Raw genomic sequence first — 57894 nt, forward strand, 5'->3', positions numbered from 1 at the left:
GCTTCTGCTTCTGTCTTCTTCTTCTTTCCTTCCTTTTTTTCTGTCCCACCACCACTTTTTCTTTTTTTTCTTTTTAATCTTTTGTTCTACCTTCGTCGGCCTCGAACAGATGGGTCCCCTTGATACGCTCTAGGTTCTTCCTGTTAAAAGTCTGTTTTTCCTTGACACTGACACCTTAGTGCTTGCTCTGGGTGTTTCAGACTCTGGGTCCTGTTGAGTGGCCTGAGTGACTAGAGACTATTGTAATTATATATGTGTGTGTGTGTGTGTGTGTGTGTGTGTGTGTGTATATGTGTATATATATATGTGTATGTGTGTATATATATATATATATATATCTATACACACAATCCTCATATATATATATATATATATATATATATATATATGAGGATTGTGTATATATATATATATATATATAATTAAATAAAAGGGGTTTTACTAAACTGTTAATTTGTTCATATAATTGTGATTTTATTTAGTCAGATTTTCAGCCAAATCCATTAATATTGCTCATTAATTCATTGCACTTTTTTCTTTTTTTTTTTAAAAAAAAAAAAGATTAGATTAGATTCAACTTTATTGTCAATACACATGTTCAAGCACAAGTCAACGAAATGCAGTCAGCACCAAACCAGAAGTGCAGAAGCAGCAAGTGCAGAGTATATGTACAGATACACATTCGGAAAATTAAAATTAAAACAGGATATGTACATATATTGCAGCAGGATATTTTCGCAGTATAGAGCTTTGGTAAATAGAAACTGTATGGATATGTACAAACTATGGTCAATATAAACTATATTACAGCAGGATACAAACAAACTATGGTTATAAGGACTATATTGGTGGCAGTAAAGTGTCAATAGTGCAAAGGTAGTAGGAGGATTGAAGTTCTGCAGGGGTTCTGTAGCGCAGTGGGAGTTTTGCAGGGTCGCTGGAGATGAGAAACTACCAGTGTCGAAACTATCAGCTGTGGTGATCGAAACATAAACTGTACTTTATCGCTTCATAAGATTGAAAGCCTGTGTGTCGCTCTGCTGACCTCTAGCGGATGCAAGATGTACTATTTTACTATTCAACTGCTTTAAAACTATTTGGGCCCACGAAGGGTCACAGTGAGAGATGTTTTGTTTTTTGGTAGTGACCAATAAATGCATCATGCAAAGTGTCTCATCATCTCATCTTTCTCTGGTATCAGCCCTGACCGTAAAACAAACGCCCACACAGGAGTGGACATCCGTGTGGCATTCACATGCTCATCATAAACTCGTAACGTCCTAGTCTACGGCGTATATAATCCGTGTAGCATATAAATACTGTAAAAGCAAATTAACTCACAAAAGGAATACTTTAAATTGTGGCTGTTGTTTTTATTTTGGCAATCAAGTGAGATATTGGGAAAAAATCTTAGCAGATTGTGAAAACGTCGCACGATATGAGCCTGAAATAATATCGTACTGACTGTGAGTGGATGTTTTGTACACATAAACCGCTTTAAACATTATTTTCTATTCTACTTTGATGACTTCGCGTGATATTCGTGCCGTTTCACGCGTGGGGAAGTGCGGTTACCATGGTAAATACTTGTTGTTTGCTTTTGTTTCCGACTGCACCTGAAGGCGGCACGGCGTTGCTTTACTTCTGACTTAAAAACTCTCGGAGCAGCTTCGTCAGAGATCATTTTTTCTTTAAAGAAAGGTGGCGTTTGAGGGGTTTGAACTTTTTTTTTTTCACTTGTTCAGAGCGCACTGACGCAACGTGAGGACTTTTAAAAAAGTTTGTCTTTCCGCTTTTGCTTCGTGGCTAGAAAGAAACTTCCAGCTCAAAATCTGGGAGGCTGCGAGCCGATGGAGCGGAGGTTGTATGGATGTAGCTGAGGCACGATGCTAGCAGGCTAACTAGCTGCTAAGGTAAGAGCCAAGAAAAAGACACACACTTTGACGTTATAAAATAGCTTAACAAGCTTTGTTTAGTCAGTGTTAGTGAACTTATTTTGATAAATTAAAGGGCTGTAGTTTTGGGGGGTGTAATTAAACTTTGTGAAAGTTTTTATATCAGAGGCCCAGCAGCTGACTGGGCGGTTGGAAGGTTTTCCTCCATTGAAACATATAAAAAATAAGAAATAAACTGCTTTAAAGTTGTTTTAAACATATGTGACCCCCTGACACTGCTGCTATTTTTCCCAGTTTAACATTATATGTGTTTATTTAGCTGGCAGGTAACTCATCTAACATCTCCATGGATGAAAACCCACTGAAACAACAACATTAATTAATTAAACAGTTAACATCCTCACTGCATGGTTACGCCATGAGCTTCATGGGAATTTTCTTCTTCTCCTCCTCCTCCTCATGTGATTGTTTGCAAATGAGAAGTGCATCATAAACTGTAAAGATATCAGACTGTATAGAGAAGTTATTAGCTTGCAACATCCTCTTTGCACAGAAAAAGCACATGAACACATGTCTGAGGAGAAGCACACCGAACCTTTTATAAAACATTTCATAAAATGATTGATTGGAGACACACTGGAAACTTTTATCCCTGTAAAGTTTTTATTTTTTTTCCCCCCCCACTGCAGCCGTAGTTTGTCATTCATTCCTGTGAATTGAAATATTTCCACGGTCTATACATTCCTGAGCGCTGACCTGAGGGCAATAGGACAGAAGTGGCTTAACCCCTGCAGCTTCACTGACCTCCCGGCGGGACGGGGCGGTCACTTCAGACTCAAGCTGTGCCGCCCGGGCCCTCTGCAAACCCACGTTACTTGTGCTTCATCCTGTAGTTGGAGATCTCGCAGCTTACAGTCAATAGCGCCGCGCTAAAGTTTGGAGGGTGAGCCGCAGGAAGCACGAAACTTGATATAAATGGATTTATGTGGAGTTAATTGCCATGTGAGGAAAATTAGATGTTGCCGGATTTAAGGCCACGTAAGAGGAGCTTTTACTGTAGGTATAAATGTCTGTGAACTAGCATGTGGTCGACTCTCAGTCATGGTCTAATTTAGTCTTGCTTGGTCACAGTTTTGCATGGTGCTGCTGCAGAAACGTCTAATTAAGTTATCCACATCAGAAACACTACTTCTGCACACCTGGGGATGGAGTATAGATGGATGGAGAGTTTATTTTTGATTTTTTTTTTTTATAGCATCACAGCAGCAAAATCCTTCTGCGCCCAGGCGGAAGAAGGGAGTTGTAAAATATTAAGGGGAAATGTGTGATCCCCTGGCAGTCGAGGACTCCACACCGGCAGCAGCGGTCTAGCCGTGCACTTAATAAAGGTCTCAAGAATATTTAAAGAATTTGTTTTGCCAGCTGCTGTGCTGCCTACACAAAGCCTGCTCTCTGTCTCTTGGGGGACTTCTGGTTTATATAAACCACCAACTGGCTACTGGACGGATGGGAAATTGTTTAAATAGTCTTCACATAAAGCTTCGTGGAATTAACCACGCTGCTGTTGTGCCTGAGTTTTTGATAGAGGAGAACCGTGATCTGATTAATGCCTCATCAGACGTGAAGTCACAAACTATAATTCTGTCTCTAACTGGATTTTAAAATGTGTTTGAGCTGTTCTCTCTCTCTTGGTGTTGCTGTAGTGTTGGTTAAACCTCTTTGCTGCACTTTCCCATGGGTAGATAAGGTAATTATTTATTAGTAAGACTGCTAATCTGATTTTAGATTCACAAACTGCTCGGCCTTGATATGCATCCTGTTTGCCCCTGCTGATATGCTTTTATCGCAGTAACCCTAACACCGCTGGAAGGTTTTGCTGCTGCTCCCTTACTGGTGACACCAACAACTGTGTTTTAACACTACAATTGGTATTACATAACACCTCGCCCAATCTCTCTTACAGGACCGTTCTATTACATAGAACGTTTGTGTCTTTGTTGGTGTATGTGATATCGTCAGACTAGAAGGAATTTGCCCACATGCTTTGTTATCTGTGCGATGTGTCCAGTCACACCGTGAAAGTCTAAATGTTGTAGCTGCTGAACCAAAACGTTGCAGCTTTTCTGTCTCCGCGGCTGCTGCCTTCTCGGTGCCGTGTCACTTGAGATCCGATGCCCGAGCGTCTGGGGGTTTGCTGGGCCGTTTTTTTTTTTTTTTCTGAGCGTTCTTGAGCACCAACATTCCTGGAAAGCCAAAATGAATATTGAGATTCGCAATGAATGTGAGCCATGCCGTGTCAGAGCAGGTGCTGCCTGTCTCTGTAAATCATGCGGACTATCCCACAGGCACATGTTTCCCTCTTTTTTTTTTTAGTGGAGGCAGGGGGTGAAACGGCCTTTAGTTTGGAAGTAGATGGAGTTTCAGGGGATACTTAAAAAATCCAATCTAGTTAAAAGCTAAAAAAAAAAACAATTCTACTTTTTAAACAACCAGGAGATGGCAGTAAACATGCACTGAACCAGATATGTACCGGCAGAGCTGAACTCTCACAGTAGTTAGCAATGCTTTATAGTGGTCGTTGTGATAAAAACGGTAGTCCAAAACTTGAGGAGAGTCATTAAGACACTTATTGAGTCATAGAGTCATTTAAAACCAGTAATAAAAGCAAGATATTTGTCTCAAATCGCCGTCCCTAAAACCTACTGAGTCCATAAAGAAATTACAAAGCCCTTTGAAGCTGTTTGATAAATTTATACTTTTCATATAGGATGGAGAGAAGCAAGACCTTTGCACGTTTGTTTTTGGTGACGTAGTTAATCAATGCCAACTATTTTGCCTTTTTGATTCATTGATTGATAAATAAAAAATAATGTTGTCACTCCTGGGGCTTCAAGTCTTTGGCATAACGTGTGTTTTCATTCGTGCTTTTGTTCTGGGGCACACGTCCCGATCACGTCTCCTCCACCCACTCGTTATTAGACTCATAAGACTGTAAAGCGACGCCGAGCTTCTCGCCGCGTTGGTCATTGTTGTTGACACAGTTTCAGATCGCAGACAGGAGAGCTGAGTTACTCGATACCGTCTCCAGTGTTCAGCCCTCCCCGTACGTGGCCACTCCTCTCTTGGTGGGCGAGTCTCTCATTCCTGTGCAGACTCCACTCAGCTCAGCTTCTTTTTTTTTTCCTGTGTTTCCACTCAAGCTGGTTGATTCTGAGGAAAAGCCTTCACTCTTGGGATTGTGACAGTTTCTCTCACAAGTTTTTCATAAAGTAAGTGAGATTCTTTTAGATATTGTCCGACTTGCTGTGTTTCGTGTAACTTGTACGTGCTTTTAAATTAATCTGTGCCCCCTAGGTATATTAATTTATCATAGTATTGTATTGTGTAGTAGTCTTAATGTTTTTTTTTTGTCAAACCTTGTCAGTTTTCATGTGAATGTTTTGCCCGTTAGCCGCTTGCTTATCATCTGAACACGTTCAAAAAATGTGAATTTGATGGAAAATACAACGCACACCAGCAAAAATGTTTCATCCGGTTAAATTACGACCAAGAAAACATCTGACTTCTCTCTTATTTGTAGTGTTTTGTTTTGACGCCAAGATTCAGTGCATCACTCATTAAGAGTTTCAGTTTAGCTCACTTAAAAACGCAACTTCATCCTTGAGCGTTGGAGGGGAAGGGCGCAGGGTTTCTTTTTGGTATTTTTTTGGTATTTTTTTTTTTGTCGTGGGAATTATAAACTGAAAATGCATTGAAATCCCCCAAACGAACGTCTCGGTGTATTATGGTAAACACAAATAAGCGAGTTTATCGACGCTGCAAAAATGAAACTGACATTATAGTCTGCTGCTGTTTTGATGTTTTAATAATTGCTTGTCAGCCTAAAAATCTGAAATATAAGCTTTTTAAAAATAAAGGCTTCATCGTGTGTTAAGTATATGCACGTTTTAGACTGTCGGTGGTCACACAAGATGCACCGACATTTCTTTCAGTTGTGCATCAACTGCTGCAGGAGGCTCGGTTTGAGGTAACCCACTGATCACTTTGTGTCTGCCAAATTTACCGTGGTGATGTAAGTTTTTGTTGCAGTGGATGTCAGTAATTGTATAACATTTCTCACACACACACACCTTGTGGGTTTTTTTTTTTTTTTTTTTTTTTTTTTTTAAACTTAGTCTGAGATTTCAGAGCTACCTTATGTTGTATTTTTAGTTTGCTGTTCGTGAGCTGCTTCGCCTTAATTGTGCAAACACAGCAGCTGGCTGTCTGTAATGTGGAGGTGTGAAGCGTCCAGTCACAGTCATGAGTTTCACTGTGTGTGTGTCATGCTCGGGACATATTTTATAGATCCCTTGCTCAATCCTTAATGTCGCCGTACGCTGGAGCAACATTAAAGTAGCTCATGCCTTTAACCTCATGTAGTTGTTGCTCAGTGATGAATACCTGCTGGGAAGCTTTAGAGCATTAATGAATGTGAACCTCCAACTGTGTGCTAGAAGGCGCAGCATTCCTCCGTGCACCTTGTTAATAATCAAGCCGACAAGCCTCGCCGCATTCGCGCGACACCAGCTGGATGCACAATATAACTCACGCATCGAGAGGCAGTGTTCACGAGGGATGAGATAATGGCGGTCGTGACGTCAGAGATTAACAAACAGGCAGTCACAGGAAACACCCTAGACTTGGCAGCATGTATGTGTACTCCTGCCCCGTGAGACAATTATGACTACACCTGACAGTGAGGTCAATTAGGTATGTCACACCTGAATCACTGAGGCAGCAGGTCGCAAGGTTTAGTTAAGAACACTGTTTGGGAAACGTGTGATAATGTCTGATGTCTTGTTTTTATGGCCGGTTATTTATCGCTACTGTTTTCACAAATGAATTGTTCACAAAACTAATGTTGTTGTTGGTGTTTTCTCTAGTTTTATCTCTGGTTTTATCTCTATCTTTTATATGGCTTCGCTTTTGTCCAGCTCTCTTCTGTTGTCGTACTTCAGACTTGTAGTTTTTGGATCTTCCTCACATATGGACTTGTCTCGTTGCGCAATCTCACAAGACCAGTCATGCGAAGCCAGTCTCGGAAAATCACCGCAGCGGGATTTTTTCTAACGGAAGGATGTAGGAAGTGGTGTATATTTAAAGACAAAAATAAAAAATGGATCCGCAACAGGATTCAGCATCGGCTCTTTCAAACTAAGATCAGTCTAAAATTTCTTTTAAATTTCTAAAAGTTCTTCTACTTTTGTGCAATAACGAATAAGATGTTTCTCTTTTTCATGACCTAACTGACCTTTAACACCGTGTCATCCAATTCTAACATAATTCCTTACGATTTAAGGAGTTTCATTTCATTTCATTTCATTTTGGATGTTTCATAATCCCAAAGGATTTTTTTTATTCTTATTCTGATTTGTCTTAACATTCAATAAATTGGCAACCGAAATAAAAGCAATATTCTCAAATCAGGCTGACGTGAACTTGTAAAAGTTTTAACAATAAATGTTTCTTAAAATCGTTCTTCGCAGGACATGCTGTGACTCTTCCGTCGTCCTTTTCGCTTTCTCTGAAGAACAGCATCAGGAAGTCGATCCACTGACATGGAGGGGAATGGAGAGATCAGTGACACTGACAGCGGGATCATCCTTCATTCAGGTAAAAACACATTTCTGTGTCTTGACACCTTGTTTTGAAATAGGCAGCGGTCCACATTCATGCCATACTTGTCTGGCACTAAATACACTAAATGTCACTGGCACAACAATAATAATAATAATGATAATGATTACAACTAATAGTTACGGCAACATGTCACCACCTTCCTCCATTTAGTTTGTGTCATTGCAGTGGGAATACACTGAATCCATGTAGGACACATTTATTTAGATCTCATTTAGCGGGGAAAACCTTCCTGGAGGCTCAAACTATCATTGATTTAAAGTCCGGGCACACACATTAGCCCAGCCCGGTTAATCTCATCACAGCACCTCCTTTCTAATGACCACAAAAACAGTTTTGCCATTCGTGTTTATGACGTGGGAAAATAATTGACTACTTGCTCTTGTGCAAACAAAACGTCAGATGGTCAGCACCGTACATTTAACACTCACAGCAACACGTGAACATCTCTGTCCATGGCGTTGTGACTTATTGACTACTTATCTGTCAGGTCACAGAACTGATACCCTCTCAGGTGTAAATGCTGATGTGAGGACGAGGCGTGTCGCCGTCATGAAAGCGCAGATATTTACAGTTAGCCATATACCGTCGCTGCATTAGATGTTGAGAGCTTGGTGTTTTGATGAGTTGGTGATACTGTTTCTTGTCAAAGCTGACATTAAACCACCAGCAGAACAAGGGGACGCAACAAGAACGCAGACAGTGTTGGGAAAAAAAACGTTTTATATACATGTGAATTATAATTTTGAAAGACCTAGTCAAGACCGCTTGGGAGCTAGTTAGGTTTGTGCTCCACCTGATGTTTTTCTCTTTTAGGGAACAACGAAATAACATTTACATCTAAAATTGTCCTGACACCTCAGTCATGCTGTCAATAAAATAATCTACATTCTTTAGTCAACTCCGCACCAGAGTACAAAGCACATTCAAATAGTCTTAAGTAGTAACTCCTTCCGGTTAAAAGCCAAGTGCGAAGTGTCTACTTTGTTAAATAGCACAAGTTTTAAAGTTACACTAAAATTCATGGGTCTGTTGTGACCTGTAAAAATATAAAAGCAGTTTAATTTTAATCACACACATTCACTCACTTCTTGAGTCGGAGATTTGTGTGCATTATGCTCCTAGCAGCTAATACTAAGCACGGGATGCAGACCTTCACGACGTCACACGCCTTGATTGTTTTCTATTCCAACTTGCTTCAGATTTATCACAGCTTAATCTACGAGACGTACTTTATTTGCATTTTCTGACAGAGTTAGATGCATAAAGTTGGTGGAATTCCCCTTTAATTTTATGGCGTCTTATTCAAGGCAGCCTTCTAGCCGTTTAAACACACGTTGATTGGCCACAGCGTTGAAACTACTGACAGGAGAAGTAAATAGCACTGACCATGTTGTGGCAGTTCAGTGTTCTGCTGGGAAACGTTTGGACCTGGCATTCATTGGTGTGGTCCCCCACCCCATAGCAATGACACCGATGACACTCCTTGCTGCCATCAAGGAGTGCCATAGCAGTGACACTCCTTGGTGGCAGCATCCATCCCCAGCAGGATGCAGCCTGACACAGACACACACACACAAAAACACTTTAGGAACAACTAAAAAAATAAAACATGAAGAACAGCACAAGGTGTTGACCTGGCCTCCAAATTCACTAGATCCCAAACTGATCAAGTATCTGTGGGATGATCCACAGAGGCCCCTCCCCTCCTCAAAGGCCCCCACTAACGACATTCTGTTGCCAGACACAACAGGACACCCTCAGAAGGCCCATGTTCATTCACTGATGAGTCACAACTGTTTGGAGGCACAAAGGAGACCTGCACAATATTAGGAAGGTGGTCATAATGTTATGCCTGATCAGTGTAGTTCCTTTAATTAATGGCTCTGGCATTCCTGACATTCCTTACGTCTTATTTAAGTCACGTAAAGTCGGCTCTATACAATGAAAAAGTGTCGCTCAGCAAAGAAAGGGGGGATTGTGTCAGCAGGAAGAGGAATTCTCGGCCCCATTGTCGTGCTGTCACACTTCTTTTCCTGTCGCACCTCAGACGTTTGTCAGTACCTGCAGGGATTCTGTTAATAATCTCTTAAAGTATGCAACGCGTTTTGCCCGAAGCCACTCCCACAGCTCTGGGACTAATCTCGATGTCATTAGTCACCGGGGCCACAGACAGCACCAGACGAACTCTCGCATTGTTTATAGTTACTAAGATCCTGAAACTGATTTTGCAGTTTCAGTGTCGCTATATACAAAGATCTAAATCAGCGCGGGGTACGTATTGGAAGGCTGACTTCAATGTCTTAAAAAGTTAAATTTTGTCAAACATAATTGATTGGCTTTTGTTCTTTGTGTTTTAAGATTACAGATTTATCTGCACGCATTATGCACACTGAGTTGTTGTAATGCAGTTCAAGAGCTGAGGTGCATTTCTGAAGAAACACTTCTGTGACACAACTTGAGCAAACACTGAACACATTCAGCTTCACAAAGACGGGATTTGTAGCCGGCCTCCTGTTTTTTATTGGATTAAATTAATCTAGGACAACTCCTGAGTGTGTGTCATTATGTTTTTGCGTCCATAAGATTTATTAAACAAACTAGTATCTGTTTTTGTTTTGAAAGATTAATGAGAAAAAAAAAAAAGGTAATATTTTCTTGGCTTTGAGTTTATTTATCGGCCTAAATAAGCTCTAGAAAGAAGTCACTTGTCTTAGAATATGTAATACATAGACTAACCAAAATAAATTAAATTATATTGAAAGTTATTAGTTGCAAATGATTTTATTGAGAGCTACTGTATGTGTTCTTTCTTATGGTTTAATAAGTTCTGGCGTTGTGTCATGATTTATTAAGTAAATTCCACCACATTATTGGTTTTAGTTTTGCTTTCTGAATAAATAAAGAAATGTATGCAACAGTCGCGTAATCTCACACGACTCCACTTGCTGCTTCCCTGTTTGCGTGACGCAGGCTCCGACAGCCCGACGACGCACACCAAGGATGTGACCACGCACACACGGGCCATGAAGCTCAAACACCAGGACCTCCAAGACCGGCTGGAGATCTGCCTACTGGAGCTGAAGAAGCTCTGCATCCGAGAAGCTGTGAGTGACGTGTCACGGAACAAATGAGTCACATAAATATTATAATCCAAGTTAATTGAAGGCTTTTTTTAAATGTTTCTGTAAACAAAGTAAAACTCAAGAACTATTAGTTATGTAACGTAACGGCGTGTACCTGCATTTCTGCTGATGATTCAGTGTCTTTTTGTACGAAGGATTAAACTGGTGGGGCAGTTTTGGGCAGGATTTTGATGACACATTTTGCTGCCAGTTCATAAATTAACCTGTAAGAAGAACATTTTTAGGTATATCCATAAACATTTAGGTCAACTTTGCAGCATCACGAAACCAAAATGAGGTTTTACTCCGGCCTCATGCAAACCCCAAATTACAGGGTAACTGACAGTCTTACACACAATGAGTCACTCATTGAACCTGTTCTGAAGATCTTCAACTTTAAATTTAATCCAACAGAAATGAAACGCAACAAATGCTATATCCATTTTTAGTAATAGCAGCACAAGGCAGCCCCTTCAGTGAACGTGCCACGCTTGAGTTTCAGATACAGCCTCGTCCCAGACAGGGTGGACATGTCAGAAGGAAAGCGGTCCATAACAGTGACTGTGTGTGAATGAAAGACCAAGAAAAAGGGGAGACAATTACAGATTATCAAACATGTCTTTGTGTTTAACACAGTCGCGAGTCTTTTCTGAACGTATTATAGCTTTTGAAGAGGTGTTCTGGCGGTTTCCTTTGGCCAAAGCAATTTAAATGTTCCCACGGCAGTCTTGAGTTTGACACAGGAGACCTTTGTCCCATGCCATCCCTTTAATTTTAGATCTTTTGTGACTCTCTTTCTCTTTCTCTACACCGTGAAGGATCACATAAAAGCTAAAAATTGCCACATATAGGAGTTTCCAAACTGGACTCCAGCTCTGGGTGTGTAGCTGCTTCAGGGTAAAATCCCAGGACGGATCGTTCTTTCCTGTTGACACTCGGGCTGGGCACTCTTGTTGGGACATGCTTAGGTGAACTAATGGGAGTCATGATACTTCTCCCTGCCCTCGGTGACAAAAGAATAACTCTAAGCTCAGTGGCCACACTTAATGTCTTTGTCTGCAGAGTTGCTTGACTCTTTGTGACTTGAACTAAGAGGAAATCAGTAACGGTGTTAAAGAAAATCAGTAACGGTGTGTTGTCACGTGTTGTCATTCTCCCAAGTTTGCTGCCAGTGTAGGACACTTGATACAGCGAGAAAGTGAAACACAAAGAATGTGTTGGGAAATCATGCAACCAATTCCTTGAACTTATATGTCTGAACATGTAAGGAGAGCAGAACAAGATACTTGAACGTCGTTCCAGAGCTGTCATGGAAAAACCGGTGTATGTGAACCGACTTAAACAGAAACTGAAATGGAAAGATTAATTACTGCCGATTTAAAAAAAAAAAAAAAAAAAAAAAAAAAAAAGTCTTTGCTTTGATTGACTATTTAACCAAGACTCAGAAAAATAAACTTTTCATCATCTCCTAATGCAGCTCTGTGGACACTTGGATTAAATTATTTCCATGTTGTTTAGGAGTTGACGGGCCAACTGTCAGAGGATTACCCTCTCCTGCCAGGAGAGAAGCCTCCGCAGATTCGCAGACGTATCGGAGCTGCGTTTAAACTGGAAGAACAAAGCATCCCTCGAGGAGCAGAGGTATGGAGACGATTTATAAGCCCTGCAACCAGAAACAAACAAAAAAAACAACTCAAGGACATGAAATGTTTCAACAGTCAGACTATTGTCTTTCTCTTAACGCCCTGCCTTCAACTTTCCAGGACTCAGAACTGAGTTTAGTGGACGCCGAGTTGGCGCTTCAGATGAAGATATACGAAGCCGCACGCAAGCTCTGCGACGAGGGTCACCAGAGTAAGGCTGTTAGGAAGAGCCGCATACAGCAGTGCAGGAGATTGGAGAAGAAGCTCAAGCAGCTACAAGAGACGGCCTTTCATCTGAGACTGGAGCACGGCCGATCATCGCCACTCCCTGCTTTTAATATTACGCAACAAGGTGAGAGTCCAGGTCACAGGAAGACAATTTGAAAGGCCTTCTGGTTTTCACAGATCTGTATCATGCCACATATCTCTTTGTGTTTGTTTCTCAGATCAAGGCACTTCTGATGACAGCTCTTTATCTGATTCTATTGTACAAGATGAAGGTACGACTTGACTTCGTCCCAGTTTCTGCAAGTTTCTGTCATGTGTTGGTGGGAGTTAGAGCATTTTTGTTTTGTACACATGATCAGAAAGTGCATCTCTTGACTAAAGTACATTGTTCTTAACACAAGTTGCTCCCTAAAAGCTTAATGTGTATCAGCATTAAATAACACAACGTAACGGTTGTTGTTTTTCTCCAGAAGTCACAAGCCAGTCCTCGCAGCCTTCCTCGGGACTCCCTCATCCTGTTGAAACCGATCCTCCCCAGCCTCCCCCTGTGTCCTCACACTCCTCTGTAGACGGCACCTACATGTCTCCTACTGTGACTCCTCAGTCTGCGGCTCTTAACCTGAGTCAGTCTCCGCGTCCGAGCATCGACTCCAATTTGAGTTTCACCACCTCGAGCCCCGTGTACGACCCTCCTCCCATCCAGCACTCCCCGTGGACAGAGTCCAGCCTTGACGAGCCTTACCAAAAGAGCAAGAAGTCGCGCTCCTCCAGCAAGACGAGGTAGCGCACATCATCCATCACGACTGTTTTCCTGTCCATCAAGTTTTTTTGCGTTGGAAAAACAAACTGTGGTTTTGTCACATTGTGTGAGTTACTGGTGCAGGTTCGATTCTTAAGAAACGTGGAAATAATGTCCCACTTCTACCTAAATTACTCATCTGTTTCCTAGTAATATATCGCTCTCATCTACTCTTGCAAATCCGTTTTTGATACGATCTTTGTTACCACTGTTGCTACAGCTGTGAATTACAGAGTAGACGTTCATAAATGTGCAACGCTGCCATCATCTGGTGCAGAGGTGCAACCACAGTCGATGTTTAGAGCTAAAACAGATCTGACACACGGTGCTGCATTTCCAACTCACCCATGTCACACGTATTTTTTTTTTCATGCTGCCATTTTTTTGTGTGTCTTCAGCAGTCCAGCCAAAACTGAATTGTTGCCACCGTTGGAGACTTGTTTAGCACAATCAGGTCTGCCGGCCCAACTGTCCCATCTGAGGCTGAGTCGCACCACGTCCAGCAGCACACCCTCCACGCCAGAGATGCGTGTGCACAGACAACTCTCCCTCAGGTAGTCATTCATCACACACACACACACCTGCAGCGCTGTACGTTGCACAGAATGAGCTGTGAATGAGTGACAAACCATTACTTTGTGTAACTGTTGTGCTTTTAACAGGCTGTCCGGTCCTGAATCTTCGTTTGATAAGGAGCGCGGCCGCGCCAGAGGCCCGAGGAGACGACTGACTGAATACTCAATAACTTTACCAGAGACTCCATCCCCCACGATGAATTACGGGAACCTTGCTAGCTCTGAGGATAGCAACTCTGAACACTCATTTACATCTTACAATAGCTCCCCGTGTCAGGAACTACACAACGATTTCCCCAGACAATATCCGTCTGCATTCCTGCACTCTAGCCCCGTTGGCAGCTATGGACATCAAACCTTCTCACCCACTGGCTTTTACCATAATCCCAGGCGCCCGCCCAGCCCTGGTATACAGGCAGCCTATTACAATGAAGAAATGGTCTACCCACCTGATATGGACATGGCACGGAGCTATATCCACCAGCAGCCTCTCTGTCTTCCCAACCGATATGAATATCAGTATAAAGACGCCGCTGTACCCCATCAGAGGGCACACAGGCCTTTGCCTCCCGATGTCAGACTCACCCCCCCTCCAGCGCAATGGGACCACCCGCAGTACCGCTCCAATTGCCTCCCGCGACAAGTGGTGACCGAGCAGCTGAAGTCGTGGCACCGGCGCAGTCAGCTCAAAACTCCTAGGGCTCGTTCTCTTGACAGACAGGGAGCGGTCAGAGTGAAAAACGTTCCAGGTCGAGAGTCACCCAGCTACCAAAACCCAAAGTACCACGAACAGGTAAGATCTTAATATGATTATGTTTCCACAACATGTATTGTTGTATGTTCTGTTTAGATGCATTTTTAGAGTGTATGTGCAATTCAAAAGTATTGCATGTGGGTGTGAAATGGATGAATGTCATTAATAAACTGTGAAATAATCAATTGTTGACACCATGCTAACAAATTTAGATGCATTGTGATAACAGGAGTGCGTTTAAAATAAAAACACTACAGTAATCCACAGAGAGCTCCTGGATATTTCCAGGATGTGCCGGTCAATTTTTTTTCTGCCCCCAGATCTGATTCTGTTCGTTTAATATCGAGTATCGTCTCATCTTTTTTTTTTGTAGTAAATTAACTAACTGTTCTCTCCTGGTGATTTTATTATCTTACTTGTATTCTCCTAGATCATGGGTGCAACTGATACGATAAACTTCAAGTTGTTCCTTAAAAGATTGCTATATATAACAGTAGAGACGTCTTCGTCGTGCGAAATAATTAACAGTAAACGGGTATTTTGTCTCTTACCACAAAAACCTACTCGGAGGTAGATGAGACAAACTTGGACAAACTAAATAACCAGCTATCAAACATCTTTATGAATAGTTTAGTCTTTAACGTTTGGTTTTGGTTTACAGAATGTCAGGCTTGCCTGCGTACTTTATCCGATCAGATCCTTTTGAAAATGCCCTGATTGGCCCTCGTACTGATCAGGACATCCCTGCATGTTTCCCACTTTCTTCATTTTATTTAGACATGCTAACAACTTTCACTTCTCTCTGTTTTCTTGGGATGAATGGATGAAAGATGAACAGCTTATTTACTTGTGAGAATGAACAGACTGAGAAAAAGGAGTTACAGGACCAAGCCTCAACTGTGACTTATTATTGTTTTTTCCTGTTTTGCTAACCTCCAGGTCGCTCAGAGAGAGGCTCTACAAAGAGCGGCAGAGAACGCCCAAAGGCGCTGGCTCCTAGATGACGGCTCCCACTATGTAAGCCAAGTGTGAAGAGAAGAAACTTGATTTGCTGCCAGCCAGACTAAACCTGTTAACCCAGAGGCTGCAACTTTCCCACTGAACCAGAGTGAATTAGTCAAAAAATTTAGTTAGATTCACTCTTTTATGCCAGTTAATAATTTCTTCCTCCACGAATGTTTCTTCATCTTGTTTAACCTGCCCGACTGTATCAGAGAATACAGAGAGAGGATGAGAAAACGGTGCATCGAAGAACACAATGCATTGTGTAATACAACACAAACCGTGGAATACAGGTTTGCCTCGAGGATTGCAATGCACTTGTTGAGCGTGACTGTCCGGTACTAACGGTTACATATTCAGCATTGAGCTGAACGTTGGACGGATTAGATTATGAGAGAGGTGGATGATTCACAAATAACTTTCCTCGTGTTGAATTGTTGATCTCAGATGAATTGACGTTGCCAGGTACATTTCTTTTAGGTTCCCAGTCGTATGACGTAGTAGCGCTGGTTTCCTGTAGATTGAACAACACTGCCAAATAATGCACATTTGTGTGAACATCAAGACTGAGAAGTTTTTATTTGAAATATGAAAACCTAAAATCCTCTTTTCTACTTAGCCGTATGAAGGAAACGAATCCACTGCTATATACTGTAGATTATAAATACATTTTTATTGATGATATTTACTCGATTGAGTCCCCTTGTTAATGAACTTGAGCTGCTTAAATTCCAGATGCCAGGTTTGTCTTCTTCTTCATGTACTTTTGGAGGCAAATCTGTCTTGTTTTTATACTTTAAACGTGTCTGTGACTGTGCCACTTGACTTGAATTACTAACAGACTAACCAGCTAGTTGAAACTAGATATGAACTTATACGAACATAACACACACAGGAGCACAGAGACTTGATGTTTGGCAGCTATTAGCATGTCCAATTTGAAACGTACATGCTTTGAGCTTTAAGTGTATCTCCATATTACATCTTTGTTGTTGCAGTATCTGAGTTTTCTTAGCACCAGTATCAGAGGTGGCTGCGTTCGAAAACACCACCAAATATGTGTTTGACAACCAGCAGCCCATCTCTGTTAGCCAAGCAAACGGTTTAGTTGTGGATGATTTAAGACTTCACTTTCACAAATGCAGCTACGGCGACACACTGGTCTCACGCTGTGATCTATTTATGTGTTAATTTATTGTGATTTGCACCATTAGACCCATGGTAAGTCTTTCAGACTTGTTAAAAAAAACAAGACATGGACCAGAGCTTGCGAAACAAATCCAGTGTTTAGTTTTATACATATATATATATATATATGTATGACCACAATCATGTTACCCTTTGTGCCTCTTTTTTATTTATCAGTTACAGTAGTTTAAGTGGACATAATGTGTTGTAGTGCTGTTAAAAAAAATCTGTGAAATGTTTTGTTTTTTTTCCTGTGGACATAAATAAAATGTTTGGATATTGTTGAGTTTTATCTGAGTGCCTCGTGTTCTTTTATTCTGCTGTGGAACCGTTTGTAATTGGCATTTTCCAGTACGAGTACGGAAAAACACAATTTGAAGGTAATAAAACGAGTAAAGGCTGAATCACACTTCAGTTTTAGGATGCTGGCTCACTCAGCCGGGCCCCACTGGGATGTCTTGAACACAATGATGTTATTTGAGGGATGATTTTTTTTTTTCGGCTTTGACAAGGCGTAATAGCTGCAGTGAACAGATTAAAAGTACCATTTTTAAACAGGTTATGAAGAAAAATACAGCACGGCAAGAGTTATGTAATTGGGTATTTATAGGATAGGAATAATTGGGTTGAGGAAATCAATTTCTACTTTAAGATTCTCTGTTTAGCTATTTATTTATGTTCTAACAGTGTCTCAATTATCAAGGAAGGCAGCCGTCTGTCACGACAGGCTGTTAGAACTGAGGGCTCTATCCAAGTAAATATTTTTTTCCTTCTGTGTGACTTTCACTATGGATTTTATTAACAGCCATCCCAGCTGTCACCGGGCAAGAGGCGGGGTGTACACCCTGGACACGTCGCCGCCAGTCTATCGCAGTCACCCAGGTCATGGTATATATCTAAAAACAAAGTAAAACGAAAAGGCAACTTGTTCTTGTTGAGTTTTCTTGAGGACGTTTCCCCACTCGTCTTTAGTTTTAACTGCCGTTTGGGGGAGTTAAGGTTTTTATTAGCCTCATCTGTGGTTCCTGTGGTCCTCATACACCAGTGAGGTATGTTAACGACTAGATGCTCACCTGTAATTAGAGGATGTTGTTCAGATTAAGCTGGGTGGTGTCTGTTTTTTTTTTTTTTTTTTTTTAATTTTGTTTTTCCCCAGTGAGCAACGAATTAATAATTAATCTGTCCTCTATTCTCACCTTGAGTCTGGAGAACTGAAGACGTTGCCTGAATGAGCTGTGAAACATCTTAAAAAAAATTTATTTATTTTTTATTTGTTTTTTTTTAGTATGTAGTATATAATTAAGGCATACATAAAAATATATCTACCTGTAAAAAAAATAAATAAATAAAAAAAAATAAAAATGTTTTTATTTATAAACCAACGGTCGACGCTTTTATTTTGAAAACCCGGGATTCCGGTTTTACGGAAGAGACCTCGACTTCCGGAAAGATTTGTGTTTCGCACATCGATAAATAATTCACCTTCCTGGTTTGAACGCTTCCTCGCCAGGTAACTTATTTTTTCTCCATTTAACCGGATTATAACAGCGCGTGTGTTGTGCGGTAAACTGTCCAGCTAACGTCTGAGCTTTGTGCGGCGGTCAGGAGTTTGCGTCTTTGCCGCTAGCAAGTTAATTCACTACAACTGTCTGGGGCGACACATCAGCGCTAGCTAAAAAGGGTAACGTTAGCAACCTGACACACGAGCCATCCCGACACCAGCTGATTCATCAAGGTTATCTGTCTGTGCTCGTTACGTTGTGGTCCAGCGCCTTTCTGGGACGTGTAACGAGCCGGGCAGGTGAAGTGGATTTAGGTGAAATCGTCGGTGTGTTGCGGTTGTTTACGTTTTTGTGTCCGTCTGGTGGCTCCGTGCTAACGCTGATCAACATCCGTCTGGTTGCTTCTGCTCGACGGCAACTTGGGAAACCGTGTTGCCAGCCTCGTCCCCTGACTGCTGCATCGCGTGTTATTGTCTTAAATCTTAAATCGGGTGAGTTGTTGTTGTCCTGCTGTCAAGGTCCTCGGATCGGTTTTTTTTTTTTTGGGTTCCTGACACAGACCTATATAAGTTTCCTTTGTTCTCTTGTTGTTATTGTTGGATCGATGGGACATGGTTGGCAGAGGAGAACCAGATCAATCCTCAGCCTTTTTTTTTTTTTTTTTAATTCAGGAGTCGGATAAATATATGCTAGCAGAAAATCACAATATGCTAAATGACAGTTATTGATCTCCACTAACCCTGCGTTATTAAATCCCCTCGTCGTGTTGTGTAGGGAAGTGGAATGTGCACACTGGACTAAAAACAAGTTCAGACAATTTATACAGAATAAAACACAGAATACAGAAAGCTTTATTAATCCCTGAAGGGCAGTCCAGTTTCTACAGTCCATCATCTATGCACACAACAATAACACATAGCAGGAGTAGCTTAATATGGCCTGGGTTCAAGTGCAATTAATATAAGGCAGAAAGCAGAATAAATAGTGATAAATACCAGAATAAAAGGTAATAATATGTGTTTATTAGAAACACATATTAATAACTAGTAATAAATAACTGGATGAATGAATGGATGAATGAATCGCACATAGCCGTTCCATCCTAAAGTGCATTGTGCCAAGAATAGATGGGTCAATAATCATTTTCTTAACTCAGTATTTAAGAGCGTAGTAATAGCTGAAGGAATAAATTCTTCTTGCACAGCGGTTTGTCTTTCCGGGAGGCAGCGAGTAGCCCCAAACCTGATGGCTAAAGAACGAATTTGTTTCCAAGAGTGTGATGTTGGAAGAAAAAGAAAGAAGGCTCTCAATATGTGACAAGTACGCAGTGCGAAGTGTAGATTTGGAGACGCCAAAGGAATTAATCCTGCGCAATAAATGAACTCTGTGGTGGTCACGTTTGACCCCCTGACTCAGAGCTCATTTCAAACTTTGGCTGAGAATCAAAAACCGTTCCCAGACATTTATAAGAATTCACAATCTCTACATCTTTACTGTAAATCGTGCACGCTGACGTATTTTGTCACGTTTTCCCTAAAGCCAGTGGCGAGTTCCTTCGTTTTTTTTAGAGACGTTGAGGTCAAGAAGGCTGTCGTCGCACACCGCTTTTTATGAAATCAGGAAGTCGGCGGTCTGTCTCTGCGCCGTGGAGGAGTGACAGCAGAGCGCTATCATCGGAGAATTTAACAAGAAAACTGTCCTCTTTAAGAGCTACCTGCAGCTGTCCGTGTGTGGAATGAATAGCAGCAGGGGAAGTACACAACCTTGTGGTGGAACCTGTGTTGGAGAACGCGACGCCGTTTTACTAAAACCTGGCGCGTGTGTGTGTCCTGTCAGTCGAGAAATTTAAGAACGAGGCTAAAAGCTGGCCGGGCGGATCAAAATTAAAATATATAAGTACTGCACATCAACAGAAAGCAACCACCAGAGCCAGTCATACCAGTCGCACACCAATGCAGAAATTCAGGATGTCTCCGGCACTGACGTAGTAGCTGATAACACTTATCTTAAAAGATTCGTCTCACAGCTGAGGACAAAAACATTTTTTTTTAATAAAATAAATAAATAAATAAGTAGGTCAAATAGCATTAGACTTAGACTTAGATAGACTTTATTGACCCACAAGGGAAATGGTTTGGTTGAAGTAGCTCAGTTGCACATACAGGTGTGAGATGGTTTTAAAAAAAAACTTTCTCTCCGTATATAAATAAATAAAAATAGAGATACATATAATAGTAATAATAATAATAGTGACATACAGGGCTGTAGTCAAGACCACCTTTGTCGAGTCCAAGACCAGGACTAGTCGAGACCAAGTCAAGACAGAGTCCAAAGAAGTTCGAGTCCGAGTCAAGACCGAGTCCAGGACAGAAAAAAACGAGTCGTATGCACGATGACAGTATCAAGACTATCATTTTTGGTTATTATTAGTTGATCTAAAAGCAAAAACAGCGTCACAACTCCCAGGATTTTTTAAGTATAACCACTCCCCTTGATATCATCTAACGTGATAAAGACACCTGGACTCGGTCGAGACCAAAAGCCATATTTTGGCAAGACCGGTGGCCGAGACCGAGACAAGTCCAAGAGTCCAAATACCAGCGAGTCCGAGACAAGTCCGAGACCATAGAAAACCGGACTCGAGTACTACAGCCCTGGTGACATAAATGAAATATAAATGAAAATAAATGAGATTTGCATATGTACACATCTACAAGAAGTAGAAGTAAATATACACTGTATACATAGGAAGGATAAATGATAAGCACTGACTCTAATAACATGGCGGTATAGGTTACAGAGAGGCGAGATGTTGTGCAGCCAGATTGAGTGTGACTCTGTGCGCTTTATTTCACTTTACTTACTTTAACTCGAGTCTTTTAGTGTTTTAATTGAGTCTTTCATCTTATTTTATCTGAGTGTTTTACCCAGTTAGCTGCGTCCGCACAGATCTCAGAGACAAAATTTCATTCTGTCTGCATTACAGCTGTATGGATTTGATTTGATTCGAGTGATGTCCTAGCTGGAGGATGAGTCTGTTGTGAGGGCATGTGTTAAATAATGTAGATAAATAAATAAATACTCTGGGTTTTCAGTTACTTGCGACTGATCCGCTTTCAGAACCAGGTTTTGGGTGACGTCCCCCGTGTGCGGGTGTTTTACAAACGCTCCACATTACCGGACATGATTACCAGCTTGACAAAGAAGCACGCACTCGCCATAACTCACTTTATCTTCTTTATATGAATAAAGGAATTTCTTTATAAGGGGGGATTAATGAAGGTGCGTCTTATCTTATGAGTTTGTGATCCTGTTTTTATCACCAGCTGAAAAAAAAGGGGTTGTCCTATTTATCAGCCAGTAATATGCTCGTGTGCTTTAATCCTTATTGCAGCTTTTATTTTCGTTGTGACACACTTTTGCCCTCGAGTCCTGTATTTACAAAAACACCGTATTCTGCTGTTTCCCTGCGTCCTCTACTGATTGTTGTCGTGTATGTGTACCTTCCTGTAGATTTGTTCTCTGCTCGAGTGTGTCAACATACTTCATTTCCAGTGACGCTGTGACTCTGGTTCCCCCAGGCGTGAAATTGAAGTGTACCACCTGAAGCAGAACACAGAGACTGTGAGTGGGTCATCAGGCAGTCTCCTTATGTCAGGCCGAAACGGGTCTGCTAGTGATGCAGACTGCCGGATCTCTGAGGACTGCCCTGTCCCAGATGTTGAGCTGATGGAGCTGGGGCCGCTGCTGGAGGAGGGAGGCGGGCGGCAGGCGTCGGCGTCTAAGGGCGTCCACCCGGAGGTAGGGCCGCTTCGGGGGAAAAAAAAAAACGCCCGGGCACCATTTTACTGCGTCTCGGCAGCTTCGGCGGTAATCTCTTGCGATCTCTTCCACAGGGGGCCACGATGCTTGCCGATGAGGAGGAGGAGGATGACGAGGTGGGAGAGGTTCTGACTTTGCCGCTTCAGGCTCACCACGCCATGGAGAAGATGGAGGAGTTTGTGCACAAGGTAAGAAACGTGTTATAAGAAAGACTTTTAGAGGGAATGGGATTGATCAAGTGGAGATTTGTAAATACGCCAATATGTGGAGTAAAAGAAACACAGTCGAGAAGGAGAGGAAGCAGTGAACATGTGTTTAATTTATCTCAGAACCTAGTAGAGATGTCCTGATCAAGCTTTTTTCCCCGATCTGTATTTATTATAGCTCAACTGTGCAACTGTATTAAGTATAATAAACTCCAGAATCAATCCAATGTATTCCTATGTGCTTTACAGTTGAATTCCACTACAACGCATTATGAACAAAACACCCGCCTATAAGATTTATTTCACAGCAGTAGAGCCTTCTTCATTGTGCAAAAATAAATACCAGTTAAAGGGGAACTACTGTTTTTTTACAACCTGGACCTTATTTCTGGTATAAAATGCGATCGTTTACTCACCCATATAACTTTTGTGTAATTTGTAGTCGTTTGGGGAGATCTGCGTATATCCATATAGTGGGAGTGAATGGGGCACCGAAACGCAGCCTCTAAACAACGTATTATCTGCCGCGAAACTCGATACGCTAGTGCTATTCCCCGTTGAGTCTGGAGTTACCTGTTCTGACCTGGATGATGTCATCGTGTCAAGACATGAACGAGTTTCGCTGCAGATTATTTAGAGGCTGCGTTTCGGTGCCCCATTCACTCCCATTATATGGCTATACGCTGATCTAATTATCTCCCCAACGACTACAAATTACACAAAAGTTTTATGTTAGGTGAGTAAACGATCGTATTTTATGCCAGAAATAAGGTCCAGGTTGTTAAAAACAGTAGTTCCCCTTTAACAGAAACTAAAAGTATTTTGACGCTTACCACAGAAAAAAACACTCAGAGCTGGAGGGTTCTAACAAAATAAATCACCAGCTAACAAACTAAAATGCCTTTTTATGTACAAGTCGTGTGTAGTTCACCTTGAACATTCGCACCGTCACGACAAAATACCAAATCACGGTTCAATTCAGTTCAGTTTTATTTATATAGCGTCAGTAACAATACAAATCGTCTCAAGGCGCTTCACAAAACCCGGCCTGAAACCCCCAGAGCAAGCCTGAAGGCGACGGTGGCAAAGGAAAAACTCCCGGTTCTGCTCAGACCAGCGTTATAAAACTGTACAAAATAAATCTCAGTTCTGTAAAGTGCTTCCTGACGGCAGACGTGTGTCGTCTGTAACGTTTGGTTTTGTTTTACGGTTTGAAGTTAATACATCCACCTCAGGCTCAGTCCATCTGATCATTTAAAAAAAAAATGCATTGATCTGTTCTTATTATTATTCTTTTTTGAGTAAAACATTAATATTGGTATTACCCTCAAAACCCAGATTCTGTTTCTAAATGTGCTCATTCAGTTCAAGTTAAATCTTTATTTACGCTTTCACGCTGGCACAATTACTCGATATATTATCAGTAATGGAAGGAAACTAATAAAACAATTATGTTGGAACTAAAAAGAGGACGTTATTCAGTGCAACACAAAAGCGTCGGTGAACTCTGCGAGTCTCCTTTCCCCTGCACGACTCATTTTCACTTATTTACCCTTCATCCACACGTGCCCCGCTGTGGCTCCGCGCTCCCTCTGCGTGCTCTGACCCCGTTTTGAGAACGAGTGGATGAACTCGCATTTGACGCTCATGTGATCAGGTCACGGCCTGGATCCATCTCCTGGACCGATATTACTCATTTAAAGTGTGAACTGGTGAACAAATATCCCCGTCCTTAATCTGCTGCATTAAATACTAGTTATTTAAACAATCAAAAGAGCTCTTATTGCAGCACATCCGCTTGTCCGCACCCTCATGTCAAGCCAGTATAAATATTGCAGCGGCCACTTTAAACAAACTGAAACCCAACACAATGCTCTGCTAACAGGTGAAAGGCACTAGTGTGTGGTGGTTGGGAGCGAGGCACGGTGAGTGCAGTTTGAGGATATCGGTTTGATTTTTATTCGTGTAGCGTCAATAACAATACAAACCCCCAGAGCGAGCACTGAGGAACGACCCGTCCCTTTTAAAAGGAAGAAACCTTGAACAGAACCCAGCTCACATGGAGGCAGGACCATCTGCTCGAGGCCAGCCGGGTAGAGGCGGAAAAAGACGGAGAAGAGAGCAGCAGCAGCAGCAGGAGGAGGAGAAGGAGGAACGAGATAAACATACATCTGACTAAAGCGCACACGTAGAATCTGACCGTGATACAAGCGCAAGATGTAGCTGTTGCATGAGAGACTGATAATGAAAATAAACAAAAGCACAAAGCTGTGACAATAGTAGTTCTATTACAGGTCAGTTAGCTGCTGTAATAATTTAATGTAAGAGGCATCAGAGGCAGGTTGGAGAATGATGGGGAGGAGTGGGTCACTGCAGGTAGATGAGACCATCACAAGGCTGGATTATAAGGCACTGAAACGGGATTAGGTTCCCAAAATCCAAGTAGTGGTTGTTAATTTCTTTCTTGCAAAAGGGAGTGTTTGAATATTAAAGCAGTTGCTGATAGGGAAAGGATATCTTGACTGGTTTGCTGAGACACTACAATTCCGATTTACAAGGTCCCTATTCGCCTGGGTTCAATTCAGTATCTATTCATTTAGAGATTATTTGTTTTTTGAAACATTTTTTTCTGTTTTTCGTTATGAGAGAGATTTTTTTCAAAGCTGCTGTTGTCACTGGTTTCTGAGATTTGCAATATTTCACCAGTAGTTCGCGCTTTTCATCTTTTTTTTCGCAGCTCTTCTCCGTCGCCACACTTTTAAGATCCAGTCAACTTTCAGTCCTGACGCTGCTCCCGGAGCTGTAGCGTCTGACATGTTTTGCATCTCCCTCACTCGGGGGATAAAAAAAAATTGGTCCAAGGATTTTATGGATCTGTGTCCGATCTTTCCAGTGAAGATCTGTTTGAATCAGAAGATCGTTTGTTTTAAAAACCCAACCGTGGTTTCTAATAATGTTTTTTGAGGACCTGCTATTTTAATAACGGACTAAAAATGTCTCCTTAACGCCAAGAAAATGAGCTATTATTAGAAATCTGAGAAAGGACGGCGTGTCCTACAGATCTGAGTCAGGTCTCTGTGGCAAATTGGGAGGTGGCATCAAAGGTCTGTCTGATTTACTGTACGTTAAAACAGAGACGGTGTACGGTATGTTATCTCATCAGCTACAGGTTGGACTGTCAAAACATCTGAGGCTTTTTCAGCTGGACAGCCGCGGAGTGATTGTGTTTTTTTAGGCCTCTGTGAGTGAAAGTTATTCTTGTGTTTCAGGTCTGGGAGGGGCGCTGGAGGGTCATCCCGTTTCACGTCCTGCCCGAGTGGCTGAAGGACAATGATTACCTCCTGCACGGACACCGTCCTCCCATGCCCTCCTTCCGGGCCTGTTTTGGAAGCATCTTCAGAATTCACACTGAGACAGGAAACATCTGGACTCATCTGTTAGGTGAGCGCGAAAAAGACTAATAAAAAGTAGATTTAAAGCTTGTTTGGCAGCAGTTTAATTTACAACGGAGCGTTTTTAACTGGATCATCCTGTTGTTGCTCTATTTCATGCTCTGGCTCGACATTAAAGTTTGTCCTTGCTCTTCGAGCTACGAGAACAAAATGACGTCATTCTGTTCTCGCAGCTTGTTCTCGACGCATCGACCGGGCAGAGCTTTTTTTTTTTTTTTTTCGCGTCGTGTCCGGCAACTATTCTGTGATCAGTCTGAAATTGGAAGTGGGGGTGGTCAATGCGGCAAAACGGAAAAGCTAGCAGCCGCTCTGTGAGCTCCCAGATGCTAATAATCGCAGTGCGGCCGCTAAATCTCTCCTGGCCAGAGATCGTCATACTGTGGGTGGGTGCATGCTGAATGAACGGCGTGATCCGACATCCGAAAATATTAAGAAAAGTGCCTCTCGTTGTACGTCTCCCGCATCTCCCACAATGCCCAGCGCGTGCGACGTATGCTGCAGTGGGAAGTATAAATCACGTGACCAAAACAAACCTTTTTTTTCTTGATCTCGCAGCCTTAGGAGCAAGAACAAATTTCTCATGTCTCGCTGAGTATGTAACAAGCTTAACATGTGTTTTTTTTTTTCCTCTTCAGGGTTGATCTTGTTCCTGTGTCTGGGCACGTTAACAATGCTGCGGCCCAACATGTATTTTATGGCCCCGCTGCAGGAGAAAGTCGTGTTTGGGATGTTCTTCCTGGGAGCTGTGCTCTGCCTCAGCTTCTCCTGGCTTTTTCATACTGTCTACTGCCACTCCGAGAAAGTGTCTCGCACCTTCTCCAAGTAAGGAATCAAACTGTCGAATAATAATGAATCATTTGTGACCGTCAAGAGTTTTTTTTTTTTTTCCAAGAGTCATTTCCAAGTCCGGGCTGCCACCATCCAGGGTGCAGTGCATTTATTCAATAGTTGTAATTTATTTCAAGACTTTATTGGATTTCCTCTGCTGAGTGAGGTTTCTGAACTCCAGGGTGTCTTTAGACTTCTGCTTTAAAGCCTGAAGGAGCTTTTTCGTAGCAGACTGGTTCGACTTCATAGTAGACATAGTCTGACTGTGTCCCTGACTCTGAACCAGCACGCACAAAAACAGAACCTCCCCAAAGTGCGCTGCAGCCCTCATCATTAATAACCTGTGATTTTCCTGCAGCGACACGTCAGACGGTTGCAAAATCGAATAAGAGCGAAGCTGCCTTTTAATCAGAGGTTCTCCGTCTCTGTTCCGAATGTCCTTGAGCAAGAAACTGAACCCCAAGTAGGAGCTTTAGGGTGTTTGTGGGTGAATGTGAAGCAGGGCAGGATGCAGGAAACTGATCTGTGGTTAAAGCTGCAAGATAAGTGCATTCGCTGGCAGACTGTTGTTGACTACCCACACTATTCAGATTATACTGTTATAAATAAACTATTATACATAAACCTGTTTGCATCCCGTAGATCTTCCATAATTTGTCTCTGTGCCTCCTCCTCTCCTCAGGCTTGACTACTCAGGCATCGCCCTCCTAATCATGGGCTCCTTCGTGCCCTGGCTGTACTACTCCTTCTACTGCTCCCCTCAGCCTCGACTTATCTACCTCACCATTGTCTGTGTCCTGGGCATTGCCGCCATCATCGTGGCCCAGTGGGACCGTTTCTCTACGCCTCGTCACAGACCCACAAGAGCAGGTGCCTGCATCTCGGATCTTTTTGTGCACAGAGGTACAAACTTTTTTTTGTCTCGTCTAACTCAAGCCCGTGCTTCTCCTAGGCGTGTTCATGGGTCTTGGACTGAGCGGCATTGTCCCCACCATGCACTTCACCATCGAGGAGGGCTTCGTTAAGGCCACCACGGTCGGACAGATGGGTTGGTTCTACCTGATGGGCGCCATGTACATCACTGGCGCTGGCCTGTATGCAGCCAGGATCCCCGAACGCTATTTCCCCGGAAAGTGCGACATCTGGGTGAGTGTTTAGCGCGTGGCGTAATTTAATTTTATGGGGACAGGTGGTTACAGGATGCAATCTGCTCGTGGTGATGAGTACAAATGCACTGCTTTAGTTTGTAGAGAACAGAGAGGAATGTCAATGATTCAGAAAAATGCTCCACAAACACAAGCAACAGGAACTTCACTTAAATAACTCCATGGTGGTTTATTGTGTTTATATTACTGTATGTGAATACACCAATCAGCCACTACATTACGACCACTGACAGGAGAAGTGAACGACATTGACCATCTTGTGACAACACAGTGTTCTGCTGGGAAACGTTTGGACCTGGCATTCATTCGTGTGGATGTTACGATTCATTCGCGTGGTCCCACTGGGCCACGATGATGGCGGATGTTACATGTAGCACCCACCTAGACCAGACCAGGCACCCCCACCCCATGGCAATGACACTCCTTGATGGCAGTGGCCATCTCCAGCAGGATGCAGCCTGACACACACAAAGACGCTTTAGAAACAACTAAAATAAAACATGAAGAACAGCACAAGGTGTTGACCTGGCCTCCAAATTCACTAGATCCCAAACTGATCAAGTATCTGTGGGATGATCCACAGAGGCCCCTCCCCTCAAAGGTCCCCCACTAATAACATTATGTTACCAGACGCCACAGGACACCCTCAGAAGGCCCATGTCCATTCTCTGATGAGTCACAACTGTTTTGGAGGCACAAGGGAGACCTACACAATATTAGGAAGGTGGTCATAATGTTCTGCCTGATCGGTGTCTCATCTATAGCCTTAGATGTATAAAAGCAAATGCGTTTTTACTAAAAGTCACTAATCCACTTTCCTTCTCTCCTTTCAGTTCCATTCTCATCAGATCTTTCATGTTCTGGTCGTGGCTGCAGCGTTCATACATTTCTACGGGGTTTCCAACCTGCAGGAGTTCCGCTACGGCCTCGAGGGAGGGTGCACAGATGACACTCTACTCTGAGAGGCCTGACTGTGACTTCTATATACTTTTCTTTATAGCCCCCTCCCACACACACACACACATGCACCCACACACACAAACACGCACACACAAAATGCTGCTGGAATTAAATATAGTCTCTTATTGCTCCTTCTGTACTTCTGATTTGCTAATATCTTGTTTGGGTTTTAGTGGTCTTTCTGCTTTGGCTCTTTTTTGCTCCAATAAAGTAGCATTAACTAGCCATCGTGCTATGGAGGGAACAGGCAGGCACTACTCGTTACTACGATAATTACGAACCTCGAGGTCAACGTTTTTTGTAAAAAAAAAAAAAAAAAAAGAAGAAAAGCAAAGAAAATCCAGGATTTTAACCAAACCAATATTCTCTTCTTAGAAGCTCACTAGTACCCCAACATCTGCAATGTCTGTTACAATCACATAGAGGGTGCAGAGTATTATTTGTGCTGTAGCAGAAGGCACATACTGTAAACCATTTTCCCTTTTTCCCCCCCTCTCCCATCTTCTCCCATCTTCCAGGCAGGTTAGAGGATGAATGTACTGTACATCCGGAGGTTTATTGTAGAGTAGTCCAGGACCGGTTTGATGCTTCAGGACTTAAATATGTCACCTTTTTTTTTTTTTTTTTTTTTTTTTTTAACTGACACCGACTGTTCATCTGTCCGTTAAAAAAAATAAATAAAATACAATATTAAACCCCACGTAAGGCCACTCAGCAATAAACCATGAGCTGTACCCTGAGAGACTCTCCAACACCTAAATTTATGCTGTTTAGGGTGATTTTGTAACACACGAACAAACACAATTACTGCAATGTTAATTAATGTTAAACAAACCAATAAATAAATCAAATTAAATTAAGTTTAGGAGATCTACAAACTGAATGTGTCTGGATAAGACAGGGGGCTAAGTTAATCATGGGAGTTTGATATATTTCTCTGTTTCTTTGAATTCTATGCTGAAAGTTAATTTTCATTTGACGCTTTATTTGAATTGACGGACGTCCCAAACAAAGGGTTTTCAGATTCTTTCGTAATCATATTTAATAATAACACAGAAAAGCTGTAAAGGTTTGTAGCTGCTGTGGAAAAAAAAATAAATATATACCCGCTTAGTTCAGGTTAGACTACGACGAGAACCACCGCGCCATCGTGTATCGATCAATCGCAGCAATTTCACTGGTTGATTTTAAAGACTAATAGTTCCTGGGCTACGCACAATGTACAGATCTGGATCCGTTAAAAATTACGTTTTAGTCTGCTAGAGTTTCTTTTTTTTTTTTTTGGTTTGTTTTTGTTGTGCTAGATTTCAGATGCAGTGCGAGGTGTAAATAAACGCGCCTCAGTGTATACTATTAAATTGAAGACTTTAAATCACCATATGAGGTTTAAGACGTGTTCTGTATGATTGATATAATCTTTTAGTATTCCTGTGCCTTAGGCCAACGGAAATGTTTTTGAATAAAATGGCCTATCTTACCAGTCAAGGGAGCGTCAAGGATTTCCAGATGTTGACTTTTCTTGTTTTCCTTGCCATATAAATATATATACAATCGAATCATTATTGAACTTACAATTCCACTGATAGGTTGTATGAACTGCTGTTTAAGACTCCTTTTTCTAGATGAACTTATTCAAGCTTTATTACAAAGACTAAAATGACGTGTATTCTTGATTTTGTGTAATGTCCTGTGTAGAAAAGTGATAAATCATACATTTCACTGAAATGTAAACCTAAATATTTATTAATGGTAATCTTGGAAAATTATTGTAATAAATTTTTTTCCACATGTACAAATTTAGTGTCTCTCCGTTGTACGTTTGACTTTTCCAGTGTCGTATCAGCAGTCATGAAGACGACTTTTAAACGGACAGTAGTAGAAAGGCATGTGTTCATAGATAATGTCTGAAACGGCTGAATGCTCGCCCTTAAGCGTCCTAAAATCAAAATACCAGTTAGCCTTGAAATAACTTGAAAAGATAACCCTTACCATCTTTCAAGGCTAACGAGACACTTCCACTTTACTGCTATGAAGGTGCTATAAGCAGTTGTGCTGATATTTTTCAGAAATTTGAATTCAGTTTAATTCAGTTTTATTTATATATGGTCAATAGCAATACAAACGGTCTCAAGACGCTTTTTAAAACCCGGCCTGAAACCCCAAAGAGCAAACACGAAGGTGATGGTGGCAAGAAAAAAACACTCCCTTTTAACAGGAAAGAAACATTAAGCAGAACGCAGGTCACATGGAGGGACCGTCTGCTTGAGGCCGGCCGAGTAGAAACAACAGCAGCAAGAGGAAACGACATCAACATACATCTGACTAAAGCGCACACGGGGATACAAATACAAGATGTAGCTGATGCATGTTACATGAGAGTTTGATCATGAAGTGACAGCTGTAGTTCTATTACAGGTGAGTTTGGCAGGTTGGAGAATGATGCATTCAGGTAGGAGCGGATAACTGCAGGTTGATGACACCAGGACCATTAATGAGTAGTGTGGAGCTCCACAGGTCAGAAACACACAACTCCAGGCCAGAGACACTCACAAGAAGATGGAGGAGGAGGAGGAGGGGAGAGGAGATGAAGAGAGGGACACAACTATTAACATGCTGTACAGTAGTAGCATACAAATGCATGGGTAGTAAAAGAGGAGCCTAGGTCTATAGCAGCATAACTAAGAGATGGCTCAGTGGCCCCTGAGCCAGCCCTAACTATAAATTTTATCAAAAAGGAGCCTGACCTTAAAAGTTGAGAGAATATCTGTCTCCTGAACCCAATCTGGGAGCCGGTTCCTCGAGAGAGAGAGGGGCCTCATAGCTGAAGGCTCTACCTCCCATTCTACTTTTTTAAACTCTAGGAACCACGAGTAAGCTTCTAGTTTGAGATCGAAAGCATGATGTGGTTCTATAAGGTCCTTGAGATATAACGGAGCGAGGCTTTTAAGGGATTTGTGTGTGCAAGCAGGTGGATTTTAAATTCTATTCTGGATTTCACACGGAGCCTTTGGAGAGAAGCTAAAACAGGAGTAATATGATCTCTCTCGCTAATTCCCGTCAAGGCTCTCGCTGCGGCATTTTGAATCAATTGGAGGCTTTTTAAAGAGCTATTTGGACGGGTTTAGATCTGAGTATTTGTCCTTTGGGGACGTGTGACTCAGGAAATAGACACGTCCTAAATATGATCAATAATGTATGGATATTTTTTTTATGCAGTATAATGTACTCAGCTTTTTTTTAGTTTACATTTGATACTACATTATACATTTAGGGCTATTATTTTTGCACTGTTTACTTCTACACTGTAAAATCGTCTGTAGCTCAGTATATACATATTCACAATATACCACTGACAAGAGCCCTTTTACATTAAACGCACCTTTACTATATAATTTTCAAGTTTACTTCAATGGCAATACTGGTTATTGTAAACATTATTAAAGAATATTTTACTTGCAATGGAGTATTTTAGTTTAGAAGTATTTTTTTTACTACCTCCAGTTCTTGTTTCAATCCAACTTTATCTTCACAGACAAATTTGGCAACTTATTCTGAAAGTGAGCAGTTAAATTCCGGAGATTAAAAAAGATCAAAACGCCTTTACTCTCTCTGTAATAAACAGATAAATAAAGCGAAGGGAAACTCGATGAGTTCCTTCTTTGTGCGGTTTAACAGCAAGGAACCAAAGTGTCAGCCGCTTGTTTGTGAACGGGAGCATTTTGTGGCTGGTACACTTCCGGATCAGCTAGGATGCTAGCCTAGCTTTAGCTTACTCTTCTCTTTTTCTACTGTTTTATAGTCGTAGTCAGTGTCTGTATTTCCTTCAACCTATAGGTACGTCATGTTTGGTTTAAGCATATGTGTGTAAATTATATTTACGTATATGTAGGATAGTTATTTGTCTTATTTGCGGTCTGTTTAGTACAACGTTAGCATAGATGAAAGAGGCGGAGCTTTCTGTGGCACTGTATTAAGCTAAAGCTTGTAAAATTAATCTAATTATTAATTATATTGTAGCATAAATGTGTCAAATTATAGGTCAGCAGTAGTAAAAGTATGTTTCCTGTACATATCGAAAAACGAGTGTTGTTATTTTTGTCATGGACTTCCGCACTACAAACGTTCGTACTTCCGGTTCGGTACATTCCTTTCTTTTCCTTATGACAGCGCTTAAATTAACTAAAAGCTAGTTAGCCCAGGCGGATAAGTGTTGTCTTTTGGACCAGTCGAGGTGGCGTGAGAGAGAAAGACACCCCGCTCCGAGCCTCTGTGCGCACACACACCGGAGTAAAACCCGCTGTTCTTGTCTCAGCTCGACTCGAGATGGACAACAAGGAGTCCAAAGGGGACACGGACCGAGCCGACCTGGTTACTGAGGACGGCAAGAACAGCAAGTCCGTCCTGTGCCAGCGCTGCGGGTCCAAGGTGCTGTGCCCAGGGATGGCTGTGTTTGCAGAGAAAGAGGTGCGGTGTTTTACTTGAATCTGCAGGGCGTATGAATCAGTCAGTGTGTTTTATTATATCATTATTTAATTAAAAATGATTACTCCCAGGCTCTTTACGGGGTAATTAAACCAGTGGTACAATGCAGCTAATTACATTTATCAATTAGTGCACAGAAAAATCAAGCTGAAGGAGTTAGACTTAACTAGTTTTACATCTGTTCTTGTACAACACAACAATTCACATGGGAAATGATGTGCCCTTTTCATAGAAAGCAGGTAATAAATGTCTTATATATTTAGTTATTTATATTATTGTTATTTATTTCACCTCCTGAAATGCTGCACTTTGCTCAGAGCATCTTTTTTTAGGCTGCATTTAAAGGGTCATACTGCTGGTTCCACTTAAAAACAGGGAGGTAGGCTGTTTGATTAATTAGGCCTGAAGTACTAAATGCAGTCTCGAGTCTGATAATGTTGTAGGTACATACAGCAAACCATATTTTGTAGCCTTAGAGCAGGAGGATTGTTTTCAACTGTATTTAACTTAAACTTGAAAACTTGGCAACTCTTGCATGGTGTCCTTAATTTATGTTCATCCACAAGTGTTTTCACATCATCTGCGGGCTTGTTTTGTCTCACCAGCTGTTCCTGCCGTCCATGCGGAAGAAGAGCGGCCTCAGCTCCACAGAGGGCTCCGTAGACGGCGACACTCTGACCGCACACTGGTTCGTGGACGACATGTTCACTTTTGAGAATGTGGGCTTCACTAACGACGTCGGGAGGCTCAAGTATCTCATCTGCGCAGATTGCGAGATCGGACCAATCGGCTGGCACTGTTTGGATGACAAGAAAAGTTTCTACATCGCTTTGGAAAGGGTGGACCACGAATAGTATGAATGCACACGAGAGCCCACATGAACTTTAAAATAAAATGTGTTTGCAGGCTATGCATTGTTTCAAGGATCTACTACCAGAGTCGACCCCGACTGAATCCATCACACACACAGATACTGTTTCATGTTCATTGTTGAAGATAACAGGGTTTGTCGCTTTCGCTCTTATCACACTGACAACAGAACAACAATCCTGTTCTAATAAAAATGTTTTTGGGAAGCTGATGTTGAATGGCATCCTTGCAGCTGTGTCTTGAATCAAATTATTGAAGTTAATACACTTGAGTGTTTTTAAACCTGCATGTCTCTGTGTGTTTGTGGAATCTACTTCAACTCATGTTAATCTTTGTTTTATTCATAAAATAGTTGAGCAGGGACACAGTAACATTTCCCAGTTGGCAGTAAATCAAGAGTTGTGATGAGTGTTAAACGTTTGCCGTCAACTATGGAATAAAAATGCCAAATATACATCATACATTTGATCAGAAATTAACCTTTACTGATTTTCTGATTTACTGATTTGAACTTCTGGTCAAAGGAATGACATAATTGAAAGTATGAAAGACGTGTTCTGACATTTTTTAATTCATAGAAAGCTTTTTGTTTGATAATTAGATACTGGAAGTAAACATTTGTTAATGACCGTTTGGTAGAATGAGGCCCGGATTCAGCTCCTGATGGAGCCCGATAAATACAGGAAGTCCATTCTGTCATTTCATTTAAAATGATCAATACTCAGTCAATAGCCTGACATTCAGTGCACTACTTTTCTGATATGATGTAATTGCAAGTCATGTAAATAATAACTTGCAGGAAATTTAATAATGTTAAAATACCAGTGATATAGGTCTCAGTTGGATTTACACATTTTGCACTTACCAAATATTAACTAGAAATCTTGAAATGTGCTGCTGCCAGTTGTGTGAACAGTTTTATTGTTGCTTCACATTTGGTTTCAGATACTATGATTAACGACACCTTATTTCCTCTAATAATGTGTCAGTAACTCTGAAATAATCCACATTCCTTACTGTGACCTGCACTTAATACTAAATCAAACTACATTGCACTGCACTGCTGTTCATAAAAGTGAGAAAATGTGAGGGCTGGGTTTTCTAAACCAAAATACTTTACTATGTTAACAATCTTAAGATGTAGTTTTATTATTATCCACTAGATGTCATCATTTTTTTCTTTGACACATATTTTTTTATTTATTTATTTTGGCAGCCAGTGAATTTCCGATATCATGTGGTCCATTGTTACTTTGTGTGCTGTGCACCTGTCAGACAACCAAAGGCGTTGCTGCCCACACTCAGAAATCTGAACCCCACCACATCAGTGGTAGTGGTGGTTGTTATCTTCATATACTGTGACATGTGGGGAGCCTGTGAGGTTCCTTTTGAATGTGTAGAGTTTTGAGGATGTGCACAGAACGTATATATATATATCTGTTGTTAAAATACATGTGGGATTACAGTAGTTGTGTTTGTCATTTTTACAAACAAGTCTGTATGCTTTGCTGGCTGTCTGAAAAGTTATGTATTATTATGGAATCATAAGTGCAGACATGGTGACATGCTCCTGCGATGTGAAGGATAAAACTCACAAAAATATGCAACAAATTCTTATCGACACCACACACTTACTGCTAAGAGTGAGCTTGGCACTCCTTAAAGATGCACAGTTCATTTTTCAGCTAACATGAAAAAAAAGACACCTGTCCAGAATGCACCAACAGGGAATTCAAACGAAACAGAGAACAGGGACATTCAAATCAGATTTCTTGTGTGAAACAAAAGCAGTGGTAATCCGTGCATTTAATTTACCAGCAAAATCTAACAGATAAGAATGAGAGCGCCAAAAATAAAAATAAAAATAAAAAAACTGTTGCCAATAACAGACAGCTAACAGCCCATAAAGTTGCAGGTTTATAATTGGGGGATATAATTAATTAATATTAACGCTTAAAATTTAAAACAATTTCTCAGTTAAAAAATTGTTAAAATAATGTGACTGATGGAGTAATGTAAATATTCAAAAATATTTGCAAACTAACAGAGTGGGTTATGCTAACACTGACAAAATAACATTTTATCTCAAATAATTTTGCCATAAAGTTCAGCATTTTTGGAACACAATATATATTAAATATAAAATAATAAATTATTATAAATATAATGTTTTAGAAGCGCTAATGAGTTTTGTGTCTAACAAACGTCGCTATTAAAATGTTTATAATAATAAAAACATAAACAGCTGAACTATCAACATATGACTGCTCTCCACCAATCAACGAGCTCCTCTAGACCATTTAAAAACGAAGTGCCGGTCAGCGCGCAAAGATCTGGTGGGTGTGTTCGATTAGAGAAAACGCCAGGTGCCGTCACTAACGTCTATTCTTCGGTCTCAGTCGGGCGGGGTGAGGAGTAGTCAAACCCCAATCGTAAAAGGACTGGACTCCGTTCGGCGTCGGACCTGGAGGCGTGATAATCAAACGCTTCCAACAGTGGGGGCAATCATCTGTGAACACACCGAGGAACCAATAAGCAATAAAACCCCAAACGATGCGTTCTCAGTTTGTTAACTGCGTGAACAAACTCAACAGCCACTTTTAATTACAACTATATTGATGCAGAAAAGGCATTTAAGCGGTTACTCTACCTTATCGCGGCAATTTAACTCATTCTGACATGTACACGTATTATTGACTTTTTTTAAAACAACATATAAATTAGCAGTCAATGTTAACGTTAAAAATATTAAGCAAAGTTTGTGTTTGTGTGAGCTACAGACACGGATTGACGTGGAAATGACGGTAGCCTCAAATCATTCTTGGGTGTCTACTTTTCGAAGCGGACGCGCACAGTCTCTAGCTGTCACCAGCTCGTCTCCAACTAGATAATTCGTCTTTGAGTTCAATGAGTGGAGAGTGGACATGAACTGAAAGACCGAAATTCATAGTGAGCAAACTTGGCGTGAGGGAGCCCTTTCCGAAATATTTCAGCCGGAGTCATAAGAAGATGCAACAATGACTCAGCCGCTGCTGAATGAGTTCATTCCTCCTCCGGAGTGCCCTGTTTTTGAGCCCAGCTGGGAGGAATTCGCTGACCCTTTTGCGTACATCAACAAAATACGACCAATCGCGGAGAAAACTGGCATTTGCAAGATCCGACCGCCGCCGGTGAGTGTTTTCTAAATATTTTAACCAGTTGTTGGAGGCGCTTTTCCCCCTGTTTGCTGGCCTCCGCCGCTGTGCATAATTTAGCCGTCAAAGTTGTGTTTTTAGACGGGTTTTCAACATGGCGGATTGCGGCTGCGAGTAGAATAGTGAGCTAGCCTCAGCGCGAGCGTGTTCAGTTCGCTTCAACGGTTGGAAGCTCTCCCGGACGGCACCATTCAGGAGGAAAATCTGGGTCGGCGTCAAGTTTTAACCTCCTAAAAAAAACGCTCCCAGTACATTTATTTTATCGCAACGGCCAGCTCGGGGGAGCGCAGTTTCTAAAAATAATTCAAACGCTAAAGTTTTGCGTGTACGCAAATATAAATTGTTTACGTTAGACGCAGGGGGGGATGAAGTGCTTCCTGGAGTCTGCGCACGGAAACGGCTCACTAAAGATTTGAACTAGCGCTTTTGACCACAGCTTTATTTTTTATTTTATTATTTTTTTATTTTTAAGTTAAATAGTTAAATGTAAAGCGACAACTTTTGTCAGCGGGATTTGCCGGATTTAGCCAGTGTGAGGTAACCTAGCTAGCGATTATCAGGCCCGTTTAAAGCTGCAGTTGTCTGACATGTAACGGTGGCTAACGTACGTGCTCGGTGACCAACAGTTTATGGAGAGAAGGGTCGCTCGTTAATGGACACCCTGTCTCCCCCCTTTACCCTAGTTTAGTCACCTTTACCTGTTTAAACTCACTGTTAGCAGCTATTGGTTTCATCCAAGCATTTTGCAGAATAATAACCTTTTATATTATTCAAAAATAACTCTTAAAATATATATATTTTTCTTATTATGTAATCATTCTTCCAAAAATACACAACGTAAGTCAAATATTCAGGGAAATAAATGCATTAAAAAAAACAAGCTAGTCTCTCCGCTGACCTTATTTCTGAGATGTGTGATGGACAGATACCTTATTCAAGGGTGTGTCCGTGCATTAACGCAAATTAGATAAAGGGCAAATTCAACTGGAATAAATATTAGTACCATGACGGGTAGTTGGTGGGGGTTGGTTTTTCTAGCAGTTGTCCCCTTTTGTCAGTTTAGAAACATTCATGTCCAAGTGGATGTGGGGTTTTGTTTGACCATCAGATAACGTGGCACTCGCCTTTTTTTTGCAGAACTTGGGAAGCAGCTAAAGCCCATTTTGCACGGTTTAACCCGACGGGTTGGGGTACAAGGGACTGAATTGTTATCAAAAAAAAAAAAAAACCGGGTGGGTGGGGTGACTGCTTTTAGTGTTTGCTGGGGCCAATGGCTGAAAATGCTCTGCTCATGTAAACAAAAGAAGGCAGTGGGGGGGAAAAAAGGTTTGGGCCAAGACTGGCTGCAGATAGCCTCCGTTTATCCTGACGTTGAATAGTAAAATAAGCATTTTTACAAACAAACCTCCCTTTTTGCATAACCATTTTAGCGCACACATGCTATTCACTGCTCCAGTTTACAAGTTTAAATTCGCCATTTGCTTCACATAGTATATGCACAAAGAACTGAACAATTTGTGGGTCAAAACAAATTCAAACAGACTCAATCTGAACTTTTCAGAGGGATTTCCTACAAGACAAATTTGTGTGTGTGTGTGTGTGTGTGTGTGTGTTTTGCACGTGTTTGTATAAAGGGAGAGAACCTGGACGCTTGCCTGGCGAAGGTACACACAGTTTCCATGCATTTGCAGGTAGGCTCTGACCTCCTGAGAGCCTCCCTCCTTCTCTTTGTTTCTTTTCAACATTTTCACTGACACGAACGCTTCAAAAGGAGAGAGTTTGTCAAACGGAAGTAAACATTGCACCACAACCTGTTTTTTGATCAGTGATTTCTGGGTGCGCAGTGTGGGCTCAGAGTTTCCTCCTGGGGTTTTACACGGGTCACGTTTTTTAGAGTAGACGTTAGTTGCACAATTGCAGGTGACTTTCAGTGAGATGTTAACAGCTTTTTGTGTTTTTTTTTTTTTTGGCGTTTTATATTCGGTGGGGCGCCTGAATTGTATATCCCAAGTCGAGTGTTTTCAGTCTAATGGTGTAACCCAACTTTGTCTGCAGATAATGAGGTGGCGTTGATGCAGCTATTGTTATCACTACTCAGACCTCGAAGAAACAAAAGTCTTGTTTAAGCCCAGTAAATGTCAAGTGTCATTTATTATTTTTTATTTATTTTTTTTAAAGTTCTGTACGAAACATGATGATTAAAATTTTAACGATATCCAGTGTCAGAGGCTTATTTTCGGACCCAGCTGAGTGAGTTCACATGATCCGTTTGCATGTTTTTAAGTGTTAATTTGGCAGATTCTCTATTGAGTGCTGAGTCACTGGACCATGTCTCAGTATTGGTGTGTTTATTGTGTTATAGCACGTAGTAAATTTAGTATTCATTTTTTACAAACACATCGCATTATGATTAACTAGATTTAGCGTAAGGTGTGGTTAGTTTTTGTTGTAGTTGTAGCTGCAAAAAAAATATCTGATGTGGATTGAGAGGAAAGCTGTGAGGAGTTAATCTAATTTGGTTTTTCAGAAATCTCTTAACTCCTTATGAGCCTGGGATCTGAACCATTAAAGAAAGATTGATTGATTAATAAAATAAACACTCACTCGCCAGTTCATTAGGTACACGAGTGAAAACAAATGCCTTCCAGTATAACAGTCCTGTCCTAAATCTTAGTTTCACAAAGGTTATGGTATTTTGAGCTGTATTGTTGTTGTCGCATGTTTCTGTTATTTTGACAAACTACATTTTAGTCGGTGGGCTTCGCTAAATAACAGAAACTCTTTACGGTTTAACAGCACTACAAACTACATCCTCCAAAAAATGATCCTACAGTTGAATCAACGTCTTTCTCAAGATGTTTCAACATAAGTTGAGCAACATAAATGTCAATGTTTAAGGGAGATTTACTTCAGGACTGTCACGTTAAAGTGAATCCGTTTTCACTCGTGTACCTTTTGCCTTTTACTTTTCAGCGTTACGTTAAATTTGATTTTTGATCGCTGAAAACTAAACAAGTGGAGACACGACCCTGACAGCTGAATGGATTACATTCACAAGTTTTCTGGCAGACATTTTATTGTCTAAACAATTACTCAGGAAAATAATCAGCAGTGAAAACTGGTCTAGGTGTACTCTAGGTTTTTTTTGGGGGGGGGGGGGGATTTGAAACACAAAACTTTTATCTCCAGCGTAAAACAGCAGCTCGTCAGTTGAGTCAATGACGGTGTTTAACATTATCAAGCTTTGAGAAGAGTGGCACACTTTCTGTCACACTCGAGGACATTGTTTCACACGGTGTCTTCTGTCATTTGTAAATATTTGCCGTGAAGAGAGTGGTGTGACACATTTATTGACGCCAAACGTAAATTATCCTGCAGACTCATGAGCAATCACTAAGCTCTAGTCTTACAGGAAGTCGTGTGTTTCAGGTATGAGTGTGTTTGTTTTTAAATGTTGCCTCAGTGTCAGACACGCCAGTGTTTGGTTAGTCATTTTATCTGGTTGACTCGCTCTGCCTTTTCTCATGCTGTATAGGAGATAGTCACTGGCTAAGGGGATAGTTAAACTCCTTTTTGTCTGGTAGTATTAACTTATTAATAGTCTGAATCACGTCATCAGAACCTGTTTTTTAGGTCTTCAGCTACCGACGGGGTAGAAAGTCTTTTGTTGAGATACAGACTAGCACATGGTTTGAGTCCTTTCATGTGTCTTTACTAACAGCAGTCTCTCTAAGGACGCTGGTGAGAGGGTGGTTGGACTTAAAGGAACCGTATGTAAGAAATGTATTTCAATTAATCATAAAATGGCCCTGATATGTCACTAGACATGAAGAAATCATTCATTTCAAATACTTATATCACTGACAACAGTGGTCCGGCCAGGATATTGTCATTTAAAAGTTGCAGCCCTCAACTGATGTTGATGTTGTCATGTTGTGTTTTGGCCTGAGGCGCCACCCTCCACCTATCGACCAATCACGAAGTCAGTAGAGTTTCGTCTTCCGGGTTGCCAGCTCTGCTCTAGTTACCGCAGCTGCAGCTACGAACATGTCGGATAAAACATGTATAACGTTACTAAACCTAAAAGACCTCGTTATGAATCCGAAATACGTCGTGACAAAGTCCGGAATGGCATGGAATTGACCTTTGGCTAAGCCCCGCCCCCCTTAGTTACTGTTGCTACGTCCGACATTCTCTTCTGGGCTGTGGTTTTCTGGTTATCTATAAGGCTCTGGTATCAACATCAAGGAGCAACACTGTTCATGCAAAGCTGGGTACGTCTCTATTCACTTCTATAATCGTTACTACGAAGCAAACGGACTAACGTTACGCACGTATAACGTTGTATTTCTTCAGCGTGTGCTAGCGTATCAACAACTATGCAACTTAAGCTGTAACGGTGATGTTTTGGTTAGCTCCACAGGGTTTTGCGCGCACATCATTGGGCTTATCCATACCCTGGATGCTGGATATATACCGACAGTATAGCCTGCCGAGACCGAAAATATGAGACGCCTGCGTTAAAGTCAATGGAGCGCTGTGGAAAAAGTGTCGGACCCCTGTGGGAGCTCTCTTGGCTGTGATTGGTCAATCTACATTCTAGGGCGGGGCTTAGCCAAAGGTCAATTGACCCTCGACGTTTGGATGCTATATTCTACCATGTTTGTTGGTATAGGCTAAAAGCCCCGTGCTTCCGTACATATAGACAGTGGATTTTCCGTGGTCGCCCGTGCTAAATGCGTTCATAAAAAGCTTTATATCGCACCACTAGCAGGGTATGAAAACAATCTATGTTCCGACTGAAATGTGGTATTACAGTACATCTTTACGAAATATTTGGCTAATCGCCATTAGTAAATTTTTGCGATACATAATTACTTCGCAAAACATCTCTCATGAAGCATAAACTTTATTAACAGAAAAAAAAAAACTTACTGTGAAGGACTCGTCACTTGCCATTGGAAGCTCCTTGTAGCAGCCTACGTTCCTGCTGGATCCTGCAGCTTAGCTGGCGACCTGGAGTCAGGGGGGAGGGGGAGGAGGGGATACACCGTTCTACAGTATAGAGAGCCGAAGTCCCGCCCCCTCTACTTCCGGGTTATGGGACCTATCTTTCGAAAAAATATGAACGGCAGTCTATGGCGAAAGATAAATTATTTTCTGGTCCCGATCAACTTGTGCCTTGGATTATACATATGTTGTTTTTCAGAATAAAACATGATTTTACATGTCAAGAATGTCACAGTTTGTCTCAAGATAGTTAAGTAAAACGCTATGGAAAATACGTAATTAAACGAACTACAAGTCCCGCATGCTGGCGCGTACAGAACCGACCAAAACTCCCTTCGTGTAACTACAGCTCTCGACATGACCCGATTTATAATGATTTTCACCTCGTTTCATGCTTCTGCCTTCGTCCTGGAAGAAGACGGTAAAGCTCAACAAGGAGACAGACATAGTTCTCTAGAGATCTCTAGAGAGATGTAGTTCACTAAGCGATCTCATACAAAACCTAATGTTTTTCAGCTTATTTACGTCAAATAATTTATCTCTTGACGTGAAAAATTATCTTTTAAATTCACACACATCATATGTGAAATTCATGCCACAATTCGATCGGGACCAAAAAATAATTATTATCTCTCCATAGACTGCCGTTCATATTTTTTCGAAAGATAGGTCCCATAACCCGGAAGTAGGGGGGCGGGACTTCGCCTCTCTATTTTGAAAGTGATTGCAGTACCAGTTTTGGCCACAATCCTACATACGGTTCCTTTAAACTATCCATCATACACTTGTAATTGATGTCAAGATTTTGTGTCGTCATGTTTAATGAAATTTGTTTTGTTTTTATCTCAGGAGTGGCAGCCTCCGTTTGCCTGCGATGTTGACAGACTGAAGTTCACACCACGAATACAAAGGCTTAACGAGTTGGAGGTACAATCATTTATTACGTTTATGAATTTAATTTGGATCAAATGGATAACCTCGTACTGTGGCGTTTGACGCTAGCTTCTGATTGAAGAACGAGAGTTGAACAAACAATGCAGGCATGTGAAAGAATGCAGCGATGTGGTAAGTGGATAATCTTTGTGGGTTTCTCTAACTGAACATTGTTCAATCTTGTTTTTTTTTTAGGCTCAGACCAGAGTTAAACTCAACTTCCTGGATCAAATAGCCAAATTCTGGGAGCTCCAAGGATGCACTCTGAAAATCCCTCATGTGGAAAGAAAGATTCTGGATCTGTACCAACTGAATAAGGTGTGTACATCCTTGCTAGTTGTGTAACTAAGGAAGAGTAAGTAATGTACCGTGAAATGAAATGCTCGACTTTATTTACATGGGTAAACAGTGTCATCTGTACTGAATATATATATATATAATTGTGGTTTCCCAAGTTGGTGAATGAAGAAGGCGGCTTCGATGCGGTCTGCAGAGAGCGGCGCTGGACTAAGATATCCGTCAAGATGGGTTTTGCTCCAGGCAAGGCTATTGGCTCCCATCTGCGGGCGCACTACGAGCGGATCCTCTTCCCTTATAACCTGTTCCAGACCGGATCCAATCTGCCCGTACGTCCCAATGTCGATGTGTGTTTTCTTTAATAGCAGCGGAGCAGCAGGAGCCAGTCTTGTTGTAAACAGCTGAGTGAATATTTATTGGAAGAATTCATAGTCCATTACAGTTCCTTTTCAACTTATACACTTTTATTACTGTGTATTACTCCCAAGTTAATGACTATAATGCTCCATTTATCAGCTAAATACACCCACAGTTGGCAGTCTTACTTTGGTGCTGGGAATGTGATTAAAACAGTATTCTTCAACCAGTACCTGATATTGGACAGTTTGTCTCACTGCTTCATCAAAAACTTGGTTTACTTAGTTGTTGATCACTGTATTTAGGGTTTGGACACAGCAGCTAGATTATTTATTATAACAGTTACAGTCAAATCTTTGTTGTCTCTATAGAAATCTGTTATTATAAAGGGCTCTTTATTAGAAGGTGCTTATATTGGAGATGCATTATGTAACTGATATTATCCAAGTTGTTCAAATTACTCTGAGGTTATAGTTTATAAATTGAGCAGCGTTGTTGGGGCCTTTCATTAAGCGGAAACCCTATATTTTGTCACAGGAAAGGGGTTTAAATTTAACTTGGAACTATATCGGTCCGCAAAAAAGTCACACGTATCATATTGAAATATAGACTTTTATGAAACTGTGAAACTGTCACACTTTCACAGTAGCACTTCTTGTTTGATATCTCTAAATAGCTCCAACCAGGAACATGATTATATTAATAATCTGGGCCTAGATAATGTTTTTATACTAGTCCAAAGTTTTCAAACATTTCTGTACCATGTATGTATATACTGTACGCTAGACAACATCCTGAATATGTTTAGCTGTTTGAGAACATGTTCTGCTCATGTACAGTGAGTTATTGTATTGTGGATAGGCCATATGTGGATGTTTGTCGTTTAATGTTCCGTTTGAGTGTTTGTTTGAGTGTTCCTCTCACCACGCTCGCCGTCTACTTCCTGCAGAAGGCCACCTTGACCAATGACACTAAAGATAAGGAGTACACGCCTCACGACCTGCCGCAGCGCCAGTCTGTCCAGCCTCAGGAGACCTGCAGCATCGCTCGCCGCGCTAAGCGGATGAGATCTGAAGTGAGTTTGTTTTCTCATTAATTAGATGTGCTGTCAACATATACAGTTGACAGTATTCCTACAATTCCCAATACTTGCCATAAATGACTTGTGTAGCTGACTGATTTGAACTGTAGCAGATCAATAATTCCCAGCGTGTGTTTAATTCACTGAAAAACTAGCAATGCCATCTTCGTGTCACCTCCGACTGAAATGGCATGAACGTCACAACATTGTCCGCAAGACCAAGAAAACCTTCAGATAAAACTGCATATCTGTTGGACATAACGCCAAAACAAATCTCCCTTTTTTTTTTTGACTGCAAAGCAGCTGCAGGAAGGTTTAGCTGACACAGGAGACATGGTGCAGTCTTTCACTGTACAGCTTCAGTGCACAAATTGGATCCACGTGGAGGCGTCATTGGAAAGAAACCTTACCTGCAGCATCATCACAAAAGTCTAAAATTATGAAAAACCACATTAGGATAAGCCAGAGTCATTCTGGAAACGAACACTGTAGAACAACAATAAAGCATTCTCATTTGAATGAATACTGTATTACTGCAGGGTTTGTTTTTAATGATGCATGATATGTTATTTTCTCAAGGATACCTAAACGTTTCATGCAACTACTGCTAGTTTACTACAGAGGGCGTTTTGTTTAGATAAGAGTGTCTTTTGTACACACATGGAGGACTTTGGTGTAAAAAAAAAAGTCTCTCATATCTCTTTGAGGACCCTGTAAATTTACAGCTGAGTTTATTTGTGTCTGTCTCCAGAGAGGCTGTGTCAAAAGTGAACCTGAAGACATGTGTGAGACTCGTCCCAACCTGAGGAGGAGAATGGGACCATATAATGGCAAACAAGAACCTGGTAAGAAGAACTGTATTTTTTTTTTTTTAAATAAATTGTTTTTTAATGGGAGCGACAACTGTTGAGGTCTCCTAAAGCCTCCGTCTCCATTCTTGTCTTTCAGTGAGAATGGCAATCACTCAGGTGAAAAAGGAGCCCATTGAACACGAGGCTCCACCACAATATGAAGAAACTGTATTAAATAAAATAAACAAACCTCCATCAAATAAAGTAAATATTTACTTTTATCTCAGGTTCACGCCTAAACAGATGTTTCTACAGCAGTGTAATTTAAATATTGTGTTGGTGGAAATGTTCATCCACGTTGTCTATCTCCTCAGGTGGACCAGTACATGTGCCTGGTGTGTGGCAGTGGAAGCGCCGAGGACCGGCTGCTGTTGTGTGACGGCTGTGATGACAGCTATCACATCTTCTGTCTCATCCCTCCCCTCCACGATGTTCCCAAAGGCGACTGGAGATGCCCCAAATGCCTGGCTCAGGTGAGCTGCAGCACCTCTGCCCCTTGGGGAGCTGAAGTGTGCTCATAATTGGGGACTAGAGTATAGTCTGTCAGACATACCCAATTAGAGTGCAGTCCCAAGTGGTTTTGTTTTTAACTTCATGTTCCTCCTTTTGGTTTTGGCAGGAATGTGGCAAACCTCCCGTTGCATTTGGCTTTGAGCAGGCCAGCAGGAGCTACACCCTCCAATCGTTCGGAGACATGGCAGACTCCTTCAAGTCTGATTATTTCAACATGCCAGTTCATGTGAGTTTGTCCTACTCGTTAACCGATAACTGGGAAGTTTCTCCATCTTCTTCATTACCTCTGTTTACTTGTAGCATTGACCATCTTGTGAAAAATCATTGTTCTGCTGGGAAACTTTTAGACCTGGCATTCATTCATGTGGATGTTACTTAGACATGTAGCACCCACCTAGACCAGACCAGGCACCCCCACCCCATAGCAATGACACTCCTTGATGGCAGCAGCCATCCCCAGCAGGATGCAGCCTGACACAGACACACACACAAAAACGCTTTAGGAACAACTAAAAAAGAAACCATGAAGAACAGCACAAGGTGTTGATCAGTTTGGGATCTAGTGAATTTGGAGGCAAGGTCAAGTATCTGTGCGATGATCCACAGAGACCCCTCCCCTCAACTAATAGGACCCAAAGGCCCCCCGACTAACAACATCCTGTTGCCAGACACCACAGGACACCCTCAGAAGGCCCATGTCCATTCTCTGATGAGACACAAGAGAGACCTACACAATATTAGGAAGGTGGTCATATTGTTATGCCTGATCAGGGGGTATAAGGGGTGAACATTATACGGGAAAAAAAATAAATAGCAAGGTCAGTAAAGGTCAGGGTGTCTCTATAGGAGAACAAAAAAAAATGGCTGCTCCTGCTGTTGGATATGTCTCCTGGATGTATTTCCACAATATTTGACCTGTAGTTGTCACATCTTTCATATGGCTTTGTTTTATCTAGCTCTTCTTTATTGTCATATTTTTTTTTTTTTAAATCCAAAAGCAGCAACAAACACCTCACACATTTATGTATGTCAAAGTTTATTTAGAACATGCACACAAAGATGGGTAAATGTAAAATCATTATTAATAATGACATTCTCATAGTTGTGTTGATTTTGAGTGAACTCATTTAAGACAAGATAACTGAAGTGACTTTCATGGAAAGTAATACTACAGTCTGATTAAGGTTTCTACAGTTATGTTTGATTAGGCTTGTTGCCACCTACTTAGCTTAGAATTACATTATGTCTATTAACTATGAACATAACAGGTCTCATAGACGGTATGAGCGGAAACATACGGTGAAGAGATCCTCTTACAGCCAAGTGGTTCTGTCTAGGCTGGAGAACCAAAGATAATAGACAGGAAGGCAGAAGGCCGAGATAAGTGTTCAGGGCCAGACATGTTCAGATGTCAAAGCTAGATGTTGGTTTATAGTCTTAAAAAAAAAAGTGAGGTTGCAGCTTAAGAGATTTTAAAAATGGGTTTTAAATGGTTTTATTTATGCCGTAGTGTGACCCCCAAACACGGCATGTCATGCTCAGTAACAACAGACATTAGTTATAGCTGCTGTGTGCACCAAATAGTGCTGATATCGGCAAACTCAAATTATTTCAGTGCATGAAGATGCTATGTTTTCGTCACTAACAGAATCTCGGTTATATTTTTGTAAATCTTGAAGGGGAAAAGTCTGGCGTCTGTGTTGCTTAGTTTCATGACTTTGTCTGGAACAAAGGCACGCTTTGATAATGCTCCGAGTCCTATTTGTGTTATCAGATGTTTCAGTTGTTTCACCTTCTTACGCAGTCACATCCTGTGTGCGACTCTTGATGCAGGAAGAGAGTGTTAGGTGAAAAGGTTAGAGGTCTGGTTTGAGCAGACTTCATGTACTACAAGACAGAGACAGAAGATTTTATCCAGCTGATTTATTTATTTATTTTTTTCCATTAGTGACGGTAGAAATGCTTCTTTGTTTAGACGGCATGTTTCTAGATTTGTGTTTAACACAGTGCTCTTTTTTCTTTGTTTTTAAGATGGTTCCCACTGAGCTGGTGGAGAAGGAGTTCTGGCGCCTCGTCAGCACCATCGAGGAGGACGTCACTGTGGAGTACGGAGCAGACATCGCCTCCAAGGAGTTTGGGAGTGGTTTCCCTGTGAGGAACGGCCATTTTGAAGTCTCTCCTGAGGATGAGGTATTGTTTGTCTGTCGTGTGGATGTGTTGAGCTGTTCTATTATTAAACGAAACTTTTCTTTAGCCCAATTAAATGAAATTGAACACTAGTTGAAGCTTTGAACGTGTTTTTTGTTTCTATATATATATATATATATATATATCCTGTTCAAACTATCACAATCACGAGTCATTAACAAGGGATGTTTGTGTTTCAAGACATCCTTAAATACCTCCTGTAGTATTGTTAGATTATTGGTAGCCAGCTGTGGAAAAAAAGCATAGTTTATTTTGTTAATAAATAGGATGATATTAGTTTCGGGGGGTTTATATCAGAGTGAGAGGTTAAGTGGAGTACTGACACCTGTCTCTGACCTGCAGCATTACCTGACCAGCGGCTGGAACCTGAACAACATGCCGGTGCTCGATGCCTCGGTGTTGACTCACGTTACAGCCGACATCTGTGGGATGAAGTTACCCTGGCTGTATGTGGGCATGTGCTTCTCCTCCTTCTGCTGGCATATTGAAGACCACTGGAGCTACTCCATAAACTACCTTCACTGGTAGAGTGAACCGTCTTATGATTTTAACATTGGAGTTTAGCTTTCTTACACTATGAGCTATCGTTTTACTGTTTTGTGAGTGTTGAGTTATTAAGATGTTTGCCCTCATTTTCAGGGGGGAGCCAAAGACGTGGTACGGGGCGCCTGGTTACGCTGCGGAGCACCTCGAGTCGGTCATGAAGAAATTGGCCCCTGAGCTGTTTGAGTCGCAGCCAGATTTACTTCACCAGCTGGTGACCATCATGAATCCCAACACGCTGATGAACAACGGCATCCCGGTAATCTGCTCAATTATTTAAATAAAGATAACTAAAATAAAATCTATCTAATCTAATTCAGCTATGTGACGCGATGCACTCATATGTTCCTGAGTTGTTCATGACTTAAAGCAAGAGAGAACATAAAAATATCAGAGTTTCTTACCTAAAACCTTAGAAACACAGTAAAACCTGGGATATTTTCTTTTTCCGCAGATCTATCGCACCAACCAGTGTGCAGGAGAGTTTGTCATCACTTTCCCCAGAGCTTACCACAGTGGATTCAACCAAGGTTTCAACTTCGCTGAAGCGGTCAACTTCTGCACCATGGACTGGGTAAGAAAACCTGGGTGTATTCACATGTGAACTGGCTCGAATGTAGTTTCCCTAAAGCTTCCTATGAAGACTGTTTTGTTCTAAAATCATGGATATACGAGTCGGTTCAAGCCTGTGGAATTAAATCAAGCTTAAAGGGTCAATTGACAAAAAATGATTAGTACCATGTAGCAGATGTTATTGATGTGGAAAAGAGTTCTGAACTCCTACGCCGCATGTTTCCTGACAGATGCCCATTGGCCGTAGCTGTGTGGATCACTATCGTGAGCTGAGCAGATACTGCGTCTTCTCCCACGACGAGATGGTTTGTAACATGGCCTTTAAAGCGGACATGATGGACGTCGAGCTGGCCTCAGCGGTGCAGAAGGAGATGACGGCCATGGTTCATGAAGAGAAGGGTCTGCGAGAAAAGATTAACAAAATGGTGAGAAGCTTGGTCTTTAAACGTTTAGTTTTATTTGTCCAGCGGCTTATGTTCAGCGATGAGATGATACGGCCATTCAGGTGTATAAACAGGGGAATCAGAAGGTTATGTAGAGAATACTTTTAAACGATTTCTGACAATATAGGATTTAGATTAGACTTTTTTTTTTTGTTTTTGTTTCACAGATGTCACATTTAGCTCCTCTCCCTGCTCAGCGACTCTAATGACTGTGAATGTTTGTGTCCCTAGGGCGTGTTTCAGTCTCGACAAGTTGATTATGAGGTGCTCCCAGACGAGGAGCGGCAGTGCTGCAAGTGTCGGACCACCTGCTACCTGTCTGGCATCACCTGTGTCTGCAGTCCCGGCAAGATGGTGTGCCTGTACCACACCCGGGACCTCTGCTCATGTCCTCTGAGCAACCTCACACTCCAGTGAGTCTCAGCATATTCACCTGTGATATTTACTGTAGTTTACTTGATCACATATTAGTTTGTTTCTGCTTTAATCTTACTATTTCACGCAAATTTAGGCAAACATGAACTTTTCCTAGTTTTCTTTGGTAGGCGAGAGATGCACCTTCCATTTGTCTTTCTGACAAATGACTCAGTCGTCGCTGCTTTGATTTGTATTTTCCTGCAGTTATAAGTTTACACTGGACGAGCTGTACCCCTTGATGGCGTCTGTGAAGCTGCGTGCAGAGTCGTATAAAGAATGGGTCTCTAATGTTCAGGACATCGTGGAGAACAAAGGAATCAAAAAAAGAGGTGCACAAAATGTCTATTCAGCATAAGCTTTTGTTACTCTTCTGCTTATGTGTTTTCTAATAAAGGTCTGTGTTTTGTGGTCAGGTTTGGAAGAGCTTCACACCCTGGTGGAGCAAGCAGAAACGAAGGTGTTCCCTCACACCGGCCTCCTGGATCGGCTCCGTACAGTCGCCTCAGAGGCCGATAAAGTTGCCGTGATGGCGCAGCAGCTTCTCAACGGGAAGAGACAGACGAGGTACTAAGAGAATAGGTTGAACTATAAAAATTAAACACGATGTTATTGACTCGCTGTCTTGTTAAAAGAGATCTGTTGAGCAGGTTTAATCTGTGTTCCAGGTATCGTTCTGGAGGAGGAAAGTCTCAAAGCCAGAACGAGTTGACTGTGGAGGAGCTGAGGTCTTTTGTCCAGCAGTTAGACAATCTGCCGTGTAACATCCGACAGGCTCCTTTACTGAAGGTATTTCCCCCTCATGAAAATCATTCAGGTGGTTTATATATCTTGGCTTTGTAATCAAACCGCTTCAGCTTTAAACACTCGTCATCTGTGTCCTAGTTTTGTTTTTGTGTAGTGACAGACTTGTCCCAGTGTTGACATGTCGGTTCAATGTGTCCTCCAGGATCTGTTGACCAGGGTAGATGACTTCCAGCAGCGCAGTGAGCGCCTCCTCTCTGACGAGTCACCCAGCGCCCTGGAGCTGCAGGAGCTGCTGGATGTGAGTCTGGGCCTGGACGTGGAGCTGCAGCAGCTGCCCCTGCTGAGGGAGAGACTGGAGCAGGCTCGCTGGCTGGAGGCCGTGCAGCAAGCCAGCAGCCGGCCGGACAGCCTCTGTCTGGACACGATGAGGAGGCTGATAGACCAGGGTGTGGGTCTGGTGCCTCACAGCTCTGTGGAGAGGGCCATGGCTCGCCTGCAGGAGCTGCTGACGGTGTCGGAGCAGTGGGAGGAGCGGGTGCTCGGCCTCATGGAGGCAAGGTGAGGACATGGGAGTTGAATTTTGCATTTTTTTTTTTATTTAATTCAGTATGTGGTAAGTGTCATCACTGTCTAATAGACAAGAGTGTAGTGAAATGAACACCTGAATGTGCATTTCGGACGTTTTATATGTTTGCTTTTTTAAAAGAAAACAAAACAAGGAGGCCCAAAATATCAAACCTGACTAGTGACTCATCTTAGTGTACTTTGCACTCGTCCAAAATTGTACTGTGGTTGTATTTCTATGGCTCGAATAATAGTTTTCTTATCGTGTAGCCTCCTGTATATCGTTTTTGATGGGGAGAGAGAGAGGGTAAAACAAAAAACAAATGGACTAATTCATAATAATAATTAATAACAACCGTATGATCCATTTACCAGGATCTAACCTTGTCCTTCTGAAATAATGGCACCATGAAAAACAATAAACTACATCTGGGGTGAAGGCAGTTCATTACTTGTATGGAATAGTCATCCTCTGAAAGCTACAAAAAGCACATCTGAGACGAGGCAGAACTTATTTATAACTTTATTCTAAACAAAATACTGTAAAGTTTGTATTTTATACAGTTTAAATACATTTTGTACAATGTGTAAATGTGAACTAAGCTTAAAGTTAAATGGTGCAAAGTCTGCAGAGCCGCATCCTTGTGGACAAAGAGGATCATGTTGTTGTGACGGTGGTTAACTCATTAATGGCTCCACAGAAACTACTAATAACCTGAACTTCATTCTTTTATATAAATCTACGTGAATACAGTCTTTTCAAGACAGAATAATATCATTTCTCTTTAGTGTCGTCTATTGTTGCGTAAAACTTTAACGCGTTCCCTCTGTCTCTCCTCAGGCCATTTCACAGCATAGAAACACTTGATTCTGCTCTGCAAGAAGTAGAAAACATCCCTGCATATCTACCCAACTGTCTGCAGCTGAAAGATGTCGTCAGCAAGGCCAAGAAGTGGCTGAATGAAGCTGAAACACTCCAGGTAACATGTGCTGAGTATTCTCTGCACTTTACACATCGCTGGAGGTGGTTGGATTCTTAATCTCGTGTGTGTGTGTGCGTGCTTGTAGCTTGGGGGACGTATTCCCGTGTTGGACAGCCTCTCTGAGCTGGTTCTCAGAGCAGAGGGTATCCCGGTGAAGCTCGACCCGCTGAGTCGACTGGAGGCCCTCGTGGGTGACGTTCAGAGCTGGAAGGAGAGCGCAGCAAAGACATTCCTACTGAAAAACTCCCCTCTGTCTCTCCTTGAGGTAAACTCGGACATAATTAGGTGTGACCTGTTTCTAATCTGTTCAGTTATGGCTGATTGAATTGATTTGTATTTGTGTGTTTTCCAGGTCCTTTGCCCAAGATGTGACGTTGGGTCTGCGAATCACAAGTCGAGAACTAAAAAGGTGAAAGAAGCTCCACAGTTGAGTAAAAAATCTTCAGCAAAACTGGACTCGGTGTGTGACGTGGAGAGAGCGCTCTGTGAGAGCAGGGACTCGGCCTCTGCTGTAAGTACAGCTGTGTCATCTTCTTCTTCTCTCATAACTGTGGTACGCTGTAGTTAGTGCTGGCACAGTTTCCTTTACTGCAAAAAAAAAAATGTTGTTCTCATTCTTCATTCCAAAACGCACCTCGATTAAGAACTAGTTTTTCCTCTTTAAGTGCCGAGTGTTTAAAATATCTGTAGACTGGAAATGCATTCATGAGACGTGAGACAACGCACAGCAGACAGGTTTGGGTTTACATGAGCAGAAACATATAGAGGGATTAAAAACACCACCTGTCCTCTTAACGTCACAACATTTATTCGTTCCTGCATTAATCTGCAAGTTCTGCCTCACGGATCGGGCAAGAAAGTCCCTGGTTGTTATTTAAATCAATAGTTGTACATAAAATCTAATCTGATGATGAGTTACTAATTAGATTTTGTCTCCTCACAGATGATCACCCTCGCAGAGGTCCGACAGAGGGAGATGGAGATCTTGTTGGCTCTGAGGGCTTCTAACGAGTCCAAGCTTCTTCCCGCTGAGAACTCTTGTCCGCTAAGCGTTTGCGTTTGCCAAAAGGCGCCCTCAGGGGCCATGGTGCAGTGTGAGCTCTGCCGAGACATTTTCCACCACGACTGCGTTACGACGGCGGCAGACCTGGAGTACGGCCAAGCCTGGCTCTGCCCGCTCTGCCAGCGGTCGAGGAAACCCCCTCTGGACAAGGTCCTGCCGCTGCTGGCCTCGCTGCAGAGGATCCGGGTGCGCCTGCCCGAAGGAGACGCCCTGCGCTTCCTCATCGAGAGGACGGTGCGATGGCAGCACAGAGTTCAGCAGGCCTGCACAGAGGGAGTGCTGGAGAACGTGTCAGAGATGGTCAGTGGGGAAAAGAGTTATTAGAGCTCAGTTAATGAGTCGAGTGTCTCTTGGTTTATTGATATTTACCATCAGGCCTGTTCTCTTTATTAATGACACCATTACACGAGATGGCAATGTTGACACACCAGACCATTTACAGCTGCTGTTCTTTATTGTTTCAGGGGAAAGTTGGACCCAAAGTGGCTTCATGTCTGACTCAGGAAATAAATGGTTCATCGTTTTACACGGAGCACCAGTCTGTTCCGCTCCAAGGTCCGTGTTAAAGCTGTGAGCTCTTCTTGCATTCTCTCTTCATTCAGTTGACCTCTGAACCCTCTGACGCTCCTAATGTCTATCACAGAACTCAGTGCTGAGCTGGAGGAGCTGATGGTGGAGGGATTTCTGCTGCAAGTCACTCTGCCAGAGACCGAGCAGCTGTACAGGTACCTGCTGTACAAACTGGTCCCCCTGCCCCCACAGAGCGCCCCCTGTGGGAACAGCACGGAACAGGATGAGGAGTCTCAGAAAGGGAGCCCCCACCACAACAAGGTTACTACGGCTTAGTTATTGTAGATCACACCACATACAGTACGTTATTACTTATTCTGTAATTATTAAGATGTAAAATCTTGAATTGTACATAGAACGGAGCGTCCAGTCCGAAGAAGGAGGCAGTGAACGGTCAGAGCAAAAGGACCAAGCGACGCAAGGAAAGCTCCGACTCTCAGCACAGCGAGAAGGCTAAGAAGTGTCGCAAGAAGAAACCCAAGAAGAGCAAAGAAAGGAGTGAAGAATCGAAAAGGACGTGTTCTCCGACACACACGGTGTCCGACCCTGCTCTCTCAGATTCAGAAGAGGACTACTCACTGTGTGCTGCGCCGTGGTGCCGAGAGCCAGAGGGTGACGAGGTTCGTTTTCATCACTCTACCGTAAAACATCATGTGCAGATTCACGGTGCAAATAACAGAAAGAAAGCTCCGTAACACATTTTGATTTGTTTCTCCTTCAGGTGAACTGGGTCCAGTGTGACGGCAGCTGCAATCAGTGGTTCCACCAGGTCTGTGTGGGACTGTCTGCTGAGCGAGCAGAGAAGGAGGACTATGTCTGCATAAGCTGCACACAGCCAGACTACGACAGAGGAGAATGAAGACCAAAAAGTCGACGTTGAAGGATCGGCAGTTTTCTCGCAAGCCGCAGCACTTAAGTGCACACCTTGAACTCTGTGTGTCCTGTGGCTTTCTCCCTTTACCTTCTGGCTTGCCCTCAGTGAACATGGTGCTACTTCCTTTGTTTCCCAGAGTTACTAAAGACTTCTGTCGCTGTTTTTGTCACACGACTGTTTTTTCAGCCAATCAACTAATCCTTTCTGAAACTTTCCAAGACTTTATGCAGGTGTGGTAAAATGTCTCAAGAACCATCAGCGCAGGGATTTTTCAACCAAAAAAATGTCAGTTTGACATTTTAAAACAGTTTTTTTTCTTTCGTGTTTATTATTTTTTTTTGCTTTTACATGCATCTGAACAATGTGAAACTTATCTTTCTCTTGTAGAGTAAATATTATTTATCTAAGCAATAGCTGAACAGATTAATTGAGGTTCAGTTTTCAGCTGAGCTATATTTGTGCGTAGAAATACTTTGATAAAATGCCTTCCTGAAGCAAAAACCCTGAAGAATTCACTTTACGAATCCTACGATAGTACACGGTTCAGTCCAAGTTTGCGTGCACCTCAAAACAGAAATGGATCAATGATCCAACCTGTGCAAAGTTTGCACCTGATAATTTGCCCATATCCCTTAACAAATCACTTGACTTCAATGCCAAGTCAGGTTTCCCTTGTGCTCTTGTCTGCGGAGGAAAAAAAAAAAAGAAAAACCCCGGATCCCTCTTTCCTGGCGTTGGAGACTTGATAATGTTCACAAGTATGGATGAACTGTCCGACATCAAAGGAATGTACATTTTGTTTTAGGGTGAATTTTTCCCTTTTATGGTTGAGGATGAAAATATTGTGTTGGACTTAGATTTAACACAGACTGTGTGATTTATTTGCCACGGGTATATGACCTTTTTTTTTTTTTTTTTCCTGCTCCTTTGGGTATAATAATTATAATAATATAATTCATATGTTGCGGTTTGCATTATAAAATAAAAACGTTTGTTCCCAGATGTCTAGACTGTCATTTATGTCATCTGCTGTTTGCAGAAGGTTTTTGGTGACTTGATTTTGGTTTCATCATTTAGAATAGGAGATTATTTTATACAGATGTTGGTATTATTATAAGAATATATCAAACCAACAAAGTAAAAAATTAAAACTTGAGGTGATGACTTCAACACAGGACACAAAGCAGATAGAGCAGGACGTAACGGAGTGTGGTAACACATTTTCTAAATAGTTTACAGACTATTTATGGAGCTAAACTTTTAAATGAATTATGAGTTTAAAGTGTGCTTTAAATATTCTCTTTCAGCTTCACAAATAGCTGCAGAACATGTTTACTGTGTGTTACAAACTATTCAAATAAATCCTCATGACCCTGGCTGGTAACTTATCTGCCACACTAGTGATTACTAGTTAAGATACAACTCAATATGTGGCAAATAGAATGATGATTTTTACTCTTATCGACCTGTTACCATTTCTTTTTAAATCACAGACCAGTACGTCACGTTAATACTCGGTGCACGCACTTTATTCACTCTGTACCTGCGCGTCTTCATCGTTCCACCTCGCATCAAACTGAAACTAGTTTAGACACGAACATGTTGCGAACACCTGCAGCACTTTTAAGTCTCGGCGCCGTGCATATGCAAAGACGGACAAAACTGTAGTTTCACATCCTTCGCAGCCTCATTTTCATTTTAACACCTTTTCCATTCGTTATAACCTGGGAGGTCATTTGCATTCAACGAACACCTGCAGCGGGAAAATGTGAGCAGCTGCTGTATGTTGTTTCACAGTAGTAGTACACTTGGAAGGGTTTTTATTTTATTTTATGCTTTTGTGAATTGCGTTCTGTTGTTTGTTGGATAAAGAGAGACACGTTTTAAATATCAGTTGATTAGCTGCACCTGCTGCTGTACTTAAAATGAATGCAGTCTAGTCCAACAGTCCTGCTGTAAATCCTGTCTTGAAATAGGAGTTATTGGAGCTGGACTATGCTTAATGAGGACTAATATTACACACCAATCAGGCATAACATTATGACCACCTTCCTAATATTGTGTAGGTCTCCTTTGTGCCTCCAAAACAAGTTGTGACTCATCAGAGAGTGGACATGGGCCTTCTGAGGGTGTCCTGTGGTGTCTGGCAACAAAACGTTGTTAGTGGGGGGGCCTTTGAGGGGAGGGGCCTCTGTGGATCATCCCACAGATACTTGATCAGTTTGGGATCTAGTGAATTTGGAGGCCAGGTCAACACCTTGTGCTGTTCTTCATGTTATTTTGAGTTGTTCCTAAAGCGTTTCTGTGTTTTCATGCTGCTGGGGATGGCTGCTGCCATCAAGGAGTGTTATTGCTATGGGGTGGGGGTGCCTGGTCTGGTCTAGGTGGGTGCTACATGTCTAAGTAACATCCACATGAATGAATACCAGGTCCAAAAGTTTCCCAGCAGAACATTGAATTGTCACAAGATGGTCAGTGTTATTTCCTGTCAGTGATTTTA

At 41.8% G+C, this 57894-nt stretch overlaps 4 protein-coding genes across 8 annotated transcripts; all 4 read left to right on the forward strand.

Moving 5' to 3' along the window:
• The first annotated feature begins 1858 nt into the window (after nucleotides 1–1858).
• inavab (innate immunity activator b) lies at nucleotides 1859–17390 on the forward strand. 3 transcript variants are annotated; one of them, XM_084542268.1, is made up of 10 exons: nucleotides 1859–1913; nucleotides 7424–7550; nucleotides 10548–10681; nucleotides 12218–12340; nucleotides 12463–12694; nucleotides 12789–12842; nucleotides 13041–13350; nucleotides 13768–13923; nucleotides 14032–14737; nucleotides 15638–17390. In XM_084542268.1, exons 2-10 carry the CDS (start codon nucleotides 7496–7498, stop codon nucleotides 15728–15730), a joined length of 1863 nt encoding a protein of 620 aa, XP_084398394.1. In that variant the 5' UTR covers nucleotides 1859–1913; nucleotides 7424–7495; the 3' UTR covers nucleotides 15731–17390. The 3 variants fall into 3 exon arrangements, with proteins under 3 accessions (XP_084398394.1, XP_084398393.1, XP_084398395.1); XM_084542267.1 differs by lacking the exon at nucleotides 1859–1913 and adding an exon at nucleotides 4981–5164; XM_084542269.1 differs by lacking the exon at nucleotides 1859–1913 and having other exon boundaries at nucleotides 7320–7550.
• A 950-nt stretch (nucleotides 17391–18340) lies between these two features.
• Nucleotides 18341–30304, forward strand: adipor1a (adiponectin receptor 1a). The gene is made up of 8 exons (XM_084543364.1): nucleotides 18341–18398; nucleotides 21972–22191; nucleotides 22287–22400; nucleotides 25688–25859; nucleotides 26506–26692; nucleotides 27381–27568; nucleotides 27651–27844; nucleotides 28698–30304. Exons 2-8 carry the CDS (start codon nucleotides 22042–22044, stop codon nucleotides 28824–28826), a joined length of 1134 nt encoding a protein of 377 aa, XP_084399490.1. The 5' UTR covers nucleotides 18341–18398; nucleotides 21972–22041; the 3' UTR covers nucleotides 28827–30304.
• A 2254-nt stretch (nucleotides 30305–32558) lies between these two features.
• rabif (RAB interacting factor) lies at nucleotides 32559–34637 on the forward strand. Of its 2 annotated transcripts, XM_084543840.1 has the most exons (3): nucleotides 32559–32658; nucleotides 33137–33288; nucleotides 33912–34637. In XM_084543840.1, the coding sequence occupies exons 2-3, from the start codon at nucleotides 33148–33150 to the stop codon at nucleotides 34158–34160; spliced, it is 390 nt and encodes a 129-aa protein (XP_084399966.1). In that variant the 5' UTR covers nucleotides 32559–32658; nucleotides 33137–33147; the 3' UTR covers nucleotides 34161–34637. The 2 variants fall into 2 exon arrangements, with proteins under 2 accessions (XP_084399966.1, XP_084399965.1); XM_084543839.1 differs by lacking the exon at nucleotides 32559–32658 and having other exon boundaries at nucleotides 32695–33288.
• Nucleotides 34638–36673: 2036 nt separating this feature from the next.
• Nucleotides 36674–56390, forward strand: kdm5ba (lysine demethylase 5Ba). Of its 2 annotated transcripts, none has more exons than XM_084542402.1 (27): nucleotides 36674–37346; nucleotides 43230–43307; nucleotides 43509–43631; nucleotides 43769–43939; nucleotides 44920–45042; nucleotides 45800–45893; nucleotides 45997–46103; nucleotides 46214–46372; nucleotides 46519–46638; nucleotides 48444–48602; nucleotides 48963–49144; nucleotides 49260–49422; nucleotides 49618–49737; nucleotides 49967–50161; nucleotides 50411–50592; nucleotides 50801–50925; nucleotides 51010–51160; nucleotides 51262–51382; nucleotides 51543–51898; nucleotides 52746–52884; nucleotides 52973–53152; nucleotides 53240–53398; nucleotides 53831–54250; nucleotides 54415–54505; nucleotides 54594–54781; nucleotides 54877–55140; nucleotides 55242–56390. In XM_084542402.1, exons 1-27 carry the CDS (start codon nucleotides 37194–37196, stop codon nucleotides 55377–55379), a joined length of 4461 nt encoding a protein of 1486 aa, XP_084398528.1. In that variant the 5' UTR covers nucleotides 36674–37193; the 3' UTR covers nucleotides 55380–56390. The 2 variants fall into 2 exon arrangements, with proteins under 2 accessions (XP_084398528.1, XP_084398527.1); XM_084542401.1 differs by having other exon boundaries at nucleotides 36675–37346; nucleotides 44917–45042.
• Nucleotides 56391–57894: the final 1504 nt, after the last annotated feature.

This window comes from Chelon labrosus, assembly GCF_963514085.1.
Source record: "Chelon labrosus genome assembly, chromosome: 4".
NCBI classification, from domain to species: Eukaryota; Metazoa; Chordata; class Actinopteri; order Mugiliformes; family Mugilidae; genus Chelon; species Chelon labrosus.

What these genes read in the sequence shown, in the direction of transcription:
- inavab (XM_084542268.1), top strand. Translation starts at nt 7,496, where the DNA reads ATGGAGGGGAATGGAGAGATCAGTGACACTGACAGCGGGATCATCCTT. An exon ending in TTTTAATATTACGCAACAAG is followed by an intron (nt 12,695 to 12,788) that starts GTGAGAGTCCAG and finishes TTTGTTTCTCAG; the next exon opens with ATCAAGGCACTTCTGATGAC. An exon ending in CACAGACAACTCTCCCTCAG is followed by an intron (nt 13,924 to 14,031) that starts GTAGTCATTCAT and finishes TGCTTTTAACAG; the next exon opens with GCTGTCCGGTCCTGAATCTT.
- adipor1a (XM_084543364.1), top strand. Translation starts at nt 22,042, where the DNA reads ATGTCAGGCCGAAACGGGTCTGCTAGTGATGCAGACTGCCGGATCTCT. An exon ending in CTAAGGGCGTCCACCCGGAG is followed by an intron (nt 22,192 to 22,286) that starts GTAGGGCCGCTT and finishes TCTCTTCCACAG; the next exon opens with GGGGCCACGATGCTTGCCGA. An exon ending in CATCTGGACTCATCTGTTAG is followed by an intron (nt 25,860 to 26,505) that starts GTGAGCGCGAAA and finishes TTTCCTCTTCAG; the next exon opens with GGTTGATCTTGTTCCTGTGT.
- rabif (XM_084543840.1), top strand. Translation starts at nt 33,148, where the DNA reads ATGGACAACAAGGAGTCCAAAGGGGACACGGACCGAGCCGACCTGGTT. An exon ending in CTGTGTTTGCAGAGAAAGAG is followed by an intron (nt 33,289 to 33,911) that starts GTGCGGTGTTTT and finishes TTGTCTCACCAG; the next exon opens with CTGTTCCTGCCGTCCATGCG.
- kdm5ba (XM_084542401.1), top strand. Translation starts at nt 37,194, where the DNA reads ATGACTCAGCCGCTGCTGAATGAGTTCATTCCTCCTCCGGAGTGCCCT. An exon ending in GACAGGCTCCTTTACTGAAG is followed by an intron (nt 51,383 to 51,542) that starts GTATTTCCCCCT and finishes TGTGTCCTCCAG; the next exon opens with GATCTGTTGACCAGGGTAGA. An exon ending in ATGAAGCTGAAACACTCCAG is followed by an intron (nt 52,885 to 52,972) that starts GTAACATGTGCT and finishes GCGTGCTTGTAG; the next exon opens with CTTGGGGGACGTATTCCCGT.